This window comes from Athene noctua, chromosome 1 (assembly GCF_965140245.1).
Source record: "Athene noctua chromosome 1, bAthNoc1.hap1.1, whole genome shotgun sequence".
NCBI classification, from domain to species: Eukaryota; Metazoa; Chordata; class Aves; order Strigiformes; family Strigidae; genus Athene; species Athene noctua.
In genome coordinates this window covers 206,853,835-206,925,923 of record NC_134037.1, presented here as the reverse complement: position 1 = coordinate 206,925,923, position 72,089 = coordinate 206,853,835, and the positions used below count along the sequence as shown (strand labels likewise).

The window sequence follows — 72,089 nt, the reverse complement described above, 5'->3', positions numbered from 1 at the left end:
GGACAGGCTGGAGCCATAGGCTGAGGCCAACTGGAGGAGTTTCAATAAGGCCAAATGCCGGGGGCTGCCCTTGGGCCACAACAACCCCCAGCAGCGCTACAGGCTTGGGGAGGAGTGGCTGGAGAGCTGCCAGTCAGAGAGGGACCTGGGGGTGTTGATTGACAGCCGGCTGAACAGGAGCCAGCAGTGTGCCCAGGTGGCCAAGAAGGCCAATGGCATCCTGGCTTGTGTCAGCAATAGCGTGGCCAGCAGGGACAGGGAAGGGATCTGACCCCTGTCCTCGGCACTGGTGAGGCCGCATCTCGATTGCTGTGTTCAGTTTTGGGCCCCTCACTACAAAAAGGACATTGAATGACTGGAGCGTGTCCAGAGAAGGGCAACGCAGCTGGTGCAGGGTCTGGAGCACAGGTCGTACGAGGAGCGGCTGAGGGAACTGGGGGTGTTTAGTCTGGAGAAGAGGAGGCTGAGGGGAGACCCCATCGCCCTCTACAGCTACCTGAAAGGAGGTTGCAGAGAGCTGGGGATGAGTCTCTTTAACCAAGTAGCAGGTGATAGGACAAGAGGGAATGGCCTCAAGTTATGCCAGGGAAGGTTTAGACTGGATACTAGGAAGCATTTCATTACAGAACGGGTTGTTAGGCATTGGAATGGGCTGCCCAGGGAGGTGGTGGAGTCCCCATCCCTGGACGTGTTTAAGAGTTGGGTCGACATAGCACTGAGGGATCTGGTGTAGTTGGGAACTGTCAGTGTTAGGTGAATGGTTGGACTGGATAATCTTCAAGGTCTTTTCCAACCTAGATGATTCTGTGATTCTGTATCTGTAAAGAGAATATACAAGGCTCAAATCCTTCCAAAGACTTCTTGAGGAATTACAGAGCTCCCTTCTGTTTACTGAATAGCTTTCCCTATTAAAATAGTAGAAAGCCAATGCCTTCAGGTCAAAATTTAGATCTTCTCCTCAATTGCACTAACTGCATATCTATCTGCATACCCAAATGAGGACTCAGAAATTCTTTGCATTATTTTTCTTAGAGCTTATATCTGAATTGAACTTAATCTTCAAATATTATGAATAATACAATGAATCATCTGAGAAAATAAAATATTTTAATTTCAGGAAAGCTAAGAATTACTATCCATCCATCTAACAGTATGTTTCCCCTCTCATATCACTAACCAAACACTTAAAATGTAAAACTTCATTGTGACATTTTGGAAAAGAAATGGAATATAATTTTAAAAGGTATCTTATCTTTAACGATGTTGATCACTTGAACAGTTCTATCTGTAATGTAATGCCTTGATGAAGTATACGTTTGGAACATAAGCTGGGTGAAATATGTTACAGTCAATGCCTGTGTGCTCTGAAGCTGTACATCAAAGCACCTGGACTCCTGGAAGTGGGATGGAGTAGATCTAAGATTCTTCTGAGTTCAATGAAAAGAAGAATAGAGGCTTTTATGGAATACAGTACATCAATCAACAGTGTCACTACAGCCCTCTTCATCTTATTTAATTTATCCTTCATATTAGTTTCAATTAATGAGAAAGTGTCTTTAAAATTTCAATCACTGTGCTGCAGAATCCTGGATATAAAACTAAACCGTGGCATGTGCTTTGGGAATTGGGAATTGGTTAAATTGAATTTTTGTGCTTTAAAAACATGAAGGAAGCATAGACCTCATAAACACACCAACTCTGCAAACCTTTAGTCACAACCACAAACTTAGAGTAGTTCAGCTTCATTAACATGGAACAGTCACCCACTACAAAATGCTTCCCACAAGGGAAGGAAAATAAATTCCATCAGTTAAAGGAACCCTTATATCACTGCAATTATCTCCTGTTATAGGTTATGCCAACAGTATAATCCATTATTAGATTTATGGAAAAAATCAGATTTTAATATAGGTTGCGGAGTTTGTTCTGGAAAAAAGAGAGAAAGCATTGCTGTGTGTAGTGTTGGTGCTCATAGGTCCAAAGCACTGAGGAAGAAAGGCTTTTTTAATAAACTTTGGTGAAAACAGATGGGAGGAAGAATGTGTTTGCTAGCATCAGGAGTGTCCTAGTTTCAGCTAGGATGGAGCTAATCTTTTTCTTCTTAGTAGCTAGAATAGTGCTGTGTTTTAGATTCAGTATGGGGTTTGGTATGAGAAGAATGCTGATAATAGACTGATGATTTTAGCTGTTGCTAAGAAATCAAGGACTTTTCAACTTCCTATGTCCTGCCAGTGCGCAGGTGCCCAAAAAGATGTGAGGGAGCACAGCCAAAGCAAAGGACCCAAACTGGCCACTGGAATATTCCATATCATATAGCATCATGCTCAGTAGATAGACGGGGGTGAGCTGAGAACGAGCTGAGAACAAGCTGGGCATTGGGCAGCATTGTGCATCACTCATTTGTATTTTCTATTATTACTGTTATTATCATCATTATTATATTAATTTTATTTTATTTGTTTTTTTTTTTTTTTATCTCAACCTATGTGTCTCCCTACTTTTACCTCTTCAACTCTCTCTCCCATTCCCTGGGGGTGGGGGAGAATGAATGAGCAGCTGTGTGGTGTGTTTGGCTGTTGGCCAGGTTTAAACCACAATAAGAAATTAGGTAACTCTTGGTCACGAAAGTAGATGATGCCAACTGCCTGCAACTATTCAAGAGTCAGCACTAGTGATGGTGTTTAATTAGCCAAAAATTGTTGGGAAAAGTACACAGCCGCACATATGTCTTGAGCTGCTTCTTTTTTTAAGAGGGTACAAGAAGCAACTAGAAAAGGCTTTTGTAGATTTTATCCTTACCAGAGGCAGAAAGTGATTGAGAATGCAAGACTATTTGTGTAAAGATAACACTCACATTCCCTGAGAGGGGAAGAAGCAAAAGAGGGTAATAAACCAGGGATTTCAAGAAAGCAAACTTCAAAAACCACAAAGAATTGACGAGTAAAATCTCACAGGTCTCAAATATAAAGAGAAAAAGAGTTACCTTATGGTCTTTCCAATGATATCAAATGCAGAAAATAGGCAACCAGCCACAGAAACTAGGTCAGATTGATTGGGGTACATATAGTGTAATAGCATAAGCAATTAGGGGGAAAATCAGAAATGCCCAGGGGTTAAAAAAAAAAAAAAAAAAAAAAAAAAAGAAGAGATGAAAGGAGATGGGGGATTTCAAAGGTAACAAGAAATCAATCTTAGGGATATCAAGTAGCAAGAAGATGACCAAGAAAAATATCCATCTGTTGCTTGATTAGAAAGATAATCTATTGGCAGATGACACCAGGAAAGACCAAATGCCTTTCTGTTTTTGTCTTCACACAAAACTGGAAACCAATTAGCTAATGAACCAAAAAGACTGACAAATCACTTTTTAAAATAGAGAGAAGGCAGGTTAGAAAGCATTTAAATAAGAAAAGTAGTTTTTCAAATCAACCAGGCCTCATGAATACTATCCTAGTGATTAAACAAACTGAAATTATCAACCCTTGAGCACACTTGGAGGACAGATCAGTTATTGTAAAACTTGAAAAGGAGACTGTGGCACTTAGCTTTTAAAGGAGACAAGCCCAAGAGTAAAGACAGGACAGCTAGTTGTCTTCAGTTCCCCCAAAGCACTGAAATAAACAACCCAATATCTTTAAGCATCTATAAAACAAGGAGGTAAGTAACAGTGGATTTGTCAAGGACAAATATTAATTTAAATAGTTTTCTTCTGTGGGTAGAGGAGAAATAGCTGATGTCACATAGCAGGACTTGGAAAAGAGAATTCTCATAAGTAAACTACTGATTAAATTACTGTAGAAGAAAAGTAATTAGAAAACTATTCAAAAAGAAACTATCATGGACCTACAGTGAAACCAAATGAAAACATGTTTCCACAGGGCAGTCTTAGACATAGCACTATCCATTACTAGCTGGTGGAAAAGAGCATATGCCTATCAAATCTTCAAATTAAAAAAAAAAAAAAAAAGAAAAGAAAAAGAAAAAAACTTTAGCACAGGGTTAGGATTCAAAGTAATTGTTAAACTGAAAAAACTTTTTCTAAAATAGTATATGATTCAGCAAAGAAAAATAAAAAATCTAAAAAATCTACACCTAAGCAGGAATAAGGAGTTGAATGACTGGAGTAGATAGCAGGTCTGCAGAGAAAGATCTGACATTCCAGTGGATCATGAGCAGAACAGAAGTCAATGTCATGCTGTTGACAAAACTTATAATAGCCTACTGCGTCATAACAACAGGAGTATAATGCATAAAAATATCAAATGACCCATCTGGCCTACCCACACTGGTTAGTTCTGAGGAAGGCCAGAGGACAGCAATCAGAATGACCAGAGATCTAGAAAACAGAATCACAGAATCGTATAGGTTGGAAAAGTCTTTGAAGATCATCCAGTCCAACTACTGACCTAACACTGACAGTTCCCAACTACACCAGATCCCTCAGTGCTATGTCAACCCGACTCTTCAACACCTTCAGGGATGGGGACTCCACCACCTCCCTGGGCAGCCCATTCCAACACCTAACAACCCATTCTGTAAAGAAATGCTTCCTAATATCCTGTCTAAACCTTCCTTGGCACAATTTAAGGCTATTACCTCTTGTCCTATTGTGGGAGACATCGGCCTGTCAGCCTTGCACAGCCTCTGAGAAGCAGCTAGGTTTTGATGAGAAACAGACCTTGGGAGAAAGATAAGAAACTGCTGAGTTGTGCCAAGGTAGCAGGGAAAAACAACAGACAGCTGCAACACTAAACTGCGGAAAAGTACTGAACTGTGAGGAGTTACCGCTGTGTGAACAAGAAGTTGATTGGTCTGTACAGCACATGTTAGAGAGGTCTTAGGCTGATAGGAGAAAAGGTGGATAGCTGTCTAATTGCTGATTGGCTAATTATGAAGTAAGAGCTTTGGCGAGAGCATAAGTATGTACTATTAGAAAAATAGTTGTTATAACTCTCATAGAGTTGAGCAGGTCTGATATCCTCCCGCAACATCCTATCACTCGTTACTTCATTAAAGAAACTCATCCCCAGCTCTCTGCAACCTCCTTTCAGGTAGCTGTAGAAGGTGATGAGGTCTCCCCTCAGACTCCTCTTCTCCAGAATAAACACCCCCAGTTCCCTCAGCCGCTCCTCGTATGACCTGTGCTCCAGACCCTGCACCAGCTTCGTTGCCCTTCTCTGGACACGCTTGAGTCATTCAATGTCCTTTTTGTAGTGAGGGGCCCAAAACTGAACACAGGAATCGAGGTGCGGCCTCACCAGTGCCGAGGACAGGGGTAAGATCCCTTCCCTGTCCCTGCTGGCCACGCTATTGCTGACACAAGCCAGGATGCCATTGGCCTTCTTGGCCCCCTGGGCACACTGCTGGCTCCTGTTCAGCCGGCTGTCAATCAACAGCCCCAGGTCCCTCTCTGACTGGCAGCTCTCCAGCCACTCCTCCCCAAGCCTGTAAAACATGACATATGTGGAAAGAGTGAATGAACAGAGATTGTTTAGTCTGGAGAGAAGGCAACCTCCACTCAAGAAAATTCCGAACTGGGGACAGGGCTGTCTACAGGGAATATAGGAATAAACGGGCTTCAACTGCAACAAAGAAGATTCAGACTGGATATTGGAAAAAAAAGCTTCTAACACCAAGGATACAGAAGCATGGAATAAGTTGTGTCAGGAATGTGGAAGATCAGCTTTTGAGATATTAAAGACTAGGCTCTATTACTCCTTGTCAAGGAATGTTGCTGATAGAGGAGGTTCTGCTTTTTGGCACAGGGATAAACTATATGACACCTTGGAGCCTCTCCCAACCATGTAATTTTATGATTCTGTGCTTCTGAGATGATGTAGCTAATCAAACAAGCTAATTAACATGTCTCTATGTCTTAATTCTAGTCTCAGACTTATATCAGTCCATTTCTAGACAAACAGCTCCAGCAGATTTGCTTTGCAACCACAGTGCTAGGAATGGTCTTTAATGAAAGCTGACTCTGTAGCACTAGTTTATGCCAACTCTACAGGCAGATGGCAAGATTATAGACTCCTACGTTGAGGTATCAACCCAGAGCTAAATCCCATCCATGAAGTCTTCAGAGCTGTGCAAGCCCCGTGGCCGAATTTGGTTCCAAGGTATTTGGTAACCCAGACCTGCTATCTGAAATGGACTTAACTACCAAGCAAGGACCCAAGCAACTATTGGCAGCTCCAGCCAGTGTGGGGTCCTGCTGGTGGGACACACTCTATGTGGACTATTTTAAAGGCAAACAAATTGCGACTCCCTTTTTTTTTTTTTTTTTATGTACATGACTTGCCATTTTACAGTCTCATCCTATTATTAACTGCATACATTAAAAGTGAAAAATAAAGCTAAGTTGTAAAACTCTGGCCTAAATTTGTCTTAGTTTTCTTTTGTAAAAAAACTGCCTAGTTACACGTACAGTATCGTGTTTCTGTTTTTCATTTTTACCAACTCTGGTAGGTCTACTTTTAGTTGTTTGTATGTGCATGTTTTATTTGCCACTAGGTGGGAGTAGAACATAATCTTCTAGTTAATCTTTACGTAGTATCAATAGAGAAAGTGAAAGACAAATTGTATTTTCTCAGCTGATCACTAAAGAGGAATAATTCTGTCAATAGAGAATTACTTCAGCAATTCAGAGGTGTCTACAGCAACAAGCTATGGGAGCAGCATTGAATTTTTATTTAAGCCTTCCATAAAGTACCAATAATTTATAAGAAAACAACCTGATTCCTACTCAGAAAGCAAAATCTTTCATGTATTTTTTTTCACTCAGCATTAAGAATTGGAAGACTTACTTCTTTTTCTGAAATTTATATACCTAGCTGATACATTTTCAAGGAGGTGCCTTGAATAATATGTTGCTCGGCCCTATCACCTATTGTTACTGTTGCATCTTTTGCCAGTATTGAGAACACTGCATATCTATGTAAATACTCTTCAGATACATTTCACAACAATTTGTGTACACCTAGAAGTCATGCACTTCTTTTTATCACACAAGGCCCGTTCGTGTTTTTTCATGACCAGTGACATTTAGCACTTTTGAAAGCATCCATGTTGTAAATTAAAAGGGTGGTTTTTACAATAAAATATCCTAGCCAACAATGCTTCTGCTTGTGTCCGTACCCAGCTTGAAACAGGTATCCTTTTATTTAAGCATAATATCTTAGTCTCTCATTAGTAGTTATCAGTAGTTATCACATTAAACTACAGAAGGATCATCAAAGAAAGAAAGAACCACAATCATGGGTTGCAGTCCCCTCCTGCTTCTTTAGAAAGCATAACATTTAAAAAAAAAATTATAAATTTAAAGGTATTTTTACTATTTTTTGGAAAAATACAAAGTTAGGCATATGTTAGGAGCAATACACTGGACTTTTCTAGCATCATGAATGGTGTAAGGGAGGTGAAGTTGGAAAGAATTTGCATTGCCTCTCTGGCAAGTGGCAAGTGCAACAGTTTCCAGTGAAGTTAGTAAGGAGCTGATTTAAACAAGACGAATCACCTTTTCATACAACATGTGGTTAAACCATAGAACACAGTGCTAAGGACTGCAATAAAGTCAAAATAAAATTAATTTTAAAACTGATAACTACTCAAAACAAATTCTGGAAGGATAAATCTGTTGGGGGTTTTGAGTTTGTTTTTGGGTTTTTTTTTTTTAATGTTTAGCAGTAGTAAAAGCAATGGTTAATATAGAAAAAAACCCTGTAGCATCTACAAGTGAAACTAGTACAAGATGTAGGAGTGTATTTCCTCCATTTCTTATGCTTTTTCCCCTTGGCTTTAAGAGCATCTCAGTTCCTGCTTGAGCCTTGAAAGTCCAGCCCTGCTTTGGGAATAGTTCTCCAGTGGCATGGAGGCATGGTGCCACTTTGGAAAATGTCATCAGTGCTTTCCTCCAAGGCTGACCGAGTCTGGTGGCTGCCGGGCAGGACAGGCTTGTATCTCACTATATGTTAGCTTTTAGAGAGAGCTGCAGGCATGCAAGAGCGTATCTGGTGTCACGCATTTGTGGGCTCTCTTTTTCATCCTCCAGGGTACAGCCAGCTCTCTCTGGTTCACCTCACCCAGCCAGCTCATATCATGTGCCAAGTGACTTTGCCAGCAAGGTACACACAGCTTGGTTTGGTATCCACCAAGTACCCATTTCTTGGTAAATACACACAAAAGGTATCTGAGGTTTAATGAGTTATCAGGCATTAGCATGCTCCCCACACTGAGAAGACCCCTAAGAAGCCTTTGGTTGCCCAGCAGGCATCAGGCAAGTGGGGAGGGGTCAGCCCCACTGCTCTGTGCTGCTGACCTACCATCTCCTCACTACAATTTTCCTTTAGCATTTCATACCTTTCCATGTCACTCTTTTTTTTTCCTCCTGAATTGCTCTCAACAGCCCTACCTTCATCTGCAATTTAGCTTTCCTTACATTGCATGATTTTACTTGCAGCTCAGTGATTTCAGTGGAAGCCTGAGCCAAGGCTGTGCAGCTGGACCGTCATGGTCAAATGATGGCCAAATCCCCATGGAGTGGGCTCAATGCAAGGTAAAACAATGCAGTGGTTACACCATGTGCCATCTCCAGGCGGTCTGAACATAAATTTAGCCACCCTGGGCCACTATCGGGTACTTCTGCAGTCAAAAATAGTAAGGATGACGCACACCCTGCTGCTCCTCGCCTCCCTGACCACACACCCGTGACAGCCGACCTGTGACAAGTGAATATAAAGCTGTTCTGACAACTCCGAGTCAAAAGGGAGTCTCTCTGTGATACAGAAATGTCTCTTCGTGATATGGAAACTTCTCTTCATGATAAGGAAATTCTTCTGTGATCATTTCCTCTTGATTTTGCTTCCATCGGGTTGTATTGCTGCACAAAATTTGGTGCCACAGAATCACCTGCAGTGCACAATCAGTTTCTTTTTTGACCAGGACTCACGAGCAGAATGTCATTGAAATAGCCCTTAAAATCAAGATTTTATTTACATTAGAAAATCATTTACACTGAGTTCAGGATACAGCCTGAATTGAAGCTGCTAAAATACCTTCTCTGAGATCTGAGGACATCCAGTTCCCTGCATAACATTTTGACTACTAAAAATTTGGGCCAAAAATGCAGTTCATTTCAATGAAATCAGAAGAAAACAAGTTTCAAAGCATGACCTCAAGAGATACATCGGGTACACTTGAGAGCCCATGCCTCAGCAGTCAGTCCAAGTGACCTGGAACCCTCTACCCACAGTTACACTGCATACAACCCCAAGCCAGGCAGGCGACTGGGACCCTCTGCACCATTTCCCTCCCTCCCCTCAAGTGACACAGTATTCCCTGATCTTTTTTCTTTCCCCCCATTCTCCCATCCTTTTTCCAAGGAAGGATCCAGCATCCCCTCCCCTGCTTTACTTTTTAGCCTAATTTTTGTGCTTTCTGCTTGCAGCTGTGAGCTAATGGAAAAAGGGCCACTTCCATAATTAGCAATTTTTAAGAGCGGGAGCGGCCGCTTCTGGGACATTGTGACTTCTGTGCAGTGGAGTTCAAAATTATAATCAGGGTGATTGACAGAGACACAGCGTGCTTGGGGACTGTGGAGGACAGTTAGTAGGACGGAGAATGCAGCATATGCTGGCACCATCCCAGAGGAAGCTTCTTCACCAAGGATGTGTTTCATTAGGGGAGGTAGCGTTACGATGGTATCAAAAAGACCAGGTCTTGTCAGCGTGGAACAGGCTTGCAGACCTTCATGAATAAAAAGCAGTTTTTACCACAAAAGCTTTAAATGGTCATGTTAGTTTATAAAAACTATTTTTTTTTCCTAGTTCAGGCCTGTTTCAATCCATCTAAGGCTAATTCTCCCCTGACTGTGTTTACACACGTTCACCCATATATCAGCCACCTGGTCTAACTTGGAAGTTGGTCTTGCTTTGAGCAGACCATTGGACTAGATGGGCTTCAAAGACCCTTTCCCACCTGAATTATTTCGTTATTTGATTTTGTAAATAGTTAGGAAGTGCTATCATAACCAAGCAGTTCACTTATAACATTCATTTCGCACTTGCAATGCCTCTGTATAAGTGACAAATGTAACACCAAGCAGTCACAAAGCACACTTTAGCGTTTCACCAGCCGTAGGCTTCGACATTCCAGGTCACTCCCCAACAGTTATCCCAACTGGGTCTGTCTAATCAGGCCAAAGGGCAAGATCAGGGTCTGTCATCTCTGGAGGGATGATGGCTGCCTCTCATTTGACCCATCTTCCCTTTTTAACAGCTGAGAGTAACCTGAACTGCATTTCATCTAACAGATACTTACTCTCAGCTGCTTCAAAAGAACAGCAGGCAAAGCAGAAAAGAATCTTAATGAACAGCTAAAATATTCTATTTATGGGTATAATTTTTATGCAGTGAGACATCATTTTTAATACTATTATTTTTTTTAAACTTTATTCAGTTTGGTTAGCAATTCCATTTTCACACTCAGAGGAAATGCCTCTGGTGATTCAACTACTGTTAAAGGAAGAATTCAAAGGATTTGCAATGCCATAATGCCAGCCAACAAAACCCTGATACACATTATTTTGGGAATTATGGGGTGAGGTGCATGATAATTCTCATGAAGAATAAGCAGAAATTCCAGTTAAAAGGGAAATTGCAAAATATATCCAATCAAATGATCCAAATGACAAGGAAATAGAACCATATAATTTATCCGAGATAGTGACTGCTACAGCTGAAGTGATAGAATAACTTTTCTCTTGACATTTGGAAATAGCACTGGAGAGAAAAGTTTCAATGCCTTATTTTTTAAAAAGTATTCAGAACAGAGGTGATTCTGGTGACTACCCACTTTGAGAATTTCAGTTATGACAATAAGCAAGGATATAGTATAAGGAACAATTTAAGTTATGCATTTACCCATGAAATAGGCATATACAAGAAGCAAACTAAAATAAGCAGAGCAAACGGATTTACATGAACTTTGTGGACACACATATTTCATTTTTATGTTACAGAAGATGTTTTTATGACAGAACATGGCAAAAAAAACCCTCTCCTTGGCATTGAGCAGAATAATGTAAAACTCAGGGAAAAGGGAATCTGAAAGCCTGTTAGAAGGACCTGCTAATTTCAACATATGTTTTTATTAAGTTTTAAGCACTGTTGAGGGTAACTCTGGATATTTAATTTCAGAGTGGAAACAAAGCACAACTAATCCTGCAACAGACTGTACATCTGTGGTCTCCTGTGACTTCAGAGGGATTCCTGCCCAGGGTCAAAACCAGCAAGGGGCATGACACATTAACTGAATATCAGTTTAACTTCAGGAAAAACACTAAATGTTGTGGTGGGTTGACCCTGGCTGGACACCAGGTGCCCACCAAAGATTCTCTATCCCTCCCCTCCTCAGCTGGACAGGGGAGAGAAAATATAACAAAAGGCTCATGGGTCAAGATAAAGACAGGGAGATCACTCAGTAATTACAGTCATGGGCAAAACAGACTCCACTTGGGGAAATCAATTTAATTTATTACCAAACAAATCAGAGTGGGGTAATGAGAAATAGAATGAAATCTTAAAACACCTTCCCCCACCCCACCCTTCTTCCCAGGCACAACTTCACTCCTGATTTCTTTACCTCCTCCCCTGCAGCGGCACAAGGGGATGGGGAATGGGGGTTGTGGTCAGTTCATCATATGTTGTTTCTGTCGATCCTTCCTCCTCAGGGGGAGGAGTCCTCACATCCTCCCTCTGATCCAGTGTGGGATCTCTCCCATGGGAGATAGTCCTCCAAGAACTTCTCCAACGTAAGTCCCTCCCACAGGCTGCAGCTCTTCACAAACTGCTCTAGCGTGGGCCCTTTCCATGGGGTGCAGTCCCTCAGGAACAGACTGCTCCAGTGTGGGTCCCCCACGGGGTCATACGTCCTGCCAGCAAACCTGCTCCAGTGTGGGCTCCTCTCTCCATGGGTCACAGGTGCTGCCAGGAGCCTGCTCCAGCGCAGGCTTCTCATGGGGTCACAGCCTCCTTCGGACACATCCACCTGCTCTGGCGTGGGGTCCTCCATGCGCTGCAGGTGTCTCTGCTCCACCGTTAACCTCCGTGGGCTGCAGGGGGACAGCTGCCTCACCAGGGGCTGCACCACGGGCTGCAGGGGAACCTCTGCTCCAGGACCAGGAGCACCTCCTCCCCCTCCTTCTTCACTGACCTGGTGTCTGCAGAGTTGTTTCTCTCACATATTCTCACTACTCTCTTCCGGCTGCTGCTGTGCAGCTTTTTTTCCCCCTTCTTAACACAGGTGCTACCACTGTCACTGATGGGCTCGGCCTTGGCCAGCAGTGGGTCTGACTTAGAGCCAGGTGACATTGGCTCTATCGGACACGGGGGAAGCTTCTGGCAGCTTCTCACAGAAACCACCCCTGCAGCCCCTCCCCTACCAAAACCTTGCCATGCAAACCCAATACAAATGTTTGTGAAGGTAAAATCTTCTAATATTTTTATTAGGAATTCTTTAGAAAATATAATTCAGTATCACAGTTTCTCATAAACTTTACTGGTGTTACACTTATGTAACACAATAAAGTGACACTAAAGAAAAAATCTTTTATGTAGAATTTGATATTTAAGAATAATTATAAACTTACAAGGAATATGATGGGTTATAGTGTATTTCATAGGAGTTGGACTAGGTGATCATTGTAGGTCTCTTCCAACTTAAATATTCTATTCTATTCTATTCTATTCTATTCTATTCTATTCTATTCTATTCTATTCTATTCTATTCTCTACCATTACAGCTGCCTGAATTTGTTTTCACTTTGATTTTTCAGATAGCATTTTGATAGTTAAGACAGCTGATTTTCTTTTTTTAAAGAACCAGTGATCTCAGTTTTACTGATATTAAATTTGTGTTAGTGTAAATGTGTGGGTTTAACAACACTGCTTTTTTAACCACTACTTGTTGTCCAATTAACTGTGAAGAAATAAGAAGTGGTAGCCATACTTAAAAGTTTTCTTCAAGCATAATGAAGAAGCAACCCACCCACACAAGGCAGTAAAACCATGCCCAATAAACTGATGCTGCCAGAGAGATTTACATAAATATTATATTTGGTAAACAAAACTGATACTTCATTTGGCAAAAAATCAACCATACATCAATGCAATACATAAAGTGAAACTGGCAAGGGATATTTGTGCAGAGTAACAGTCCTCACCCCAGGAGTTTTAACACTAGGCACACCATCAGTTATCCACCACCACCCAACAGACCCACACATGTATTTCATGCTATTTGGTTAATCTCAAAGCAGCACATACTACATATGTAATTGCTCAGTTCAATTTTCACATGTGGCATGGATATGTGCACAGACTATAGTGTTTTACTGGGAAATTTTCAAATCCTTGTTTTGGTTTCATTCCACAGGAAAAAAAAAAAATAACCAACTGTGACTTCAGAGATGTTTCCTTGGAAAATTTAGCTAATCTTGTTAGGTTGAGGTAAAGGCTCTTTTTCAGCAGGGAATCATTATGAGAAAAAATTATTTAGCCACATTTGTTCATAACTTAGAAGCCAAATTAAGCAACCCCATAATTTGGACAAATTTGGTGGCCTGCTACACGGTTATAGTGCTGGTGGGTAAGGGAAGAGCAGCTGTTGTCATCTACCTGAACTTGTGCAAAGCTTTTGATGCTGTCCCACACAACATCCTTGTCTCTAAATTGGAGACACATGGATTTGATGGATGGACCACTTAGTGGATAAGGAATTGGCTGGATCTCACACTCAAAAAGTTGTGATCAACAGCTCAATGTCCACAGTGATGAGTGCTGTTCCTCAGGGGTTGATATTGGGACCGGTCCTGTCTAACATCTTTGTTGGAGACACGGACAGTGGGATTGAGTGCACCCCCAGAAAGTTTGCCAATGACACCAAGCTGTGTGATGCAGTCAACACTCTGGAGGGATGTGCCATTCAGAGGGACCTTGAAAAGCTGGAGAGGTGGGACCATGCAGACCTCATGAAATTCAACAAGGCCAAGTGCAAGGGCCTGCACATAGGTGAAGGTAATCTCCAGGCTGGGTGATGAGTGGATTGAGAACAGCCCTGTGGAGAAGGACTTCGGAGCAGTAGTGGATGAAAAACTGACTATGAGCCAGGAATATGTGCTCACAGCCCAGAAAGCCAACCATATCCTGGGCTGCATCAAGAGAAATGTGGCCAGCGTGTCAAGGGAGGTGATTCCTCCCCTCTATTTCATTCTCGTGAGACTCCAGCTGGAGTACTGTGTTCAGCATTGGGGGCCCCAGCATAAGAAAGACATGGACCTGCTCAGGCAGGTCCAGAGGAGGGCCACAAATACACTCAGGGGGCTTGGAGCACCTCCCTTATGAGGACAGGCTGAGAGAGTTGGGGTTGTTCAGCCTGGAGAAGAGAAAGCTCTGGCAAGACCTTATAGCAGCCTTCCAGTACTTAAAGGGGTCCTACAGGAAAGATGGGGAGGGACTCTTTATCAGGGAGTATAGGGATAGGATGAGGGCTAACAGTTTTAAACTGAAAGAGGGCAGATTTAGATTAGCTATAAGGAAGAAATTCTTTACTGTGAGGGTGGTGAGACAGTGGCACAGGTTGCCCAGAGAAGCTGTGGCTGCCCCCTCCCTGGCAGTGTTCAAGGCCAGGTTGGACAGGGCTTGGAGCAACATGGGCTAGTGGAAGGTGTCCCTGCCCATGGCAGGGGGGGTGGAACTAGATGATATTTAAGGTCCCTTTCAACCCAAATCACTCTATGATTCTATGAGAAATTATCTCACTATCACAAGAAAACCCTTTTCCTGATTGTTCTCCAAACCTATTTGTGCTATTTCTCTCTTCTGCGAGTGCTTAGGCATTCCCCAGTTAGATGAAATAGTGGACATTGCTTGAGCATCCTGCGTATCCACCGGACCCAGCACTCCTGGGCAACCTTCATCTGCTCCATTCACAATGCCTCCACTCTGCTGCATGTTTTACCCTGGTCATGACATGTGAGTGGTTCAACCCATCTGTGGCTCCATTTGTCCTGCACAAAGCCTTCTCACTGAAGGCCCCTTTTTCTGGAGCCTTGATGTTGCATCTTTCTCCTCTTAGTGGGGAAGTTGTTCCTCCCCATCATGAAGGCCCTTGAACAGTAGCAACTTGTGCCTGCAGCTCTAGCTGTGCAAAGTATAGCATCCCCCACAGTTAACATGATAACACGGACACTCTGCAGGCATAGACACTTCCAGGATGATGCAGAATTTCTCTGTGTGAGCCTCCAAAGCCTGCTGTCAACCCTGAAGGAGGCCAGTTGTCATCAGACCAGCCGTGCACTACAAACAAGTGGGCAGACTGCTGATAATCACAGGCACTTTGAGAAAGGTGGTGACATTGCTGGAAGGAAGAACGAGCCAGAGGTACAGTGTCTGAATGGCTTTGGCGTGGAAATAAATCTCAAACAGCACAAGATGTCCAGAAGCAGAGAACCAAGCCATAGCATGGAAGCTGCTCCCGCTGCATATACTGCATGTGTGTGAGTTGCAACGCTGATGCCCCTTGGAGCCTGATCATCTGAATCCAGACAGGTGGTGCTCCCAGAGGCTGTGGAGCCTCTTAAAATGGGCTAATACTCAAGATGAATCACAGCCAAGCATTTTCTTACCTAAAACATCAAGATGTGTTCTTAGTCAAAGCAACCACATCTTGCCTGTCATATCTGCAAAGCTGCTTGCTGCTATCACAGAAATTAGACTGTGTTTTAACTAGGAAATAGAACTATTATCTGCCACAAAACTCTTGCAGTCTTTGATTTAGCAGGAAAATAATTTTCTCCTCACTGGATCCTCACACTTTTCTAGATCTAACTATTTAAAAAATTCTTGAAGCATACACTTCACAAGCAGATGCTTTCATTGGACAACTCTGCACTGTGGCATATAAATGACTTCTGAGACATGGGAGAGCTCTACTCACTATAACCATGGCAGAGCTGCTGGTTGCCTGGAGAACGTTACACATGAGGCAGGACACTGTTGCATCAGTGTGCTGGTTTCTTGCCTAACATTGCCATATATAAGCAGGCATTTATATGAATTCATAATCTATTTTGGGGAAAGAGTGTTTCCTTCTGGCAAATAACTTCAGGACACCCTCCCAATGATATTTTCTGTAACTGATAAACAACCAACACATTACATTAAAAATCTTCCCATTAAGAACAAAAATTGCCATATTGAGTCCAGCTTAGAATCCTTCTAACCTGGCACCCTCTCTGTAATGGGAAGCAAACCCAGATATTTCATGGGAAATCAGACTTTTGGAAGGAATGCTCAATCTTCCATTTTTAACGGCTGGAGAAAGGCATCTGTCCTAATGCCTCCAGTTTAATATCTCACATGCTTTATTATCACTCATTGATAGATAAGCCAGATGGGCATGTGGCAGATGCTTGATATGAAAGGATGATGCGTCCAGCATAAGGAGACATGCCTTACCACAAAGGAGAAAAGCATGCAGGGGAGAAGGCAGGAATGAGGACCTTCGGACTCACAGGAGGAGTTTTCACCTGCCACATCCAGCACTGAATTTTCCCAGGGGTACTTAATTATTATCATTTTCTTCTGGATCTTTGTGGTTATTTTCCAAAACAGAATTATATCCTCCCGAGGAAAGCATATTTATTTATGACTATGGCACCAAAGAAAGCCAAATATAGCAAGAGTAATGAGAATGGTTCTCTTTCTGTCCCGTTTTCCAAACAACCTACTTTCCAAGCTAGGCACAGGTTGCCTAGGAAGACTTCTACAACTATAACACATCTAGGACCTGAAACTTGGACTGTAGCAGACAAAAACAGTGACTGAAATGTGCCCAGCATCCAAATAACAAGCACAGAAAACACAGAGGTAAAACATCATGCATCCACTTTTTTCATAGATTTCCTCTTTATATTGCATTATATGCCTAAAGGGAAAAATCTGGGGCAGCGTTTTTGCTGGTCCAGTGTGTCATTGATTTCCTTTGAGAATTTTTAAGAACAACAGAATGTGTCTGTTCTTACATTTTTGATGTATTAGTATCATCAAATTTAAAAAAAAAAAAAAAAAAAAAAAAAAGGTAATCTGAGAAAAAAGAAAAACAAGGAAAAACCCCACAGGAGACTTTTCTGCAAATTTATCATGCTTCCCTGCCGATAATTTTTATTCCATTTTCCTACATTAATCTTAAAGAAAAAACATGTTCATCCATTTTTTCTCAATCTTTTTATTTGACCATTGCCATGGTTGGATATTAGCAACAATAGAAATGCTGGGGAAAAAAAAATAATTGGACTTTATTTACCAAAACTATTAGTATTAAAATACTCTGACCCACAAAAAAAATTCATTATATAAATGTGATCTTCCTTGAAAGATCTTTATTTACCCATAATGAGAATCTGTCAAAACCAAGCAAATATTGCTCTGTTAAGGTTAACCAGAGGTATGGTGATTTCTAAACCTTTTGTTTAGATAGCTATTACTGTTTGCCAGTATTTATTACCTGCAATATAGCTTACTTGAAAGAGATAAACCATCCATCAATAAGACATGCCTCTTTGGCAGTTGTTTTATCAACTGTTCCAAGCATCATTCTTTTTCATTAACTGTTTCATCAAACATCTGTCCGTCTTTCATCCTCTTCTTACAAAGAAACCTCCACAGCAAACTACCATTGCCACATCGCCCTTTGCAATCGGTAATATTGTGTGAGGTGTTTTATGGTTTGCATTATCCTCTTCAATATCCCCTGCAGAAAGAAGGCAAGCAAAAAATAGTATGTTCTACTGAACTACAGGAAAAAAAATCCAACATTCATTTTCAGGCACCCAGCCCTTCAACACATTGGTTAGCAAAAAAAAGCATTTTTATTATTTACACTTATTTACATACTATATTAAAATATGTAGCTCTTAGAACCATATAACAAGAGAATACTACTAAAAACATATTGTTATTGCTGTAGAAACTGAACTGAACTTGATTTTTTTCTGCTACACTCGTACGAAGCAATTGACATGCAAACTAACATCTTGGCACCTTGATTAATTAAGGTGTAAGGTACAAAAAAGAGCTATTTAGAATGTTTTTCTGAAAAATATACAACAAAAAATGGTTTTGGGTAGAGCTGGAGGAGGAGAAGTTGTAATAAACTATAAAGGACAGAAACAACCATTAGAATAGAGAGAATAGATACTATACGTTTCTTCCCAAATAGTGTGCGTGATCCAACAATATATTGTTCAAATTCTGATATTTTCGGTTTGACTGAAGTGACAAACATTGTGCCCTCTCTTTGGCAAAAAAAAAGAATCACAGGCTCCAAACAAATGAGTGAGAGCATGAAGAATACAAATACATGAACTACAGATAGCTTATGTGAGATCTACTAGATGAAAGAGAGAGAGAGAAATGTAATGTTAGGAAACTAAAAGAGACAAGATGAAGTACTTTCTAGACTTCTAAGATAAGTTTGGTATTGAGGGCAATTAAAACTAAATTAAGTCTAAACTAGATTAAACTGAAACTCTTTGGAGCTCAATATGTCTTGCAGACTGTTCTCAGTCTCCATCCCTATTTAAAAAAAAAAAAAAATCAAATCTTCTTTTAATTAAACAATTTGACCTTCATTCTTCTTCAGGAATAACTTTCAGTTTCTAAAGGATAATGAAAAACAAGTGAGCGGAACCAATGCCACTTCATACTCTATGTTTAACAGACCCCAGGAGCCACAGGCAAGAATGGGATTTAATGGCTGGAAAATGTCAGAATTATATGAGATGACGCAACTACATATCTTGTAAATGAAAAGGTAATTAAAGAATGATACAAACTCAGTATGGTATGCCGTTACTGTCTTAATTTTATCAAACCCTACTGTAAAAAGAACAAGCTTTAGAAAACTTTTTTCTCTTAGGATATTATTAATAGCAGGAATCATTAATAAATATTGTTTTATAGGCTTAATTAATAGAGCACAAGTGCTCTAGGAACAATACTGACAGTTTAAGCAACTTAGGCTAGGCAATGAAAAGCTAGACATAGATTAAGTATATGTTAAACAGAACATTTTGAGTCTTTTCTCAGAAGTCTGAAAGTGAATTATGATTAAGATTGTTCAGAAGATAAGTAACCATGATGACCGAAGACTGCATCAGTGAGCAGTGGTGTCTGAAGAGGAATTAGAACAGAAGGATAAGAAGTAGTCAAAACTGTGGAATACAATGGACTTTTGAAATTGATGATGAATTGAGAGCTGAAAGTTCCTGGAAAATCACCAAAGACTCTTTGTATTTTATGTTATATTGTATATATAGAGGGCCCTTTTTTGTTAGCTGTTGCCACTCACCGGTGATGGCCCAGTTCTGAGTTGTTAATAAAACAAGCCTAGAGATACCCACAGTCTGGTGAAATCCTTTAACACCTACAACCTGTACTAAAATTTTCCATGTTTTTATCAACCACTTTTATTATGATTTCATGCAGAACAGTTAGGCATTTCCAAGAATGGGACTAAGGGACAGTAATTTGGTTTGCCCACATTAAAAAATTATTACAGATTTTTCTTTGAGACATGCCTGCTTGGAAAGCCTTGAAATTTGCACTGGGAAATGTTTTTAATGCAATTATATAACACAAACTGTCTCTGGAAAAAGCCATTTTAACTCAGCACACTTTCAAAGTATTGTTCCAACTTAGAAAACTAAGTCCCAATCCATATATGCTCAATAGCAACTTGCTATGAGTTTTTCAAGAAAATTTATCCAAAATGTTGATTAGAGTGAGAACCCCACAGGCCATTGTTGAGCTGGAATTTTATTCTGCAAGAGCACATCTGAGCCAGCTTTGCCCAGGTTAACATCTGGAACCAACCTGTGGTAACTGAAGAGTATAGGGAGACTGGTTCAGATACTGGAAATCCAGGCAGGAGGGAAGACCACAACTTTACGATGTTCTGACTTAATCTCATATGATGGATTTTTTACTTTTTTTAATAATAGTCTAGAAAAATATTTAAAATCCCCAAACTAAGCACTCAGGATTTGGAAAATACTAAAATGAAAGTTTCCTGTGCAAACACATTGCATTCCTTTTACCAACATTACAGCACATTCATTTACATATGTGATCTCATATGATGAAGGAAGTTCAAGAAAAATTTTCAAAAAAAATATTCAAAGGATATTTTACCTTTAATTTAGCCCATGTGTAAAGATATGTAATACTTCATATAGCTCTCAACGGTGTAATCTGTGTTTGCAATATCCATCATGGTAATTGCTGATTATTTTTTCCAGCTTTTTGTTTTAAAAGCATCCTCCCAGTCCCCTAATTCTAGGTTAGCATCTTTCCTGTGATAAGCACATTCGATTTCCATCAAAGGGAATGGAAATGCCACATACACAGTCTGTAATCTGAACTTGTGTTTGTTACTTCCCTCTGATCACACGAGATGATGCTTCCACAGCAATGAGCACCTCTCCACTCCAGGAAGTCATGCTCCTATTAGAGTATGGTAACACAAAAGTACATTGGTGGTTTCGCCACTCTATCACTTTACCAAAACCTAATTTTCTCCGTGTCTTGTGTCCACACGTCCTTTCATCTGCTTATCAAAGATTATGACTAACTGATGGAATTTCAGGACTTTTTTTTCCATATGGATTACTTAATAGTTTCTTTAAAATGAGTCAAACTTCCATGTTTTTCTTAATTTCTTATTAATACTGGCCCTTTTCAACTTGCAATTAACATTTTCTTTAATCTGAAGATCTGAAAATGTTCTTTCAGAGGTTTGTTGAAACAGGTTAACAGTAGCTAAACGTTTATAAATGTGTGGCGAATGCAATATATGTGCAAAAACTTACCAAGTCATTTATGAGATGAACCATAGACTAAATGAAGTTTTACATTTGACACTTTTTAGGCATGTAAATCTTAGTAATTTGGAAATGCACTGTGTTATAATTATGCGCTTACAGAATATGCTTTCTCTCAATAGATTTCCCTGTCATAAGTCAACTAATATGCCAAACCAATTAATGCTCTGTCTAATGCACAAACAATTGCAAATTTGATTCCTGCTGAAAGGTCTATTTTACTCACAATATAGCAAAATGGGTTGAATTTTGACTATTTAGCAATCTCTTTTCTCTCATTCTTAGGGAAACTGGAAGGAGAAATGAAGTTGTGCAACAGTAAGGAAGAATCAGTTCTGAGGGGAGCAGTAACTACAGCTGAATCTTGAATTCTGGCAATCCAACCTAGATCTAGTCGCAGTGTATTTCCACAATGGTTTTAATTATTTCTGAATAATACCTGATGAAATGTACAGCTGATAGCAAGGAGGCTGTTAAATTACCAGCTTGGTGCAGCAGGTAGCTTTCAACTTTTTCAGTAAGAAAACTGAAATTTTTGGCAGGAGCTCAGCAGGTATTCCACAGTACCTTGCTCATTGCCTCAGAAAAAAAATTGCTTTACTTTCATTCTGTGTATTTATAAAATATGCTTTACAATAAAAAGGATTGTAACTAATAGAAACATATGAAAATGGTTGTGCATCTGCCTATTCCAGCACAGCCTGGCAAGATGCTTTGAGCACAGTCTTGCCAAAGAAATAAATATGTAAACAGACCTTCTAGCATTCACTCATTCAAAAATACATTCTTTCATACTGAATTCATTTTAAGGTTGTGAAGTTTTGCCCTCTAGGGATAAAGGACATTTACCGTGGATATTATGAGACATTGACAAAAATCTCACTGCTACTCATTCCCTGAGGACGCTGTGATTGAGGAACTGGTGTTTCATCTAATAGCCCACACAATGGCAATGTACTCATTTTGGAGTAATTCTGTTTATGTTCATATCTTGCTTTTAAAAGCAATGCTCCATTTCCATGCCAAGAAAAGCATCATCCATAGACCTGCATCTGAAGGACTAGCAGGTCGTTCAAGTATTTTACTGTAGTCTAGGCTAACACAGTGAGGATCAGAAAGTTTCTTTACTCAAAGTCTCTGTGACAAGACTCTTTTCAGACCAACTTGTCAGATAAAAGCAACAATACCACTGAAGCCATCTATAAATCTTCAAGGATAATTGAATTCTATAATAATGAATTCAATTCTAAGAAAGGAATTCTATGAATGACCAATTTTTTGTTTGGTTTTTGGTACCAGCTAATCCCCTGTGTCTTTCTCTTAGTCTCTTAGAAAGTAGTTACGTGTCTCCTTACTACCTCTTGCTGTTATCAACTAAAATGGATTTATCTTTTCATATTTTATCCATTTTTTTCAATACAAATCCCATGTTTTTTGCATTTTTCCCGAACTCTGTTTTGCCAATTCATCAAATCATGCAGTCCTACAAACACTTGGTTTGTAACTGTCAGAAAGGTGCCTCCTAAATTAATAAAATCACATGGTCTTGTCTTGAACTCAAAGGCTTACATTCAACTCCTATTTTTTTTCACTGGGACTCGCCTGTGCATCTTAGTGAAGCTCAGGCTGTTCAGTAAAGTATCCACCTTGTCTTATGATACAGCAGGCAGAGCCTCAGTGCAGTTATTATCTGTAATCCACACAAAAACCTTGTCTCCTACTTCTTCCACTTTATCACTCTTCAGTAAAATGACGAGAGGGAAGGGTCTTGTTTGAGTAGTCACTTATCTCCACAGGTTATCCCAGACCAGTACACTTCATTCTGCACTGTCTGGTGGTCTCTGGTAAGGTTAGCGTGAACTCTTTTATCAGGTAAGCTTGATCTGTCAGATAATACAGATATATACAGAAGTCCCTATGAGTTCTGCTTTCTGGGCAGAGCAAAATACCCTCACTCTGATGTCCTCTAAAGGATAGTTGACTTTCAGTGAGTAAATCTGACAGGGGGGAAGTCTGGGATGTCTCTCCCAGCTCTACATAATGTTGAAAGTTTATCCACAGATACAGTAGCTTTTCAAATCTGTAGTGAGTAGGGTCAGCCATATAACCTACATGTGAAGCTTCCCTGTCTTATCATTAAGTTCATTAGCCATTCCAATGACTTCAGAAAGTTCCCACCCAAGAATTTTGGATCTCATTAGTGGGTGATGGCAAATCTCCAGACTCCCAGAATGCTTACCCCCCCAGTGCTTCTCTCAGCTTATGGTTATATCAGCTTCATCAAGCCCAGCTGTGCCTTCCCAGTACAGAAAAACAGCAGGAAGCCACAGGTCAGGGCTTCCTGGAGTAGAACTGAAAGTGCAGCATCTCTGTCAGCACCCTTTTTAGTTACAGGCATCCCACTCCCCATGCTTTGGGCACGGAAACCAATGGCTATGCCCTTCCTGAGCTCTGAGCACAAGAAAGAGATGAACGAAGGATTTGTGAAAACTGTAGGCCACTACTGATGTTCATTACCAACAGGCTTGTAATTCTTTGCCTTACTCCACATTTTAGCCAGAGCAATTCTCAGACACGGCATCTTCTTAGCAGACAGCTTCCTCTGCCAAGATAGCTTCAGCCAGCACCCACTAGAGCATAATTTACCACTGACATGAACTTATTCCATTTTGTTGACTTTTGCTGGAAATCTGTGTTCATGCACTTTTAAAACTCTTCTCTGGTCCCTCAGACTATCATGGCTGAATTTTTGTGATATGTAGAGGATATGGAATTCATACGGACCATGAACAGTTGCTTTAAATGTATGGCAGACCTCCTCATACGGTAGAGCTGACATCTTAAGGACTCTGGACACAGCCTGTTACTAATGCCTAGAGACTAGGTTTGGATTTGTTTTGCTTTATCTTCTTTTCTTTATCCTTCTTCCCTCTACCTTCATCTCATTCTTTGTTTCTGAAGGTTGTAATAGAGACATGTCAAAACCTTCACCTGTAAGTCAGCAACAAAAAGTATTTTACAAGAATCTGAGATATCTTTCCTCATTTTGTTTGTTATCCCACATCTCCTATCACTCTGGCGAAACCTTATAGCATTCCTCAGGTATAAAAAAAAAAAAATTTCCCAGCTCTCCCTTTCTTTATAATCTGTTTGTTAGCAGAGTTGTGAAGTTTAACAGATACTTCAGTAAAGCTTCCCCTTTTCCAAGACTTGAATTTTCAGTTTCTCAGTCTGAGTTTTAAAATGTCAATAAAGTTTCTCTGCATAAACTACAGTACAACACAGTTCTTGGGTTTAGACTGTTAGAAAAGGACAAAGTAGTCCTTTTCATTTTTGTTATCTAACAAACATGTGGAATAGTTTTCAGTACTTTGTACTGCCTTTTTTTTTTTTTTTTTTTTTTTTTTTTTAATTGAGACAGACTGCAGAAGTCAAGCAATATCCAGCAACAGCAACATTGCTGATGACTGCTTTGTGGCTGTATCTATTTGAGCTCTCCTCAGATACTTGTTCAAACCATCTTCAGTGCTGATACCTGCTTCTTCAGCATTGCCTCTGCCTGCTTCCCACACTTTGGCTTCAAACTTGTTCTAGACGAGAATGAGTACCTGATGTGGCAGAATCTCTGACCACATTGCATCAGCAACATTGTGAATTCCTTGGAACTCTTTCCAAGGAATATCTTAACTACTTCTTACCTAAGTGATGTTTTTAACCTGCTTTCACCAAACTGTTAGGATTTGAAGTGGAATGGCATTGATCTGCTGGGTTTACCAGCAGGTGCTTCTAAACACACTGCAGATACTCCCTTCTATGTTTTGAATACCAAGGCGAAATGTATTCAAATGCATTCCTAGAGCATTATACTGCTTGAGTTTAACGATCATTATACACACGTCAAGAGACTCTCTCGCTAGGCTTGCTCTAACAAATTGCATCAGGTTGTTCCTGCCTTCCCCTTCCAAGGGAGCTCTAACTGACTCTGACTTTCAACACTGGTACTCCAAAGATGATTTGCCAACTGATTTTTAGGTCTTAGGCAAATTACTGATTTCATTTGTCTAGCTATTTCTCAAAGACAACTAGACAGTTTTTATGTAACAACCCACTCCCTGTATCTACAGATGGAAAAAACAGCATGGGCAAGAAAAACATCTTCCATATCCTGCCATTTACATTCTCTCCCCAGTCTCTGTCAGATACTGCATTCTTTAGCTAACAATCCTACTGCAGATTTATGGTGAAATAACCATTAAGACACATTAAGATAAAAGCAAATACATTTATTCATTTACACATGGAAAGCTGACAGCAATGTTACTAAAATTCATACAAACCACAGGTGATAGAAAAGCAGTAAAATCATGATTTTCAAGACCACATCCAAAAGGCCCTCCAGAACCTGTGACAAGCTGTAAACACCTGATCGACATAGTTGGGGTTTGAGAACATTTAAAGAGCACTTCACATTAGAAAGCACACTTGCTTTTGTAATTCATCTTCACTTTTAGTCCTTCTGAGCTCTTGGTCAGCTTAAAGTAATTCTCCAGCTGTGACCGCAATTCATTCTTAACTCAGTCGATAAATGTTTCTATCTTTTTCCCAAGAGCTGCTGGCTGCTCCCTCTTGCTTTTAGCACTCCCATCCCCGGGGTCAGCCCAGCTGCAACGCATACCCAGACCGTACGGGATTCGGTCAGCCGCTACCTCACGGCTGAACCCCAAACAGCGCCTTAGTGACCCCGAGGCCGAAAGCACTCCGCCAGCGAGCGGGACAACGTTCAAAGCCACTCATCATGCACCTAACGAACTTCACATTCCATGTGAGCACAGGGAACACTAATTACCTTTAATTCAATCACATACTTGGGATTCGGGAGTGTAGCGTATTATTGACTGAGAACTGCCGAGGCTTTGACCGGGGGTACCGGGCCGCTGGGCTCGTTTGAAGCAGAGCTAAACGAGGACCCACGTAAACGTATCCGAAGCAGGCTAATGCGTTGGATCCCATACCCGCATGCCTTAGACCCGTACGCGCACCTGCCACGCGAACGTAGAGGTGAGAGCCACACGCCCGGGGAGCCTCTTCTCGCCCTGTGAGGGAAGGCACAGGCTGCCCCCCGCAGGGAGCCGGCTGTTGGGCCCCACAGACACACACCCCCCCGCCGCCCTCGGGGGGGCGGAGCAGCAGCACGACATCGCCGCGCAGGAGGGGGAGACGGCGGCACCCCTAAAGTAGGCGCCTTGCAATCTCCCGCGCTTTCCCTCCCCTCCCCCACCGCCCTGCCCCCCGGCATAGCTCCGCCCTTCCCGCACCGCCCGACCGCGCCTCTGACAGATCTCGCCGAGATTGCCAGAGCCTTCCGCCAATGAGAGTGCCCTTCGGGGCTTTTCCCCGCCTCTGCCTCCCACCTCCGGCCCGGAGGCGCGCCAATGGGACGAGAGGAGACGAACCCCCCATTCAGGGACGGTTGTTCAGCCGCTCCCCGCTCTCCCCCCCCCGCCCCGGGACGTCATACCGAAGGCCGGCCAATCGGGGGCGAGGCTCCGTGCGTCACAGCCAATGGGAGCGCTGGAGAGCGCGGCCGGCGCGGCCAGCCCCAGGGGGGAGCCGGGAGCAGAGCGCGGCGGCGGCTCCGGCGCGGGCTCCGCCCCCTCTCCCTCCGCTGGCGGCGAGGCCGGCGTTCCCCCTCCCTCCCTCCCCCGCCCGCCTGTCCCCGCCCGGCCGGCCTCGCTCTCTTTCCCTTTCTCAGCAATGGCGGCGGCAGCGGAGCAGGAGCAGCAGCAGTTCTACCTTCTCCTGGGCAACCTGCTCAGCCCAGACAATGCGGTCCGCAAGCAGGCCGAGGTAACGGGTCCCCCTCGCCCCAGCCCTGGGCGCCAAGCCGGCCTGTCAGACCTCCCAGACCTTGCCGGAGGGAGGGAGGCGGGGGGGGGCAGGGAGGCGGCGGGGCCGGCCGAGCCCCACGTGTGAGCAGCAGCACCAGCTGCTGCCGGGGCCTTTCCTTCTCACCCCCCCCCTCCTCTCTCCCGCACACGCTCGCGTCGGCGCCGGCTCTCCGCGGGGGGAGCCGGGCGGCTGCGGCGCTTCTCCCCGGCGGGGCGCGGAGGGGCCGCTCCGGGTCTCGCTCCGGGTCTCGCTCCCGCCCGCGGCCCTGCGTGCCTGGCAGCGCGCGGCCGCCTCGTGTCCGCCGGGCCCCGCGGAGCGTCCGTTCCGCCCCTCCCTCCCCGGGGTCTGGGTCTCCTCGCTGCCCGTGGCGAGACGGGGCCTGGGCTGGCTTCTCCCGGGCTGGCCGGTGTGACGGAGCGCGGCCCCGGCTCCGCCGGGCAGGGGAGGCCAAGCCGGCGGCGGGTGGTGGGGCCGGTCCTCGCTGGCTCGGGAGCTGCGGGAGAGCGAGGTGGGCGCCCCAAACCAGGTGAGGGCGGGTGTCTGCCCTCCGCGAGTGCGGAGCTCGGAGGGCCGTGATCGAAGCGCTCCGCCAGGCTGAGGGGGGCGGCTGCACTTGTAGCGTCGACTCTGCGCTCCCGAAGTGGCCCTCGCAGGGGCCCCGTGCGCGCCCCCCCCCCAAACCCCCCGGCTTTGCCGCCAGTGCTGGGGCAGGAGCGGGGCTGCAGCTGCCCCCCCCCCCCCCCCCCCCTCCGCCCCCGGCCCGCCCAGATCCTCTTCTGATGCTGCAGTGTAGTTTGGTTTTTAACTTCGGAACGGGCTGTGTATTCAAGTGTTTCGTCAGCTAAGAAACATTTCACTAAAAGAAGCATTTTCAATATACCAAGTTTCTCCGTTATCAGCAAAAACTTTTCAGATGTGTTATTTCAGCTAAAATTCTTTGTGATGGCTAAGCCACGTTAATTCTTTCTCTCTGTCATGCTTAAGAATCCATTGTCAAGCCTGGTGGGGAATCTCTCCCATTGAATTAAATACTAGCGTCTAGGTTTAGCATGAATTCCCACTGCATGGCTGCATCGGGTCTTTTATCGCTCTCATCACTTAGGCGGTCAGCAGAGTTCAGCGCATTGTTTGGCAAAGAATAAAAAGTATTATTGTGCCTGATGCTGCAGTGAAAATTCATAAAATATAATTCGGGAATGAGAAGGAGGGGAGACATACTTTTTTTTAGGAAGCTGGCAAAGTTCAGTATTGGTTACTGCAAACACTTTCTAGAGAAGCAGCAAGAATTATTCCCACTTTCTGGAACATAGGACTGGAATTTAGGCCATTCCCTGGGATCTGAATTTCTTTCTCTTCTCAACTGCCTGCATGTAACATAAGAACATTTCTCACAATTTTCTGAACTTTATTAAAATTGTAACAAAACAAATTTATTGGACAGCTGTGTCGTAATGCTTGTGAAATAAAACATTATTGGAAAATAAGTCTAAAACTTAGATTTTTAGAACTGCCATATTCTGTCAGAAACTTTCTTAGAACCGAGTTGGAGTTTTTTTAATCTTAATAGATACGTAAGCACTGTGGTCAATCAGAGTAAGAAATATTGTCATGCTAGGTTACCGAGCTTTTCGAGTCTGTTAGTTTCATATGCAAATACAACTGAGTAGTATAACTTTTACTTATTTAACTGCATTGAATCTAGCATTGGTTTCTGGATATTTCCAAGGTATTTTTAGGATTTAAGAACATTCAGAGTGGAAAGGTCCTCAGGAGGTCCGTCCTCAGTAGTGCAATCTCCTGCTCAAAGCAGTGTCAGCTATCAGGTCAGACCAGGTCACTCAGGGCTTTGTCCTCTGGAGTCTTGAAAACTTTCAAGAATGGAGACTGCACAAGCAATCTGAGCAACCCGTTCCTGCTTGACTGTCCTCATTAGAGCAAAGAGGTCTGGACCTCTATCCAGTCTGAACCTTCTTTTTTCAATTTATGCCTGTTGTCTCTCAGTCTTCCTCGTGGTGGGTTACTGAACTTGTACCTAGAAACACAAATCTGTCTCTGTACAGTGTAGCTAGATTGTCTTTTTGGGGGTCTGTTTCTTCAAGTAAGATTTCTTTGGATGAAAGTATTGCATAGCCTTTAGAATTATCTGTTTACTAAAATCATATAGGACTCATATTTGATCTTAAACATCTACATAGTCCTGTCAGGTTTTTTTTTTAAAGTGTACATACTGTTGAAAGGCAATGTTAAATACTGCAGGGATTCACGTAACTGCAGGTAAATTGAATAGCAGGTTTTTATTAGAGCCCAATGAAAACCAGTGAGGATGCTAAATGGATTGACAGGGAACTGAAGGAGACAGACTTGCATTATTTCTAATAGGTCTGGTCGTTGAAATTAGGATGGAGTGTGTTACATTAGAGACTAGACTTGATGGAGATGTAGAGTTATACCCTGTTTGGATGGGGGTGTAGTGAAAGCTGTAAAAAACAGATGGAGGGAGGAAAACCTAATCACCTAAAACCTGTTTTTATTTAAGTGTTTTATATGAATCTATGTGCTAGCACACTCTGACCAGTTTGCTGAAACATGGTCTATTCATTTTATCTGCTGTTAAAAATCACTGGAATGTTGTCTGTTGACTATGAAAGCCTGTCTTTCTCTTATCTGTGTGTCTGTCTTCTGATAGAGAAACTTTTATTGGCTTTGTCTTGGTGATTTTATGCTCTTTTTTTAACATATGTTTCTTGGGTTTGGAGGAACATGAGTACTAAGGGTAGACAGTAGATATTTGCTTGCATGTATTCTGGAAGTTATTCGTGCCATGTGAGAAATGTCATAGAATCATAGAATGGTTTGGGTTAGAAGGAACTTTAAAGATCATCTGATTCCAACCCCCCGCCATGGACTTTCCATTAGCCCAGGTTGCTCAAGCCCCATCATCCATCCTGGCCTTGAACACTGCCAGGGAGGGGGTGTCCACAACTTCTCTGGGCAACCGGTTCCAGCATCTCAACAGTGTCTCAGTAAAGAATTCCTTCTTTATATCTGATCTAATTCTGCCCTCTTTCAGTTTAAAACCCTTGCCCCTTGTCCTATCACTGCACTCCCCAATATAGAGTCCCTTCCCATCTTCCCTGTAGGACCCCTTTAAGTACTTGAAGGCCACTATAAGGTCTTCTCTTCTCCAGGCTGAACAACACCCACTGTTTCAGCCTGTTCGCATAAGGGAGGTGCTCCAGCCTCCTGATCATCTTTGTGGCCCTCCCTTATACCTCTGGATAAGGTAGCTGGGAAACTAGTCATGATCTGAAAGAACACAGTGAAAGATTACAGTGAAGATGTAGCGGGATGCAGGTAGCCGAGGCTTGTAGTAAGATGGCTAGAAACCATCAAAGTAGTCCTCCACCAGTGCAGGGGGAAGGTTCTGGTTTTGGCTGTATGTTCCTCTTGCTACCTTGCTCTGGTGCTCCTTAGCATCCTCTGAATCCAGTTTACTGAGTTGACAGAATTTTGCCAGTGAACAACTGGATAGGTTGCTGCATTTCTAGTGAGTTTAAACAGCTCAAAATAGAATTTATTGTCAGAAGAGGCATGAGGGAAGCCAGCTTTTACAGTGCTTTGGCTGTCCATGAAAGCATAGCTTCAGGTCCACGTTGGGCCTGTGTTTAGGGAAACTCCTTGTTTCTCTGTTTGTCTTTATATTTATAGATAATAGTGCAATATAAATATATACATTTATAGAAATGGTTAATCTGAGAAGTCTGACCCTAAACCTCATTTAATTTTGCAGTCTCCATGAAATGATTAGATTAAATGCAGGGATTCATTGGGGATTCAGAGTCTCGTTGACTGTGAGTATATATGAGCATGAGTAAATTTACTGTAGTGTTAGAGATGCTGCAATGGTAAGAATGGGAAGTAGGCAGGGAACTGATCAGGGAACTGATCAAAATGAACCTGGGCTTTGTGTTGTAGGCTTGTTCGTTGAGTTCAGGATGAGAGAATGAATATTTGGAAAGGGTGGAGTAATTTATCTTCAGGATTGTGTCCACAAAAAATAGCTCTTTCAGAGGGTTTCCCTAAGAGGGAGACTAAATAGTGTGTCTTGCTGAAATCCAGACACGAGTTTAAAAATGAAAAGTTTATATTCAAAATGTGTAGTTGAGATGTGTGACTGCAATGTGACGTTGTAAAGGCTTCAAAAAGGTTCAGAAAAAGAACTGAACAAGTTTTTGGACTACACATTTATGAGTTATTATTCTGTTGATCAGGCTTCCAGGGTTCTTAATGCTTTGATGTGATGCAAGCTATGATGGATTCCCAGGAGGATACATGTTCCATATATGTTGTATGTCCAGGAGGATATGTGTTCCGTTTGTTGTATTTCTTAACTCATAAGTGGCCAGTAATGCATATATAGGTCATTCCAATACAGCAGGTCTTATTGTAACAAATCTTTACTTATGATTTTAAAATAGGTCAGAAATTTTTATTTTGACAGGTTTATTTTTTTTGCTGTTATTTTCTATTAACTGGAGGATACTGATGTTGTTTTAAAAGGAAAGTCAGTTCATGTTAATGCTTAACACATGCTTTCTAGTAATTGTTTACACTAAACCACATCACTTTTTATGCAGGAGACGTATGAGAATATTCCAGGCCAATCTAAGATCACGTTCCTTCTACAAGCAATCAGGAATACTGCTGCTGCTGAGGAGGTATGTCTTAGTAATCTTTGAATTCTGCAGATTTTCAAGGGAACTTGGAGAAGGGGGGAGGAAATCAGTGCCAGTCATTTTGGGATAAATGAACAAGTTGTGTATTAACTGAATAATCTTAATTTACTGCACATTTGTAGAGGGACCACTCATCTAGTTTGCTTGTGTCAAGTTCACTGGCTGAGACTTTTTCATGTAGGATATTTAGTTTCAAAAGTAGTCTTTCATAAGTGACTGTTTATATCTCCATTGTTTTCTGGTTGTGTCTTTTGCTTAATGAATGGATTCTTAAAATGTGTAACCAATAGATGACTGTCACTGTGATGTTCCTTCAAGTTACAGCTGAGAAATGCTTTCCATTTTGGGGTCCTGTGCCTAAATGTGTTAAACTTGTGTATCATCTGAAACTTCACATGTTTCTCAAATCCGAATTGGGGGGAGATAAGGTAGCAGTTCTCTTGCAAGTTTTATTCAGATGGCTTTTGTATTTTGTCCTGTTTGTAGAGGATATGCTCATTAAGTCATCTAGCAGTGTTACAGAATGAATGGAGAGCAGTCTAAGCATTATATAAAATTTTTCTGTGGGCATACAGTAAGTGTGCCTGTTAGTTACTCGTTAGTTTTGTAAAGGCTCACATGCTTTATCAATCAGGTATAGTACTGGTAAAACTATTATTCACTTGAATATGCAGAGTGAGGAACTACTAAGCTTTCAAGATACTACAAACTTCAGAGTCACTTAAAAGTAAAAATGTTTGACTTCTTTTTTAAAATCAAGAGTTTCACTGAACAATGGAAAGATGTAGCATGTAGGATTTCTGAACAATATTATAATAAAAGTATAAGTGTGCAGTTTCTTTCTGGATAATGATCTCTCCTGGTAGATTGTATTTGATTTAGAGGTAGATGCTATTTGTGCTTTTTAATGCTCAGTAAGTATCAGCTTACTAATACTGATGCTTATCTACTTACAAGGCAGTATTCTGGCAGAATCCTTCAATATTATTCTAGCAAGTGGTTGCATTAAGAGCTATGTAGTTTTCTCTCCTGACTCTCTGAGATGTTTCAAATGATAGAAGGATGTAGAGCAGTCTCTCCTATATTTAAAATTGCCATGAAAAATAGGATCTACCTCTGCCCCTTTTTTATCAGAACAGCATCATAGAAAATAATCAGAATAGTTGGATAATACTGTGCCCTAGAAGTCATAGCTGCATTGCACATGCTTCTGTTTTGCATACATTTGAGAAGTATTGAGTTGACAGCTACAAAGTCATGCTTGTGTAAATAAATACTTGCTGCTTGTATATACTGATTTTATTCCCTTTACATCAGCTAAGGAAATAGCCCAGTCTAAAATTTGTTCAAAATCTTGCCAATGACTTGGCTTCCAACTTACTCAAGTGCAAAGAAACTTTACACCTGTAGAAGTTACTCTTACCAAAGACATCAGAGGTTAACATTTGTAGAATAACTTGACGTTTAACTCCACCAATGGATAAATCAAAGACAGGTTTAAATGTTAGCTCGTAACTTAAGTAGATGTTAGGTGCTGAACTCAAATTTTGATTAATAAAACCTGAGAACAACTTATCTTCCCTGAAAATCCAAATACACAGTAGCCTAATTAGAGCCTAAATGAAATCATCCCCATGCTTGATCTAAACATTGCATATAAACATGCAGGGAAGCATTCTGTGCATGTTCAGTATGGTGCTGGTATCAACAGCTAAGCATTTTGTGCCTGCATAGGTTTTACATAGATCCAAATGTTCGACAGGATGGTGCAGATAGGGCTTTGGGCCTGATATGTGTCTTCTGAGCATGCTGAATGTACTGGCGTCGCTGAATACAGGCTGCTGGAGGAAGCCTTAGAACTTTAAGGATCCCTTTCCCAGGCTATGGGAAAGCTAAGTTTAGATCCCTCTTCATCTTGAAGCCTCTGTATTGGTTTACCTCCTCCCAGGAAAACTAGGCTGAAGAAAATACTCCATCCTGTTTGCAGGAGCTGTGCTGCTGTGCTGTAGAGAATACAAGATTCATAGGACTATTTGGACAGTGTTTGGGGGAATCCTGATGCCGCAACCTAGTAGTTTGGGCATTTGAATGGAGAAACAGGGATTCAGGTCCTGCTTCCAGGACCTCATGCATTTGGCATGGGAAAAAAAATAAGCTAGATCAGAAATAACTCTTTAAAAAACTGTTTAACAGGTTTTCTCCTAGCCAAATGCCTAAACTGTGGAAATAATCACCTTTTCCCTCTGTTCTCATTTCATACTTTCCCGATAACAGAGTAACACTGTTCACAGAAGTGGAGAGAAGAGTCTGACTTAGCTGTTAGAACACTTCTATGCCAGATGATAATGTGAGTTTGTACACCTCAGGTTGAGGAGGGACTTGAACCCAGGTCTCCCAACTTCCTGAACATGTAGTCTCACTGCTATGAAGTTAGGACTCTACTTCTTCCTATGAAACTGCATTTTAAACGTTTGAACAGAAAGTGGTGTGTTTTCACAGTTTATCTGATGATTTTTATTCTCAGGATGTGTCTCAGCTGTTAGAGGCTGTTCCATTGCAGTTTTGATTTACCACCTCTTGGAGAGGAACAGAAGCTCTGCATTTTCTCCTGCATTTGTTTTCTTCCTGGTTAACTCCGGACTGGCAGTTGTCAATCGTGTCCTAATTTACAGTGACTAATTTCAAGCCCTGAGAAATACAGTAACAAATGCTGTGTAAAACTGTTTCTGCTGTACTAACAGCCCTCTTTGTTGGCTCTGACCTTTTCCTTCCCCCTCTCCGTATTGTTGAATGAAGGGGTTACATTTCTTAGTCTGAAAACTACTTCTCTGGGCAGCTTCCTGTTCAGCATTTGGAGGGGAAGGAAGGCAGCCCATGGACTTCTGATACACCACAGTTCTGCCTTTGAGTTGTATGCAGACCTTAGGCACTGCACGCTTTCAATTCCACATGGGGCTGGGTCCCTGAAGGAGATTGTGCAAGTCCATCTTTGGACCATGTCCTAAATATTAATTGCTTCCATACACGCATGTTTTTCTCCTTGAGGAGCAAGTTCGTTTTCTTCTTGTGCCTTGGTTCCATCATCTGTAAAATCCTAGAACATTTTCAAAGCTCTGTAAATGCTATTCATAAGAAGCAGTATGTTGAAATCTGAGTATTGTGATGGCTTTTTATGTTAATACCTTTGACGTTCTAATAGTATGTGAGCATCTCAGTAATTTAGACATGGAGAAGAATCCAATGCTAGGAGAGAATTCTGCTTGTTTTATACTTCATTGGTAGATGGAGGTTTTTCTTTGGGGAGGTACACTTTATATTGCTCCTGTTCTCATTAAAAGCTATAGCCGCTAAGTTGCAGGATTTTTAAAATGCTTGTTTAGGTACATGTTTTGTAATACTTAAATATAAAAGAGTATTTGGGATGTGTGAAAAATACATACTTCCTTCCTTAAAGCATAAGAAACAGCCCCAGAGCTACCATTAATCCGGCCATGTTGGTCATAATTAAATTGACAATGGTAATTTTCATACATAGGTGGATATCTGCTGAGGAAAATATGCCATTTATTATTAGAAGTCAATTGCTTCTTTGTTACTCCTTCAAACCTTTGAATTTGCTTTAGGGAATTTGGGATATTTTTTTTCTAAGCTAGTAACAATAAACAGGCACTAATTCATGTAGTGCTGATCTTGAGTCTTTCTGTATGGCTTTTTACTGGTGTTCTTACTTTGCAGTCTGTCTGTGTTTGTCAATCTTCTATCTTAAATTCTTCAGAAGTTCTTATCTTTGAAACTATGTGCTTTATGAAAACAAGCTCTCTTCCCTATCTGGCCACCTATTATTACTTCAGGAAAGGAATTAATATAATGTCATTATCAGATGTCATTAATATTCAGTCATTATCAGATGTCAGAGAATATGCACAGAAACATGATGCCCTGAGTAAGGGAAGACATTGCATCGGTGTGTGCCTTGTTTAGTCCCAGCAAACTTGCTGCCTAGTCAAGGCTTATCCTATATAAGTTCACCGTACTAAGGAGGAGAAATTTAATCTTTAACAATTGGATGGGAGAAGGAAAGATACCATTATGTTGTGGTGCCATTAAAGTTTTTGGACACATTGTTAGTGGGATTCCCAGAGGCAGCGAAGAAAGAATCTTTCTCTTTCCTCACTCATACTCCCTGTGTGGTGACTTATTGCTGGAGAGCCTTGGCTTACAGCACAGGTGGGCACCTGCTGTCTTCCTTAGATCTACTAGGGAAGATCTGCTAATCCTGCATAGGTGGTAGCTTTGGTCCACACTAGAACTGTTAAGGAGGAGATAAGGAATGTTCTGAAGTAAGGTCCAATTCTAGTCCTTCCTTTGTGCAAGTATAGAGACTTTGTGTACGCTACTGTTTAGCTGAGAGATGAGTAGATTATGAAAAGGCATGGTGAGCCTAGAGACTGCAGAACATAACAGGAGTAGTATTTTGGGTGACATTCTAACAATAGCTGATTTTTACAGGTACATTAGAAGTTGAGACTTCGCAGCAGCTCGTGTTTCTCACCTATAGGTTGCGCAGTGTAGTTGAGAGATCTTTTGGAAATTGGATGTCATTAGTTCTGCTGCTTATTGAATATTCTTGAATTCCAAAGGCTGTTACAAGTGAAACTATTTATCATTCAAGTACATGTTATATAATATCATCTTAGGAAAAGAAGCTGAGTACACGTTGCATTGGGTTGGTTTTTTGTGGGAATTCAACATGTTTAAGGTTTTGTTATACATGTTAAAATTTAGAAGTTTGGGGGGTGGTTTTTATTTACTTTTTGTCCTTCCAGAAACACTGGTTAGTGAACATCCTATTTAGTAAGTTATTCAGAGTACTTCATGTGTCTTTTTGCCTTTACTGCATGTGTTGTTCTATTCACTTTGAATTACTCGGCCATATTTTTTGCTTCTAGTTCTTGTATAATTGTAAATAAATGCAGCTATGTAAATGATACTGTTGTAGAATTGCTGTGTGCAAGCAGGAAGCATAGAAGATTGTAACAGGTGGTATTGAGGTTCCTATGCTCAAATTCAAATTTAAAGAAAAACATTTCATCCTAGGTCTGTGAAAAGCTGAAGGCTTTGTGGTTATTTTTTGTTCAGAGTGGAGTTTTATTTGCCAAAATCTAATTCTGGGTTCCTGAATCTTCAGGATGGCGTTTGGTTGTTAGAGAAGGAGGGTTTACAGATTAATTGTCTGACAAAGTTGTCCCATTAAGTCACTTGTTAATCCAAAAAACCCTGTCTGGATTATAATTATCTCGGCAGGCTGTTTAAAATAGAAAGAAGACATGCTTTAAACATCTTTCAGTAATGCAGCTAAGTCTTTAACTTGCCACAAAATATGTCCAAGGTTCAGCTCCAGAAAAAAACTGAATACTTAGTGGATTTCATTATTATCTCTTTGAAGAGCTGTAATTATCAGAAACATGGTTGTAAGCTGGTGTTACTTTGCTATGTTTTTGCTTACTGTCTTAATTGTCATCTGTTGCTTGAGAGGTATTCCATTCACCAAGTCTACGCAGTGAGAACAGATAATTTAGAAGTGTAATGTCAGTTACCTTTCTTCATAAGAACATGATTATCATAACAAAACACTTTAACATACATTCTTACTCAATAGGCTAGACAAATGGCAGCTGTCCTTCTACGACGACTTTTGTCTTCTGCTTTTGAGGAAGTTTATCCAGCTCTTTCACCTGATGATCAGACCTCTATCAAAAGTGGATTGCTGTTGATTATTCAATTGGAAACACAGTCCAGTATGAGGAAAAAAATCTGCGACATTGTTGCTGAATTGGCCAGGAACTTAATAGGTACTTTGTATAAGCTGATACTGTAGTAAAATGTTTATGTATTGATAGTAGTTGTATTTTTATCTCTTGTTCTCTTGTGTAGGCATTTGCACATGATATACTGACTGATTTCATGGTTTAAAACAAAAATTGGTATTTATTTGCATTATTCTTAATCAGATAAAAATAAGATTCTTTAACTCTGCTTTTTAAATTGCTTGAGTTTAGATGATACAGTATTAAGTTTTAGAAATCCAGTTTTGTTTAAATTCTCATGAATGTTATGCTGAACATCTACATCAGTTTCTTTTTCGAGTGCTGTTATGCAGCAGTAAATAATGATTGTCTTGTGTTCCAGAGTGCCTTTAGATTTGACACTTCAGCCATATTTTACACTGCAACTTGAACACATCTTCAGTTTAGTAGTCATGACTGGTTGCCCTGCACAAATGAAATCTAACCACTCTTAAGTTTGCTTATCCGAAAACTTTGTTGTGTTTAATCTAGATGAAGATGGTAACAACCAGTGGCCAGAAGTTCTGAAATTCTTATTTGATTCTGTCAGCTCTCAGAATGTGGGACTGCGTGAGGCTGCTCTACATATTTTCTGGTAAGCTTTCAGATTTTGCTGTGTTTTTGCAGTTTAGCCAAATCATGTCTGTAAAAAATGTAAGGGAAAACTCTCAGAACTTAATTAACCAGCAATCATATATATTTCATTTATTCTGTTGTATGGCGATTTACTTAACTCTTACATGTACAGTGTAGCTTAAACAATGGATAAATGTGAAATAACAGTTAAGGTTTAACTGTGTGAATTTTTATTAATGTTTTGGTCTCTTTCAACCTTAGGAATTTTCCTGGGATTTTTGGAAATCAGCAGCAACACTATTTGGAGGTCATTAAGAGAATGCTGGTTCAATGTATGCAAGATCAAGAGCATCCATCAGTAAGACTTTTTTATGTTCTTTTTTTAAATTAAGTCCTGAGCATAGAAACTTAGTGTAGTAGTCTCAAACATAAAGGCTGAACTGTAGATTCCAACCAGAGAACTGCATTACTTAAAACTGATTAAAACACATTACTTAACTGATGTACACCTGGAGTTTTGACTGTGCATACTGTAAACAAAAGGGTCAAACCTTTTCATGGTCCTAAAGCTGACTGGCATGTTTGCATGGCTTAGGTCCAAACTCTTCCTTAGTAGTTATGCTTGGAGAAACCTTGTTGTAGTGGCCCAAAGCAGAGCCAGGGCTTTTAGCCAGCATCCTGAGGGTCAGAAACTCCTTGCTAAGCTCTCTTTCTGGCCCTTGTGTTTAACAGTATCGATCACAGTATCTCTACACATAGTATCTGTACACGGTATGTCTCAAAACTGCATACACGATAGCTCCTCGAACTGTTTGTGCATGCTTTGCTGTAAGGGCATGTTAGCAAGCCTTTTTTTTCTGGAAGACTTCACATTTATTGATTTGTGCAGAGAATTGTACTTTGAAAATGTTTCTCTTGTGAAAAAATGCTGGGCAAGGATAGGAAACCCTGCTGTGGTATATGGGTTCAGTTTGCTGCTCCCCCATGGATTACTTTTTCTGACCTTTTAAAGTCAACTGAGTAACATTTTCTAAAGTACCACAAGTCATGCCTTTAAAAAAGCATGTTTTAAACACTGAGATCACACTTTTTGAAAAATGGGACTTTGACGCTTGCATGCACATTTGAAATTGGGATGGAAGTTGAAAACAATAGTGTTTTTCTTTTTTCTTTCATTAAAAAAAACCAAACCCAGAACACCAAAACAAAAAACAAGCTAAAACAAAACTAGGGAATACTTGCCACCTTGTAATATGATAAACTTTTTTTGTATCATGGAGGACATAGATGTTGAAGAACTTCATTGTTGATTTAATTTGAGGTGATATTTAAAATCCCACGTTAAAAACTAATTGCTGTATCTATTAGGAAAATGTAAAAGGGAGATGATAATACAAAATGTAGTCTCATAATAGGCCTCATTTTAAAAGAAAACAAAACCATGTTTCGTTACCAGTTCTTCATGCTTTTTTTCTCCAATCCTGCCTGTCTTTCTAGATCAAGACTTTATCTGCTAGAGCTGCAGCTGCATTTGTGCTTGCTAATGAGCACAATCTTCCCCTTCTTAAACATTTTGCAGACTTGCTACCTGGAATCTTGCAGGTAAGAAACCACACAAGTAACACTTAATGTGCCATTACTTCCTGTATTGACTGTATCCAAACATAAATTATTGGTCTGCAAATTTGTGTAACATACGAGTTTTTGCTGACACTTAGATTAACTACATTTTAGCGTGACATCAGTTACCAGCAAGATAGAGTGTAAAAACTGATAAGGAATTTTGTAAACACAAGGTAATTGATAGGGTTTTAAAGAAAATAGTTCAATGCTGATTAATTTATACAGTGTTACCTAGATAAGTGAGGTAAAATTCTTTGTAAGGTATTTAAATCAAAATCATATGGGTTTTAAATTAACCATGATATTGAAATATGGGCTATTCTGAGATTTCAAGTAATCAGTAATTGGGAAATTCATTGACCTATGATATCCTGTGTCTCCAGTTTAGAGGGAAGTGAGGAATTATTCTGAACAAAGATTCTCAGAGTAGGAACAACAGTCTGGATATAGGATATATGATCTTTATTGTTTGATACATTAGAAACTTGCAAACAAAATTAATTTTTAAGCTTTGTATAATTTCTGAGTCTGGGTTAGATCTCTCTTAGGATGGTTGAATTTGAGCAAAAGTTGGAATTCTAATAGAAGAGAGTTTACTTTTGGGGGGAAGCCTGTTGTAAACCAAACCAGAGACAAAAATGATTTGAGCTCTGAAGGACAAGAATTTCACATTTCAGTTCCCTTTCTATATCAAGAAAAAGTGGAAATAACTAAGTACCTGTGGTGGTGGTAGTGCACTTTTGGCAATTTTAAATTAGGCAAAATTTAGGTTAAATACTGACTTCTTGCTGCAGTCAGTACAGCAGGTTCCTGTTGATAGTGTAAGCTCTAAACCTTGTCTGTGTCTGCTTTGTGGCAAACTGAAGAAAAATTGTGCCAAGTTTACTGTCTTCAGCAACCAATGGAATTCTGCTTGATCTTAAATGGAAACTGAGAGAAAATTTATTAAAATCAACTGAACTTGAAAATGGGTTCTAGTGTGTACAAGATGAGTATTTTGATATTGAGGTCAATATCGGGTGGTTAGTCCCTGTCTGTGACTCTGACAATAACAATTGCATTGTTCAAAGATTGTAACTGGCTGAGAGGATCGTGTCTGCTGAGTACTGCATGAGTGGGAGTGAGGCAGGATTTGGGGTGGGCATGCCATTTGTCCTGATGTTTGGTAATTAAATAGTATGCTGTTTTTAAACTTCAGACTAATAGCCCATTTTGTGATATAAGTTTCAATGCTAATATTTTAGGCTGTGAAAACACATGTACTTGGCTTGCATTTTCAAGCTTTATATTGCAAATATAAAGCACAGAACTATGTTATGAAATCTATCTTTGTAAAGTACTTATTGTGAGAAGGACTAGATTTTCTGGCTGCAGTAACACAAGATGGCTATGAAGATCTGAGTTTATAAATAGGAGATGCGATGTGTTAGAATAGTGGTGAGTGACCTTTGGTGACAGTTGGATGCTTTTTTTGTTGCTGTTAAAGTTCATTTTGTTGAAATATTGGCATGGTAAAAAAGCTAAAAATAAAATTCTGACTTAGTAGTTCAGTCTTTCTAAGTACAGTATCTATAATGGTTATGCTGGAAGTTGAACTTTCAGAACAAATAGTTGAAACTCCTATCCAAGAGATTTATCCTTCAGTGGAGGTAAAAGCAGCCGGACCTTCAACTGACTTCTGTGGTTGTTGGTGTTCAATACTACAGAAAAGTGCCTCAGGCTTTTAGGGCCCACTGTGCACTTTTGAACTTCATTCTTCAGAAACCTAGTCTTGCTTTAAAGAAGTGTCAAAGTTGCAATGAGTATAAAATATACGGTTTTACAGAAACTAGCAGTAAATATTACATTATCCTGTGCTAGAATCAGAGGATGAGTGGTAACTATTGTGATAGCTATTAGTCCAAAAGGCCTTAACCAAGACAGACTTTTTCCAGAACACTTCTGATACTAGAAGATGCTGCTTCTATGTTAAAAGTGTGGGCTGTTGAGTGGCATTATCAAAACTGTTGGATTATAGACTTAAGTATTAAAAACGACCTAACTGTTCAATTTTAAAAAAAAATGTTTCTATGTTAGGAAGACATCAGATACTTTGCTAAGGCAAATTCCTTTCAAAAGCCCCAAAGTGTATTTAAAGACTGTTTTTTTTCCTTGGCTATTTGGGGTTTTGTGTCCTACTTCTTGAAGAGTTTTAACACCATTGAGTAACTATGTGCAGTTTTGGTACTAGAGTATCAACTTGATCAGTTAAAAGTAAGTTTTAAATTACTTTTCAGAATGTAGCTATTGGGTAGGAAAGATACTTGCAAAAAGCTCGATTTTTTTTAAATTTTTTTTTTTCCTTTTTCCTACATCTCCTGACTGAAGGCTTTAATTAAGGCCTTTCAGGTCTGCTTTAATTTGGTCCCTTTCCAGAATTGTCTGGAAAAAAAAAAATATTTAATCTTGAAGTTCCTGGTGTTTGTAAGTGTAAGGTAGTCAAAGATGCTCTCGTGTAACGAGGAAAGGAAGGAGTTAGGCTCATTTTCCTTCTTTTGGGCAGAGTTACTTTGAGTTTTTCTTTATTTAAAATGGATTTTGAAGTTGTGCTTGTCAAAACAGTGTGTATTTTTTGCATATTGGTGCCTCTGATGTGTAACCTTAACTTTATCTGAGTGTCTGTCTACTGCATTAGATTTAAACTAATAATGGCCAATATTGATGGCATATGACATTGCAAGCCATAACTTGTAGAAAACTTAGTTTTGGACTCTGCATATTAACTGTTTGTAGTTGTTAGATTGACGCACGCTGGCCACCATATCAGGGTCTGACTGTAAGATCCTGCTGACGAAAGTGCAGAGTCTGAGCGAAGGCTTCCAATTAGTCTTTTATTAGTTCTCTGGTTACAGCTTGAGCTGGATGCCTCCAGAGAGAGACCCCCAACCCAATTCACTCCTCTTGATTATACCCACACCACCCATCACCTGATCCCCAAGTCCAATCACTTAATTCTGGTCTGTGGTCTCTTGATTTCTTACTGGGTTTTCACTGTTGCTGAGCTGGCCTTCTTCTGAAGTTACTTCATTCTCTTGGTATTGTCTTCTTGGTCCTTCTTCATCCCACTCGTATCTGCCAGATTCAGCTACTTCTTTGTCAGCAGCATTAGCTTTATCAAAAAGTTTACTTGGCCAGTTTTTGCAGCCTAAGGCTTCAACTGCTTTAGCTGCTAATAATAAGCCACTAATGCTAAACGAGACTATTCAGAAAGACAAGAATGCAGTTAATAAATTTCTTCTATAACAGTGGTCTCATTCATAGTATTGTTTGTTTTTATTTAATCTTATCTTCTTCTTATCTCTTTATAGGCTGTAAATGATTCCTGCTACCAAAACGATGATTCTGTCCTGAAATCCCTTGTAGAAATTGCAGATTCTGTTCCCAAGTATTTACGACCACATTTGGAACCTACGTTGCAACTAAGTCTGAAGGTAAAGCTAGGAATTGTTAAGAAAAAATAATCACTTTCTGCCCCCAAATTGCTGTTCTAACTGTTTGCTCTAATCTGGATTGTAGTTGTGTGCCGATGCCAGTCTCAGTAACATGCAGCGTCAGTTGGCACTTGAAGTAATTGTGACCTTGTCAGAAACTGCAGCTGCTATGCTGAGGAGGCATACAAACATTGTTGCACAAGCCAGTAAGTATTTCACTAATTTTCTTTGTTGAAACAATTTGTCTTCCTTTACAATGTTAAACTGACTTTGCAGGTGGTCAGTGGCAACACTGTGTCTAACTCAGAGTTTGATAACTTTAGGTGACACTGAATTGAGTTTTCTTATGAAGAAAACCCTTTCTTATTATGACTTTTCATAAATTAATCTGTGCTTATGCAGATATTTTATTCATACCAACAATGTGAATAAAAATACAATAGACTCTTCATTAGGTGCTTCCAAGGAAAATACTACTTTCATGCTTTTCTGCTGGCTTTGGAAGTTTGTACTGTAAAAAAAAAAAAAAAAAAAAAAGATGCATTTAGTTCTGTAGTTCTACGTTTGAAGTTTGGTATGTAGGCCAGATATTCTGTGGTGCTGGCAACTAACGACTGCAGGAATTCAGCATGCATGTTGAGCTTTGGTGTTGGGTTAAAGCTGTGAATTAAAAATCAGATGCTTATATAAATACTTATAGAGAGTCTAATTAGTCTGCTTAACATGTGGATTGTAAATTCTTTGGAGAGGCACTTTTAAAATCATGCATTATTATATGAGATCCTAAAAATAACTGTCTTCTGGACAGCCCCAGCAGCAATACTGTATGCACTGGTATTTCTCTGCCTTTTAAACCCTTTTTGTGACTAGATCAGGGCACTGAGACAGCGGTGTAGCCCTCTTTTTGGAAGGATTCTTTTCCCAACTTGTTACACTTGTATGTGTCTAGATTCTTGCTTGTTTTCTGAAACTTACATAAAGGCAATCTTTTTACTTCTGTGCTTAGCTGGAGAAGGTTGTGTATATGCATGTCACTAAGTTAATCATAAAACTTCTGGAAAATGTGCACTGGATCTGCTTGGCATCAGTGTTTATTGACTAGAGTAGAATATTTGCTTACTTGTAGAACAGGTTTTTTTAAAGAACAGATTCTTTTAGAATATATTTTGAAATTTGAAAGTATTTAGAATGCTGCATTTTCACTTTATCCTGTAGGTTGTTGGGAATATTAACACTTGACACTTGCTGTCCCCCAAATCATTACAGGCTTCTTATCTGGTCAGGCAGCATAGTGGAGAAGTACCTTCTAACTTTTTAGAATGTATTACTTTTATATTGGGTTGCTAGCTGCTGTTTAGGAATGAAATATTTGTATTAAGATATTGCATTAAGATAAGGCACCATGCAGGAATGAAATGCCTTTGGTTTGCAACCTGCTGTAAAATTGCTCTTAATGAATCACTAAGGTGAAAGACATTTATTTTGCAGCCCTAGTAAAGCAGTTATGTTCAGCGAATGCTAAAAAAGTAGCCGCAAAGGATTGCTTTTGTCTTGGTTTTGTGCCTTAGTTTAAAAGGCTTTCTGTTTTCACTAAGAAGTTGCTAAATCACTTGATCCTCCCAAATAGAACTGGGTCTTAGGCAAAACTGTCATCTTATGCTGGTTTCACTATACATGATACTGATTTAGGAGTGAATCTGTGTTCTGTGTACCAGTTATCTGCTTAGGAATTCCATTTGGGTTCTGACTTCCCTCCTTGAGCTTAGAATTCAAGATAGCAGAGTGTTTTATTGCTTTTTCCCTATAAATTGGAGCTGCAGCCTATCTTTGGCTGTAGTTTTGTTCAGTGTCCAGAAAATGGAGAGTCATAGCTTGTTCTGACAAGAAGCAGGCTTAGTGGGGTCATCCTTAACTTGTTTGTAAACAGTCTATATATTGGCAGTAATTAAATTTTGAGGGTTTGTTGGGACAATGTTGAAGCTTTAATGTGCAACTCTATATTTTAAAAAAATTCTCAGTGAAACTATACTGCCTGGCAACCACATTCATATTAAACATAAGAGGAAACAGCATGTTTACAAGCTTTTGCAGGTTCTAGATATAATGATGGCCAGACAGCTTTGGGTGACAGTTGGTTCTCAGCCTTGCTTCTTAGTAGCAACAAATGCTATGACATCAGTTTTTGGATCTGTGTAGCATTTGTGGCAGATGATGGTTGACTTCCCTGGTTCAGAGATGTGATGATACATTGTCTTCATGTCTGTGCTTATGAGTCTCTGTGTCTGAAAAGCTTCTGGGCTATAATACTTTTTTTTGAGGAAATTCTTTTCAGTGACTAGTAAGTATATAGAATTCTAACATCTGGGCACCATGCTAGAGTGTTCATAGTGTCCATTAAGTTTTCTTGATATGTTTATAAAAGCTCTCTGAAGGTTTTTGCAGCCATGGTATAATCTCTGGCTGAAGATATGTAGCCACGTCAAGCAAATCAATCCATAATTTGATCTTTTCTTGATACTTGTCCCAATGCTGTCAGTGAGAAATATTTTTCTTCTGTCATCAGTTGACCAGAAGTTTCTCATCTGTCCAGATGTATGGTGAGGTGAGTTTGCTTAGGGTTGTGCCTCTGTTGTAGATTTACAGTAGTGTAAGTGAATTACAAAATTCACCAGTTGCAGTACGTCTCAGCAGCAGCATGGGCTACTGTATGCCTACTAGGTTTTGAGGTTGGTTGCTGTAAAGGTCAGTTAATGATGATGCCTGTCTTCAAGATATGTGGTAGACTGTCCTAAAAGATTCTTAAACCTCAAAGGTTGAGTATTTGACTGAAAACTTCTGTTTCCAAGGCAAAGTAAAGCTTTTCTGCATAAATTGTTGAGAATTCAAACAACTGCTCTGAGTGGTTAGTGTAATACAAGGTAAAGAATACTTCAGAGCACCTTCCTTTGCTCTGAATGAGCAAGGTATACTTTTCACCCCTTGAGCTTCTGAAGTGCACAGGAACAGGCAGACTCACAATAGACAAATCCCTGCACTCACTCCTCCAGTGAGAACACCTCAGAAGAATAGGTGTTGCTTATTACATAGTAGTTGCACATTATGATATAAAGCATGTGTAATAATAGCCTCTGTAAAGAGTTACACTGAGAAGAGCAGACAGAATCAATCTGTGGAGGTAGAAGTAGAAAACTGGTGATTATTATGTGCAAGATATTTTCATGATACAAGCCAAAAATTTACAGTAAATGGGGAGAAGTTTCAAGTTCTAAATCATTACCTTACTGTAAATCTTTATGCTGTGATCACTGTACATATAGTTAACAAAAGTTACCATGGTAGTAAAACCAAGGGTTGAGTGTTGTTTTTCCATAATGAATATTGTCTCTTTCATCAGTAAATGTTCAAAGGATGATGTCAGAGTTCCTAAAGCATGTATACTATTTTTAACACTTTCAAGGAATTTTATTAAGGAATTTACTTTTTACAATCTCCATAATTTTAAAAAATCTTGCATTGTGCTATTAGTCCTGGTAAGAAATACACTCAACTTCTTTTTACTCTCAATTTGAATATTCTGAAAATACTTTCCTGAAAATCTGTTGTGAATTATTGGCTGATGCAGTTTGACAGACTTGGCTATGTGCTATTGGAAGAAGAGTAATTTTTCTTTGGTGACTTTTTTGAAAGGAGAGAACTTAAAATTTTTACTTGTTATATGAGGATGTATTTTAAGAAAGCCACCTGAGTTTAAAACTTCTTTTTCAGTTCCTCAAATGTTAGCAATGATGGTTGACTTGGAAGAAGATGAAGACTGGGCAAATGCAGATGAGCTTGAAGATGATGATTTTGACAGGTAATTATGAAACTAGTTGTTTCAATATATTATCAAGACTGTGTGGCTAAAGGCAGATTTTAAGTGTAGGATGCAAGTGACTGCAGTGCATTACTTCTTCTTTACGCAAGTAACCTTTCTAATTTTGTTCCCTCGGTCATGAGTGGTATATATGACTCTTCTCAGTTCATATGTAGGTTATTTAGGTACTGTTCAGCAAGTAAGTAAATTCTTTCACTATTTGTGTACTGCTGTAATTTACTTCTACAAGTTACATGTCCTTTTGTCTTCTTTTGCACTGTTTTAGCTTTCCAAACTTTTTTCTTCTGTCATTTATGTTACTTGGTTCAGAAGTCAGTGCTTTGTAACCTTTTGAACGGAGGACTTATCCTGTAGTTAGTTGGAGCCAAAGCTGAAGGATGCTGACCTGTTCAATCATCTACAACCAATCTCTTAATATTTTTCTGTATCTGTGCCCCTGAAAAGGTGGTGTTAAAGAAGAAAAGCTGCCTACATTCTGAAAGGACATCAGAATGCATAGTGGAATTCCCTGCTGGATTTCATCTAGCTAAAATTACTATGATTTTGCTTTTATTTTAAATCTCTTGGTATGGCTAGTAGTAGCTTATTTTGTTGTGCCTTGGGCAAGAAAGATCTAATAAAGATGTCCAGTCTTTGTTTTGCTTATTCCTGTGTGGTTTGTAGCTTGCTCCAAATTTTCACTAAAATGACAGTGGTTTGTTTGCAGCATCTTGTTACATCTGCTCTTGTCCAAATAGAGTTAGAATGAGTAGAAGAAAGCAGAAATATATGTAGGAGATAAGTATCTCCAGAATTCTGTGAAGACACAGGTGTTCATTTACTAGTCTAGACGCTTTTGCCACATCTGACATCTTCAAGACTCAGATTTAATTAGAGTTTCGAAACAATTTGTCACAGAACACTTTGAAATCTTCACAGGAAGGTAGGCAAGAGAAGAGATGTTTGTTTACTACTGAACTGTATAGCAACTTCTACTAGATAGATGTGTAGGAATTTATGGAAGAACCTGTTTAATATCTGCTTGACTTAGAATACTTTTTTATGTTTCCCTTGATTATGGAATTGAAAGTAAGCTATCCTTTCTTCCTCCTCTCACATGGTAGACCAGACCCTTTTAACTTGATTTGTTTCATCAACTTTGAAATTTTGCCATACATTTAGAACTGTCAAACACCACTGCACTCAGGTTTGTCAAGTATTTGAATCTCTTCATTCAGCTAAATTTCAAGGAGAAATAGAGTATTAAAGTTCAAATTCTCATCAAGCCTGTCAGGGTGTGGAAGTTTTTTCAGATGGCCTGCTTTAGACAGCTTTACTAAGTATGCTGAATCATCCACTTAAGGCATGCCAATTTCTCTTTATTTTCAGCAGAGTAACTTTGTTCTTCTAAAAACAAGTTAGTTGCCTATGGATTTTAGAGTGAAAATTTTCCTTTTTTTTTGTTACAAGTCACAAGTAGAGTGAGCAAAGATCAGAAAACAAATCATGCTCGGCAACCTAAGCCTAAAGGGGAGATGTAGCTCATTTGGTCCTCGAAGTAATAGGAGAGCTTGAGGATTAGACACAAAATACTGGACATCAGCTAGTCTCTTGTGACTGTGCGTGGTGTTAGTTTTTTCTTTTAGCAGGTTCACTCATGTTATTATGTGTTTCCCACCACTGAAGTTCACCTTTGTGGAGAATTGTTCAGCTGATGTGCATCCTAATCTCTTTTGGTGCTTGAGTCTTTGTGGCTTCATAAAACAACTGGAATTCTGTGCAGTCCAAGAAACGGGCTAATGATCGTCAGGCTGTAACCTAGTTAGGGTGTGTTCAGATCTGACTAAGGGGGATGTGAGTCAGCCTATGCAAAAGCAGCGGGGAATATTTTAGCATTTCCAGTTTTTTGTTGCTCTGACTTCATACAGCACTGAAATTCTAAAGGAGGAAAAGGTTAATCCAACTTCCTCTTTTCCTGGCAAAAGCCTTGCAAACATTGCAGGAAGGTGTGTGGTAATTTTTCTAAGTTAGACTATCTTTATTTCCTCAAACTAAAGGTATGAATTAATGGTGGGAGGAAATGACTCAACATAACTTCAGACAAAAACTGCCATTAACTTTAGTGAGTTTGCTCCAATCTAAACCTATGCACCCATGCTCTGTTGTCCTGCTGGTGATGTGTCTGTTTATTTAAACATGACTAATCTGAAGAACAAATACAATACTGTCAATATATTTGTGCAGACACCTTTGTTCATAGCATGTGAGTTTCTAGATGGTTTGTAATGAAAATTGGGGATTCAAGCATAATAGTTCAAGACCTCTATTTCTGACCTAGCTGACTGCTGCTTCAAAGAAAAGGGAGGTTCATCCCTTTCTGAACTATTATTCAGCTTTTCTGTCAGCCTGGGTGTCTAGGATGGACTGTAATAACGTTGAGTTATTACAGTGCAAGCCATACAGTGCAAGCCATACCCAGACTGTAACAGTAGTTATCTGTGTCCTGGAAAGTTTTTTGCTTTTGTGTAGGGAATAATTCTATTGGGTGGAACAAATCACTTTACACAGATACTGTTTGCCTGTTCTCAGTTCTGGAACTGGCTGAGAGTCACAGATTCCTCACCTGGGCTGAATATTTTCTGCCTGCGTCATTGTCAATAGAACATGCTACTAGACTACTGGTACTGCAGCCATGCAAGAAGGGGCTCTTAGGTACCAAAGCTTGAATTCTGCTGGTTCACCTGATTCATAGCAAGTCTGAACTGGTTTGTGTTCTCATGACAGGATGATAGCCAGTATTATTGCGTAATTCATTGCAAATTTAGTTTCAGCTTTCTAGGTATGCGTAATTGTTGTGAAATTGTTTATACCTTCTGTGCTAGTAGGGCCCAAGTTTCTTTGGTAATAATCAGTGGGCTACAGATAATAAATGTTTAGGTGGAGGGTAAATAATTACTTTGTGGTTGGTGTGTGTGCTTTTAGGTTTGGGTATGCTTTAATTACTTATGGAGGCTCATGTGTATTCAGATGGCAGAAGTTTGGAGACTAGAACTGCAGGAAAGGGCACTTCCGTGCCCTGTTGGACTGTTTGTTTTATTGTAGAGATCAAACCACTGATATTTCTGTAACTGATGTTTAGCAATGCAGTTGCTGGTGAGAGTGCACTGGACAGGATGGCATGTGGCCTTGGAGGAAAACTTGTTTTACCTATGATTAAAGAACATATTATGCAAATGCTTCAGAATCGTAAGTAACTGCATTTTCTTTTCTTTTACAATTCTATCCTTTCTGGGAACTTTGATACCTCTTAAATCTTTGTGTTTAGCTACTTGATATATTTTTATACGCTTCCACTTTTGATTTCACAGCAAAAACTGTAAATGCTGTGAACTTGGAAGTTTATACCTTTTCTTGGATTGTGATTTATTAAACTTATATACAGTGCATTACAACATTTTTCTGGAACAAGGACAGCTGAACAGAGGTGTCAAAAACAAAACTACATTTTATTTTTAAACTCACTTTGAGTTAAATATAAATAAGGGAAGACTTTTTACTTTAGAATATTCTTTTTAAATCCCTACAGAGTGCCTCACAGTACCTCAAATATGCCTAAACTGCCACCTGTTATTCTGTAGCTCAGTTTTTTTGCTTCTTCAGAAGTGCTGCATTTAAGTGAAATTTTAATGCATTACAGTTCATAGAGGAAAACTTATCTTTTTTTTCCCTGTCTGTGGTAGGCTGGCTGGTTTTTGATATGGTGATTTTAATACTTGCTTCCTGAGGTGCTTCCATATATTCTCATCAGCTGCTTTGTGTGCTGCTTTTCCTCTTAAAATACCTGTAATGCTTGCTCAGGCAGTCATTCAAAAAAATACTGTGCATTTGTTACATGCACTTCCACTTGACCTGTGCTTTGAACCTTTGAAATAGAAGATAATGCAAAAGTTCTGGGTATTTTTCCTACCTTCATGATTTTAAACCAAGTCCAAAAAAGACTGTTACCATATTGGATATGGAACATACATACATACAGCTACTCAAGGTACCACCTGTAGAGTGTGAACACTTGTCAGTTTGGAATTTAAGTTTTTCCATAAAGGAAGTTCTATTAAGGAAATGGATTAACCTGACTCTTCCAGTGTTAATAGCTTCAAAGCTAGCAAACGCCTAATTTTGTAGTACCCACAGAAAGGTGTAGAGTCTCATGGCTGTAAGACCTGACTCCTGTGAAGGGGAGAAGTGATGCCGTTGCATGGATGCTGCTTGCTTTCTGCTGGGTCGGAGCTTTCCATAACAATTAGTACTCTTTGGAAAAGGGAAATGCAGTTAGATATTGTTTGGTTCAGAGGCTTTCACTGGTAGGGAGTTGGGAGGAAAGATGAAGACATTTAGATTAAAACATCATCAATAGTCTCAGAAATCAAATTTTCTCTTCTCCCCACCGCTGTTCTCACAAATGTTTATTGAAATAATCCAAACCCAGAAGTTTTAAATTATTGGGTAGCCAGATGGTCCAAACATGATTGTGTTTCATTTTGTAGTATCATTAATTTTAAGTCTGGAATGCATGCTAATAGTAATACAGTGAGAATAACAAGAGATGCAGGCTTAACTAGGAACATCCAATGAATAGTGCAAAATAAACTGCTTCTTCACTGTAGCTTCTGTCAAGTTGATATTCATCTCATTCTGATCAAACAGAAGCTTGAGTGTCAGGATTCCAGTGCTCTGAACTGCAGTGTTCTTCGTTCCAGGAATTTAATACATTACCAGCAGTAATGAAATCTTGCAGTATTTTGGGAAAGAAGTTCTGTGGCGTGTCTTTCCCACAGGTCGTTTGATAAAGCTGTTTGTTCTTCTCACTTTCTTTTCTGTAATCCCATGGTTTCTAGCACAGAGAAAGATTTTGTAAAAAAAACAAAACAAAACAAAAAAAACCCCTGAAGTTTCTCATGTTTCCCTTGCCTAAAGAAAAAGGAGAGGGACACGAAAGATCCATTTCAACAATACCTACTAGCCTGAGAATAGGCTATCAGGACTTGGGGGCAGAGAAAGCCTTACATACCTAAATGTAATGTTACTGCTCTTAAACAGTCTTGGGGAGACCATTGAAAAGTTTAGTACTAATTATTTCTTTGTTTTAAATCTTGGTATTGTTTGAGTCACTAGACCTTTTTCCTCTCTTGACCTAAAGAGGAAGGTATAGACTTTCTGATACTATTTAAAAAAAAAAAAAAAAAAAAAAAAGATGGAGGAGAGGGGAAAAAAGAAGCACTGTCCTGATGTTTCCCTGGTTATCTCATTTAATTAAAATGAAGTTCCCAGGTTTTAGTACTATGCATATACTTGTATCAGCAGTTAAGAATTCTTTTTTCTAGGTCTGGATTTCGCCTGGATTAGATACTCAAATTTTCATGCATCTCTGGATGTATGAGGAAAAGTGAAAAGTATTTAACAAATCAAGTAGATGCATCAGTTTCCCTTCCCTTCCCTCTCCTATTCTTTACTCTTTCTCCTCCCGTAGCTCCAAGAAAGGTGATTTGTCTTATTTTGGAAACTAAAAAGCACAACAAACATATTTATTTTCATTTTTCTCTTCTGTAGCTGACTGGAAATATAGGCATGCTGGCTTGATGGCTCTCTCAGCCATTGGAGAAGGTTGCCACCAACAGATGGAGGGAATTTTAAATGAGATAGTTAATTTTGTTTTGCTATTCCTTCAGGATCCTGTGAGTATAATTCTGTTAATTATTTCAAAATGTTTTAATTTCTGCTCTCATGACTATTGTTAACTATTTGAGGGAAATACTTTTTCAGCATCCAAGGGTAAGATACGCCGCTTGTAATGCTATTGGACAAATGGCAACTGACTTCGCACCTGGTTTTCAAAAGAAATTTCATGAGAAGGCAAGTAGTAGAATAGTTTAAAAAAAAAATAAAAATAAAATTGTGGTAAAACTATGTCCTCTTCAGAAACTGGTTCTTCTGAAAATAAACATTTCTTTTTCAGGTAATAGCAGCTCTTCTGCAAACCATGGAGGATCAAGGCAACCAGCGTGTTCAAGCCCATGCAGCTGCAGCACTCATAAACTTCACTGAAGATTGTCCCAAGTCACTGCTTATTCCATATTTGGATAATCTAGTGAAGCATCTTCATTCCACTATGGTGATAAAATTGCAAGAGGTATAATATACTGAACAAATTGTTTCATGACGGGTAACCTTGTAACATATGCAGAATTAAGTATAGCTGAACCAAGACCTCTGAAATAAGCCGGTATACGTATCTGCTGATGTGGGTCTAAACTGACAAGAATTAGGATACGTACAAGAGCAGATTTTTACATTTGGCTTGCTTTTAAGTAAAGTATGTGCTTTAGAAATATAACACTTTATTCTTCCTCTTTCCAAGTTGATACAGAAAGGCACTAAGCTAGTTTTGGAGCAAGTTGTGACTTCAATTGCATCAGTTGCAGATACAGCAGAGGAGAAGTTTGTTCCCTACTATGATTTATTTATGCCCTCTTTAAAACACATTGTTGAGAATGCTGTTCAGAAGGAATTAAGACTTTTACGAGGAAAGACTATTGAATGCATCAGCCTAATTGGTCTTGCTGTTGGTAAAGAAAAGGTAAGCTTAGATCTTATCTAATGGTCTAAATATATTTTAACATGCCTTTGTTTTTTGTAGTGTTAACACAATTAATATATTTACTTGTTAAACATAGAGCCTTGTTGCTGACTTCTGTTTGTCTTCCTGTTTTCATTTCTGAGGTGACTGTCTTGCTGTTTAGATTCACAAATTCACAATAGAATCTTACGAAACTATTACAGCTCAAGTTATTCTTGTCACGCTGAACAATGTTGAAATCAAGCATTTTTTCTTCATTTGGGTTTTTTTGCCTTAAGAGAAATCTTGGGAGCATCTCATTTAGGCAGTGTCAGAATGGTGGGAAAATGGTTCAAGTGAAACAGCACAGTTTTTGTATGCAGATGCCTGAAAAGGTTTAAATGTGCTCATAGTAGATCTTAAGTACTTGTTCATCATGAGGCTTGATGTATTTGACAGGGGTTGTTTTTTTATAAGTTGGTTAAAACGTCACTAAAAGCATGGAGAAACAATTGTGAAGGATGATGTAAGAGTCTAAGTGTTCTGATAGCCAGTTTGCATTACATTTTACAGATTTTCATTTTATTTTATTGAGTGAACAAAACAGAAAAATCACACTTCAGAGTAAAATAATGTGATTTAATCAGTACGAAAATACTAATAGTCCCCCTCAAAATTACCAGCCCTTTCCTTTGACTTGGAAGGACTACCAGTAGTAGACTTACCATTCGTGCAACCAAATTTTAAACATATTTTAAACATAACTAATGTTTAATAAATCATTCTTGGAGGACTACTGGGAACATGGTCAGTGAAAAGAAAGTAAGTATAACATCACAGGGACATCTGATATGACCTAAAATGTTACTAGATCATAACTTAGTGGCTTTTGCTGTCAGCTTTTATCCTAGTTCCAGAAGGGAGTCAAAATAGTAAGGAGGTATCTGGGAAAGTTAGAATTGTCAGATATTTTTTGTGAGTATTAGTATTTACTTATGTAGTGTTTTATTTAACTAGTCCTCTACTTTTAAGTATGTGAACAGAGGTACAGTGAAGCTTAAAACAAGAATGACTTGGTGATGCTTCCAGAAGAACAACTTACGTTTTCACTTCTATCCTCATTTCAGTCTGTTTCCAGCTTTAGCTTATGTCTTGATAATATGTTGGACTCCAAACAATTTAAGTGAGCATTTAAATCTCTGAAAAGTACCCTTGCATTTAAAAACATCGTTGTTTCCTATATCTAGTTTATGCAGGATGCATCAGATGTAATGCAGCTGTTGTTGAAGACACAAACAGACTTCAGTGATCTAGAAGATGATGATCCACAGGTATGTTAAAATTGTGCATAGCTCATTGATTAGTGTTAAACATGTTCTTTGTACATGTAACGTTTCTGTGCCCCCGCCCCGTGTAATTACACCTTCAGATTAATTGTTCAGCATGTCTTACAGATGTTGAGATTGATTGCCCTAAGATGGCCTTAGAATGTTCCACAGAAGTATGATTAGGAAATGAGACTTTCATGACCTATATTTGCTGAAGAAATTTCAGCATGTGGGTAATCATTCCATGTCTATTAGTAACTACTTTGTTTGGCATTGTATGACCTATTCCCTTGCTGTCACCTTCTTATAAATAGTTCAACAAGACTTGTTAGACAGCTGTTCTAATGAGTGGAGAGATATTTTGACTTGTGCAGCTGAAAACAAATACTCCTCTGAAAACACTGTACTGCACTTTTTTTTGCTCTGTTTGCTGTTTTCAGGAACGTGGCTCAATAGTATAATTTAAATTCAGGGAATTATTCATTTCAGAAAGGAATTTACTTTTCAATACAGTTGTGATTGCATTATAAGTACATTTTACACTGTCACATTTTTACATGTATAGCAACTTTGATCAGAGGTAGTGTCAATACGTTGTTCCAATAAAGACTTGGGACAGATCTTTTGAAGATGCATTTTTATATGGATTGCATATTGGATGAGTTCTGCTCTTTGAAATAAGTTTTATGCACTGCTGACAAATTCTTTAAAAAAGTCCTATTGTGTAACATTCTTCCTTTATGTTTTTCTTTTAAGTAAGCATTAAAATAAAATGTGGGACATGAAAATTCTGACTCTGTTCTCTTTTGTAGATTTCTTACATGATCTCAGCATGGGCCAGAATGTGTAAAATTCTTGGAAAGGAATTTCAGCAGTACCTTCCTGTTGTCATGGGACCTCTAATGAAGACTGCATCCATTAAACCTGAAGTAGCTCTTTTAGACAGTAGGTTTAAGATGTTTTGCTTGGAAGAGTACTGGAATAAATGATTTTGTAGCACTTTCAGATTTATTTTTTTTCCCCCCCTCTGTATAACAGCACAAGATATGGAGAATATGAGTGATGATGATGGTTGGGAATTTGTAAATCTAGGAGATCAGCAAAGTTTTGGAATTAAAACTGCAGGCCTTGAAGAAAAAGCAACGGCATGCCAGATGCTGGTGAGTAATAAGAGAGTTTTGGTGATCTGTGTATTGCTGGACAATCATCTGAAGCCAAAATCTGTAACGAAAATATTCTTTATAGTATCAAATGAAATAGTTATGTTTTTCTTAGGGTGATAGTGTTAAGTTTGGATTTCAGATGCTTCATTGCATATGGCTTCTTGATTAAAAAACAGTTTCTTCAGTTTGGAGCTTCAATTTTTAAGATGAACAGATAGTTTTCCTTTGTTAGCAAAACTTTTAAGGAATATGTGATGTTAGAGTAGTTCCTTTTTGCAAATATTGATGTTTCTGAATTTGGTTTGAAAAATACATGCATGTACTAAGAGTAAGAGCTCATGCTATCAGTTTCTTAAAATACTATAATGGAGTACGTAGGTAAATAGATTATTGCACGTTTTGTAAAATAAACTTTAAAACCTTGAACTTTTAACATTCTTTCTTATCACTACATGAAAAATATTAGTCACAGTATTTTCCCTTAAAGGTGGTATTTCCATGCTTTGTGTTTCAGGTTTGCTATGCAAAAGAGCTAAAAGAAGGATTTGTGGAGTACACAGAACAAGTTGTAAAGCTGATGGTTCCCTTGTTGAAGTTCTATTTCCATGATGATATCCTATTAACGAATTCTATTGTGAAAACGGAAACTTAGTTTGGAAGAATCAGAGTTGTGCTTACTGTTTTCCTAAATGAATTGAAAGTGTTAGTGTTAAAATATTCTGTTGCTTTATAGTAGAAATTGTTTCTGAGAACGTTGTTTCACACGCTATTTTAGGCAATGTATCCTACTTTTTCCTCCTAGTTTCTTTTTAAATAAGCATGTCTATAATGTTAAAAGCAAACAGAAGAAAAAGTGATGTTTGTGACAGCAAAGTGAAGGAGAACTTGTATAGCTGTTCTGTCATGGCCTGAAACAGGCTTGAAACAACTTTTAAATAGCAAACAGTTTAATTTTCCTATGATCTTAATCTGTATCTAATTAAGAAATCAAATGCACTGAACTGTAATTAAAAAAAAGTAGATTTCAGGTAGACAACTAGTAACTTCATTATGGTGGTAGGTGCTCTAAATTCTAAGCACTTTATGTTGGCCTCAATCATTTTATTTCCTTAACAATGAAACGTGTTCGAGTGGCAGCAGCAGAGTCAATGCCCCTCCTTCTTGAATGTGCTAGAGTTCGTGGGCCAGAGTACCTCACACAGATGTGGCATTTCATGTGTGATGCCCTCATCAAAGCCATTGGGACAGAACCAGATTCAGACGTTCTTTCAGAAATAATGCATTCTTTTGCAAAGGTAACTTTCTTCCTTACAAATCTTGTGGTGTTGCTGTTTGTAGCTTTTTATGGTAGGAAAGGATGTGTGTTTGATGTTCATTTAAATGACTGGAAGAAATGCAAGGCTTCCTGAATTTTGGCTTGACTAAATGTTGTTAGAGCTGATTGAAAAACTTAAGTTTTACTTTTTTGCAAGAACCGAAATACCAAAGTATTAACCTAAAACAATTGCCAGATTTGTTCATTTTAGCTGCAAACCACCAAAGTTATGTGCATGAAATATACAGTGGTGCTATGCCTTACTTGTGTAATTTGAGCATTGATTACATTATGAATGTTCTATTAGTATTACTTCTGCTAGTGATCATGTAAAGCAGAGCATATATTAATATTCTCTGTGTGCTTAGATTTCATTGAGACTGCTCATGTAACTTAAAGCTGAAAAACTGATCATTTTATTTCACTAGTGCATTGAGGTAATGGGAGATGGATGCCTTAACAATGAACACTTTGAAGAACTTGGAGGAATATTGAAAGGAAAACTAGAAGAGCACTTTAAAAATCAAGAATTAAGACAGGGTAAGTTAACACAAATTCCTGTTAATGATAACATTATGATAATGGCTGTTCTTTAAAGCAGAATTCCTAATAATTTCTGAAGACACAAAAGAAGTTTCATTCAGATTTCTTTGATTTACATATTTGTATAAGGTAACTGGGATTTGAAACAACAGAATCCATGGGTTATATTTGTAAGCTTTGGGAGGATTAAGATGGCATCACTTGCAGAAAGACTGTCGTTTAATCAAAGTTGATGGACAGATTTGCTTTACAGTGCACATGTCTGTGGTGTCATTTCTGTGGGTTTTTTTTCATCTGAAGTCTTTACAGTTTCCTTAAAGCAATGGTAGTTTCTTATTTCTGTGCACTTTTGTCCTCATGCGCAAGCTGGTGCATTTATTTCTATTTCACGCACTTTTACACATTCTTAAATTGAGCTGTCTCATTATACTACTTGTTTTTCTGTGAAAGCTCTTTGAAGCTTCTTAAAGACAAAAAATTCCTGTTGCTTCTTCAGCTACTATTTCCTATTTTCTAAATTTGTTTCTGCATGGGTTTTTTTTCGTTTCACAGGGAAAATACACTTGTAGAAATGTAATGGTTTAATATTTATTTTTTAATTTAGTGAAAAGACAAGATGAAGACTATGATGAACAAGTTGAAGAGTCATTACAAGATGAAGTAAGTTGATTTGGGGAATTTTTCCACTCATAAAGCACCAGGATGGAAATACATTACGCAGATATGCTATGCTACTCAATTAAAGCATAGTGCATCCTCAGAATGATTTCTTCCTGGAAGAATGTTCTGTTACCATATTCCTTCAAAACTTCCACTAAGAAATGGGTCACACCTACATGTGTGAATTAGGAAAATACAAAAGGTTTTCTTGTCCAGTATACTGAAGGAGTAAGTTCTGGATATAGCTCTTCATTTTCTTCATCCTCTCAAATGATTCTTAGATGACTTTAAATAGTCTGCTGTCAAGTGCTGTATCAGTGGTAATCTAAAGCCTAGCCCTGCTGATTTGCTGTTGCTTTGCACCTTATGACCTAGACGGCTCTTAACCTTGAGCATACCTCTGATACCTAGATTCTCTGACATGTGAGGTCAGGAGCCTGTCTCAAAAAGAATAGACCTAAAAGTATCAAAGGAGGACAGCAGAATGAATAGCTGGCATAATGTGTTTGCAAGCTATTGTGTTTGTGTGAGAGAATACCAGAGTGACTTCAGCTGCTAAGATAATGAACTGAGTTTTTAGTTTGAAGGAGAGGTGACTGTAGAAGAGAAATGATAGTTCTATTAAATCATCATTGGTATGGAGAGAGTAATAAAAAATAATAAACCATTGCTGCTTATAACATGAGGCATAAAGGATACTCAGTAAATTTAAGAACTAGGAAATTTTTTTGCCACACAATGTGTGAAGCTTACGAGTTGAATTGTGAAGCTTGTTCATATGAGTTTCACCTGTATGCCGACTCCAGAATGTATCTTAACAGATCATGCACTCATATGTAAATATTTTCTTAAACAACAGTGCAATTCTTGAGCCCCTCTCCTTTGGGAACGTTAGGCCAGCATTCAAAAGGATATGTTTCTGGTTCCTACATCCTGCTTGGGATCAAAAAATAGTAAAACTCAAATTTCTGAGCCAAGAGCCTTTCCTGATTTTTCTCCCTTTCTTACTTGCAATGTTTAATGTTCATTCTTGCAGACAGTGAGATAGGTGGTTTGTTATCTTTTTTTTCTTATGTGTCACTCTGTACTGATAATGAGAGAAAATGCTAGCAAACAGCAGTTTCAGAAAAGCTGAATCCATACTCTGCAGAGTTGCAAGGCATTTTAAAAAGTGTTTTAATTTATATTTGACCTTGCTGATTTTTTTTTTTAGACTGCAAGTAAGACTTTTATCTGCATCACCCTGTGAAAGTAGGAGTGGGACCAGAATGTCACTTGCCATATGGACAGAATTAACATACAGTAATGAGTGGCATTTGGATATGCATCTTTGGTCCCAAATATGTTTATGTAGCCCTTACCTCAAGGCAGCAGAAATAGAAGGGAGTACAGAAGTCACGAAAGATATATTCAAACAATACTTTGGGTAAGGTATCTAGATACAGCCCTAGCTTAGGCAGTAACTGTTGATTTGATAGAGGGTAGAAGGCATACACTAAGCAAGTGTTATGCTCTCCCTGTGAACATCTGGTACCAGCTATTAGTAAACAGTCAATACCAAGTGAGGTGGACCTTGTGTTGTGTTGCAGCAGTTCTTTGCCTCTGTTTTCATTTGTGCATGTTTTCTGGAGTTATTGGCTGAATTATTCCTTAAAAATGCAGAAGTTGTCTAACCAGGGAAGGCTTAAATATCCAGTTGTGGGAAGCTGTCTGCTGCATGAGAAATACTTTCTAGTTTCTCACTAGGGACGAGAAGCTAGCTGTATTCTGTTTTTCCTGCCTCTTAAAGTATAAATTGATTAAAGAAACCATCCTCAGTACAACAGAACCTGCTTTAAAACAAAGTTAAAGGGTTTTCCCAACACAAGTGTATCCAGGGAATTATTATTCCTTTCAGATACAACATGAATTGGTAGCTGGATCTGAGCTAAGGATTTTTACTTCTCCAGTTTGATGCATTAATTGGACAAGGTGAAAAATGAAGTTAAGCAATGAGAGGAGAGAATTGATACTCTGTATATTTTTGCCACAATCTTCTGTCACAAAGGCATTTACATTTCAATAAAAGCTTGTTACAGTATCTGTAAGGTACAGAAAGCTGCCCAGGAGGTGGTGGAGTCCCCATCCCTGGAGGTGTTTAAGAGTCGGGTTGACATAGCACTGAGGGATCTGGTGTAGTTGGGAACTGTCAGTGCTAGGTTAACGGTTGGACTGGATGATCTTCAAGGTCCTTTCCAACCTAGCTGATTCTCTGATTTTGTAAAGGGAATCCATTGAAGCAGTAAATTTGCACAAGGCTGTTTGTCTTGATAAATTTTTCTTTCCGTGAAACAAACTTCAAGGCCTAGGCAACTGAGTACTAGCAGTTGACTTACATTTTTTAAGAAGGGTAAAAAGGAGGACTCTGGAAACTACCAACCAGTCAGTCTCACTCTGTGCCTTGTAAGATCATGGAACAGATTTTCCTGGAGGCTGTGTCAAGGCATGTGGAAGACAGGAGGCTGATTAGAGGCAGCTGATGTGTCTTCACAGAGGGCAAATCATGCCTGACTAATTTGGTGGCTTCTGTGATGGGAGTGGCTGCTTTGGTGGATTAAGGAAGAGCAACTGATGTCATCTATCTTGACTTCTGTAAGGTCTTTGACACAGTTCCACACAACAGCTTTGTCACTAAATTGGAGAGGTATGGATTTGATGGGTGGACTGTTTGGTGGATAAAGAATTGGCTGGATGGCCATGTCCAAAGTGTTGCATTCAGTGGCTCAACATAAAAATGGAGATCAGTAACAAGGAGTGTCCCTTGGGGTTCTGTTGGGAACCAGTACTGTTCAGTACCTTTGTTAACAACATAGGTAGCTAGTGCACCCTCAGCAAGTTTGCAAATGACACCAAGCTGAAGGGTGCAGTTGATGTACTCAAGGAAAGAGATGTGCCATCCAGAGGGACGTGGACAGGCTTGAGAGGTGGGCCTGGGCAAACCTCATGAAGTTCAACAAGGCCAAGTGCAAGGTCTTGCACATGGGTCAGGACATTCTCCAATATCAGTACAGACTAGGGAGTGAATGGATTTAGAGCAGCCCTGTGGAGAAGGACTTGGGGGTACTGGTGGATGAAAAGCTGGACATGAGCCAGCAATGTGTGCTCACAGTCCAGGAAACCAATTGTGTCCTGGGCTGCATAAAAAGATGTCCAGCAGTTCAAGGGAGGTGATTTTTCCCTCTCTACTCTGGTGGGACCCCACTGAACATGCAGTTCTGGGGTCCACAGTACAAGAAAGACACAGACATGTTGGATTGGGTCCAGAGGACAGCCACAGAAATTATCAGAGGGAAGGAACACCTCTCCTACAAGGAAAGGCTGAGCGAGTTAGGGTTGTTCAGCCTGGAGAAGAGAAGGCTCTGGGGAGACCTTACTGTGGCCTTTCAATATATAGAGGGCTTACATGAAAGAGGGAGAGAGATTTTTTTACCAGGGCCCGTAGTGACAGGACATGGGGCGACAGTTTTTACTAAAAGACGGGAGGTTTAGATTGAACATCAATAAGAATTTTTTTATGCTGAGGGTGGTGAGACACTTGGAAGAGGTTTCCCAGAGAAGCTGTGGCTGCCCCCTCCCTGGCAGTGTTCAAGGCCAGGTTGGACGGAGCTTGGATCAGCCTGATCCAGTGAAAGGTGTCTCTGCCTGTGGCAGGGGAGTTGGAACTACGTGATCTTTCAAGGTCCCTTCCAACCCAAATCATTCTCTGATTCTATCATTCTGTGATTAGACCAAGAGTTGAAAAATAGTGGACTTAAAAAGATTGGTTTTACAAAGACTTTATTCCATTACTTTAGAGGCCTTAGCATTTCATGTGACTTCCACTATTTTAAAGATCATTAGTCTTAATGTGATTTGTCTCCTTTTCCTATCAGGATGACAGTGACGTTTATATTTTGACTAAAGTATCGGACATTTTGCACTCGATATTCAGCAGTTATAAGGAGAAGGTACTGCCATGGTTTGAAAGGCTTCTTCCACTAATTGTCAACCTAATTGTAAGTACCTTGCTTTCTTTTAATTTGATTTTTATTATGTTTTTTTTCTGATGTGTTAATGGGTCTTCCATGCTGGAATCTTGGAGGTCTTGGTAGGTAGAATGTAGAGCCATCCACTGTACATGCCATCCCATTGTAGAGCCAATGTTTTACAAAATAGAGGCAGCTGAAGGTTTATCCTGCATCAAGTATGAAGTTGATAGTCTGCTTTTTGAACAGTTGCACTGCTGTGCTACTTATGATTTCTGTGTTGCAAGACCCAGGATCATTGAGACACACGAGTATTTTGAGAAATTTAATTTGCCTGCGATTCTCCAGTGATCTCTAAAATGGATTTCAAGAAGAGGGCTGAAAAAGTGCTGCAGACTAGTGAGGAAAATTGAGATTGAAATAGGTAACAGTGTGAAATAGAGGTAAAGGATTTTAAGGATAAAATCATTATTATTTTAATTAGCTGAGATAATCATCTGGATTTTGTTTTGTTTATGGTATTGCTGCAAGTTATCACTACAGAAAACTATATATTTGTAGGTTGAAATTTAAGCTAGGAAGATTTTAACAGAAACACTAGACCTCTGTTGCTATGATTGTTCTGTTGGTATAATCACTGACTGTACAAAACCTTACAATTTTAAGGTGGCTTAAATGTTACCTGTTTTGATGCAGTGTCCACATAGGCCATGGCCAGACAGGCAGTGGGGACTATGCATTTTTGATGATATTGTGGAACACTGCAGCCCATCCTCGTTCAAGTATGCTGAATACTTCCTGAGGCCAATGCTACAGTCAATATGTGACAACAGCCCAGAGGTTAGGCAAGCAGCTGCCTATGGTGTTGGAGTTATGGCACAATTTGGTGGGGACAGCTATCGCCCTTTTTGCACAGGTACGTACGTGCATCTGATAAAACTATTTGTGTGATTCTGAGGGGAAAAAAATGTTAAAATTGCTCACCTTTTGGTTAGTGATGTTTCTTCCCTTTGGCAGTGAAATAGATTGCCAGTATAACCTGTGGGGCAGACTCGTGATGATTAATAAAGTACCTGAATTCCTTGGGCTTTTAATGATGTTTTGCTTAGTATCATTTCTGTTGCAGCACCTACTGCTTAGCAAACTTATGTCTTTTTTTAAAAAATATGATCTGACATGCAAATGTTCATTTTGTAAAAAATAGTTTTCTGGTACACACCTGTCTCAGTTGCTTTTTACTAATACTAATGTGGTTGCATTTTATTAATGCAAAACCCTCTGGATATCTGGAAAAATTATACAAGTAACTTGGATTGAGGAGTAGCCTAGAATACAACTAATGTGGCTTTCTGCTTTTCTGTTACATAAAAAGAAGGAGCCTGATTTCTGTGACTAAGAAACGAAATGAGTATGATAATGCCTATCAGAAACACTTCATCCACTTGCTTTCTGAATGCCTTGAGTTTCTTTAAAACTTCAAATGTGTCTTGAATTTAAAGAAATTGTCTGCTGGCACTCTTCTTGCCAGTCAACAAAGTTAATTTTGCATACTAAATAGCAGCCCTTATGGGAGGTGATTTTTTTTTTTTTCTTTTTTAAGAAAATATTTAGTCATCTGTTTCAAATATGTATTTTACATGAATCTTAAATGAAAGCTGAATTAAATGATGTAAGAAACTAAGAACCATGTGATAAGGTTAAATTAGGGCTTTAACACAAGTCTTACATCAATAGAGGTAATTTTCACTGTTAATGTAAATGTGACTGTCGCATAGTGACAGTTGAGATGAGGTGTCTTTTTAAAAAAAAAAAAAAGAAAAAGCATGGGATAAACCTTGCAGTGGAACACTGAGCACTAAAATTCTAATTTGTCTAGAAAAATACTTTCTTAAAGATTTTTTTTTTGCGAACTATTTCATAAGGTGTTTTATGTCTTGTCCCAAGACTAGAGGAGAGGAGACTGTCAAGACAGTTTTGATTTTGGAGTTTTGGGGGTTTTTAGCATCTGTTGAAGTCTTAATTTTATTTTTGATTCATTAGACTTGATATCTTGACCCACTTAAAATTTGTAACAACTTTCATCCCTTTCTTTGTGTTTAGACAGATAGTCCTTGATTAAATCCAGACACTTGGCTTCTCCTTTAGTTGGATGTTTAGATAAAATTACTTTTTTACTTTACAGCATACAGCTTATTAGCAGGCAGTATTCTAAGTACTTTTGTATGTAAATAAAAAAACTTTGTGTTTTAATAGATGAAAATGTGTTGTGATTACAAACAAAGTAAATATGTCATGAGAAGCTTTTCTGCCCCATAGGTTTTACTACCTTCTCTGAAAACATCATGTTGCTTTTATTTGTAATTTAGTTTCTTTGCAGATTAATATATAGCACTGGCTTATTGTTCTAGTGCAAGTTTGGAGCAGTATGTAAAGACTCAAGACTATTAAGAAAAAGCAGATGTATTAATGTGAGTGGTTTTGGCAGTCATTGAAAAAATACAGGAATACAGGGAGAACTTGTAAATGGCACAAGAGCTACATTATGATGAGAAAAATAATTAAAAATAGAATTAGTAAAGAATAAAGATTGAAGGAAAAACTACAGCAAATCAAGTAATTTTCTAAGTGGGCTTACAGTTTATGTGACTGCAAACTTTACCTCTGTTTTTTATGTTGGTGTAAGAATATAATCAGCTATGCTCTGTGTGCACTGTATTAATGAACTGCATGTGTTTCTTCCTAAATTACATCCATGACCTCAACTTTTGGTGGTGCAGCATGTCAGAGCAGTCAGTCCTTGGAAAAAAACCCTATTATTGTTATTATAGAATATGGTCTTTTATAGTCAAAAGAGGCTTTTTTAGGGATTCTCTGCCACAACATCTATGTGAGAATAGATCTGTTTTCTAGACAAGAAGAAAACCTGTCTGCTAAACTGTAGGGAGGAGACTATGCTGATCCATTTTGAGGCCCTCCTAATCTTATGGCTACAAGGACACACATACCTACAGAGTCATCTGTTAGTATTAAGGAGTATGAGGAAACATGGATGAGATTTATCTTCAGCAGTCATGAGAACCTGAGGTATAAGATGCAGACTCAGTTTGCCTGGACACTGTAGACTTCCATGAAACAAATTCTGCTTTGCGGAAAAGTCTGGCATTGTTATCCTGCATTCAATACACAAGCTAATGGGTCTGATGACCAGTGTTTATCAGCCCCATAAAAGTATCCTTGTCTAGCTTAGGGTTAATCATATTCTTCCATAGCTGCTAAATTCTTCAAAAATCTAATTCAGTGAAGTTAATGTAGCAAGTGTCATTGTGTATTCCTTAACTGCAAAGCTGCTACTTACTCATCAGAATGAAGTAGTGTGAGATCTCGCTCTTGCTTAGTAATTGGAGTTATTCTGAAGTGTGCATTCTGCACAACTCCACAACCTGTTTCCTGTGCTGATACAGAATTTCACAGCTTTAGCATTCTGTTTTTAGCAGAACAACACAAGGACAATTGTTCCTGCATGCATGTAGAATGCTCTGAAATCTGCATGGACACTAGTAACTAAAAATGTGACATTAATGTTCATTTAGAAATGTGCATGTCATTATCCATGTGACTTAAAAAAAAAAATAAATTGCTATTAACATAGCAAGAAAATTGGCATTTTTCCTTGATGTTTGATTTTTATGATCTTAATCCATGCCAGATGGATTCACCAGATGATATTACTCCTATGAGCGGTGGGAGATGTGTATGTGTATATATCTATATGTGTGCAGAAGCAATAGATGATGTACAGCAGACATACACTGTAGACATGCACTACAGTCCAAGTTAATGTGAATGTCACTGTATCAGTGCTTTTCTTCATCTCATGTTTATAGAACCTGTTAGATTAAAAAGGTAATGCTTGTTATCTATGTTTTTACTATACATTACAATGTTTTGTATATTGTAGATTGCATAACTACAATTGAAAGACAAAGGAAGGTGTTTTTTTTTCCTTCTGAACTTAAGCAAATCCAGACATTTGCAGTAGCTGTTTTCTCATGTTTCCTTGCATAGCGTTATTTATCTGTTTGTTTTTCATATGATGACTATTGAGCAGAGAAGAACCTAGAAGCAGGGGGACATTGGGATGACTGGATTTTGGTGCTTGAGCCACAAAAAAAAAATCCCATTTTTAATACATGCAGTAGTCCCACGTAGAATTTGTGATGTTAATGAAATATAACTTGATTGTGCATTAAACTTTATTCTTGCGTTGTTTACCAATTAGAGGCACTTCCACTGCTGGTGAGAGTCATTCAGTCACCAGATGCCAAAACCAAAGAGAATGTCAATGCAACAGAGAACTGCATTTCAGCTGTAGGAAAAATAATGAAGTTCAAGCCTGACTGTGTAAATGTTGAAGAAGTCCTGCCACACTGGTTATCATGGCTTCCACTTCATGAAGATAAAGAAGAAGCTGTTCATACTTTCAATTATCTATGTGACTTAATTGAGAGGTAAGACAAAATCTTGACATTAATGCACAAAGTAAACCTGTTTGCAGGTTCTTTCCTTGCATTCATTTTCCAAAACTGAGAAACTGACGGGTTAATCTGTATTTGCTTTAGAGAAGATAATTTGGAATGTCAGAACTGAGCCTTCCATGATGTTATTGCTGTTTTCTTAAACAGTGAGTGTTCTCATCCTAACTAATGCCTTGAAACAATTTCTGGCTGCTTTAGATATATATGATGGGAAAGGATCAGCTGGGAACTTCTACAGAAAATTTCAGGAAAATTTTTGATCCTCTGCTTACATATCAGCATTAATAATTGATGAGGTCTTTTTACTTAAGAGCAGCACACATGCCCTTTCAGTCTTCTTTTCATAACCTTTTAAAGCAGCTTTGCACCTTTTTGCTTTCCAAGAGCTTGAGTATCAACAAAACAAAGTATGAAGTAGAGAAACAATACTAATAAATTCATGGTACGGTGCTATCTCCCTTAATAAATTTTTAATAATTATTTCAGTTATTATTGAAAGCATCTTGTCCCACAGCTTGTTCATTAGATTTGTGCTCCTTCCCATAGGTTAATGGACAGAAAAAAGATAATAATTCTATTGTGGGTGCAAGCTGAACTTCATAATTGAGTGGAAGAATGTCAGCTTCTGAAACGCGTAGTAGCTATCTTCTGGCTGACACTGTATTATATCTTAGTAGAAAAACAGCAAGGAGATTATTTAGATTTTCTACAGTCTTCTCTACTGTGTGAATACCTTGTATCTCTTGGTGCTTTATTAAGGCAGGGTCTTAAAATGGGTGGTGGCAACTGAGGTCCCTAGACTGATAATGGTGCGGTTGTGTAGAGACATCATAGTAATACTGACACATATGCATACACGCATGTGTATAGAAATCAGGAATTACATTAGCTTACTTTTGAACCCAGCTCTGTGCAGGTGGCTCAGCCTTGCTATGTATTTTTCTGTCAGTCCGACATTCACAGCCTCTGCATTCCAGCAGTGGTAGGTGGCAGGGCTGGAAGTAGATCATGTTTTCCACCCAGCTCACTGGTTGCCAATACGCCCCTACCCCAGCACTTGGCTGGGAAAGAGGGAGCAGAACTGTTTACTTGCTGTGTCGGTGAGTGCTGGCAGAGAGCTAAGTCACTGGTGCTCCTGACACCGGTAACACAACCTCCTCCAAGAGGAATAAGCCCTTTTAGTAAGGGTATTTCTGTCACACTGTTTACAGTTGCATGTGCATGGAACTCAACTGTTCTGTAAAGTTCAGATCTTCTTCCTGATAAAGTGTAGGCTGATTGAAGAATCAGCTGGTTAAATATTAACTGGAGAGGGAACATTCTGTCAGCAGGCAACAAAGCTATGCGTACTTACTCAGCTGAGTAAAACTTAGATGTAAATCACTCAACTTACATGTAAAACTCTTGCATTACTTTTATTTTTTTAGCTAAACATTAATTTATTTGTATTATGTGTTTTGATTGTAACAGCAACAATCCAGTTGTCCTTGGTCCCAACAACTCTAACCTGCCCAGAATATTTTGTATAATAGCGGATGGTGAAATTCATGAAGCTATTAAACATGAAGATCCATGTACCAAGCGGTTGGCTAATGTTGTTCGCCAAGTGCAGGTAAATAAATGCTTGATTAGGTATAAAGGGAACATTTAGAATCTACTTCCAGAAGTAACAAAACTGTTAAACCAATTTTGAGAGGCTTGTCTCCTTAGAGAATAATGCTTCAACCAGTGATCTTGGGGATCCTTGAGCATTCCTTGCACATTCCTTGCACCATTAATGATAAAACTTGGTAACGTTTGCACTTGAATAAAGTCTGTCTCCTTTGATAAACTTCAGAAGCTTATTAATTTTTTTTTTTAAAAAAAAGCTTTAAGATATATGCAGCTGAATGAGTAACATGCTAGCCAGTATTAGTTGTTTATGTTGGGGTTTTTTTCTGAGCCAGAAATTATAATCTGGAGAGGAATCTGCCTGTCTTTGTATCAGTGAACTGTACTGCAGGATTTGATCCAACATGTGATTCCTGTAAGAGTCCCTGGCACCCTGTAGTGGCTCACTGATGTAGCAGAGGCTTGTGATCTTTGCTAGAGAATGGTTGCAAAGCACAAGTAATTTTACTACTGCCCTCTTTAATGCAGTGCAAATATAGGTAGCTGTTCAATGTTTTCCCTACCTTTGGGGAACTGCCTCAAGGTTTATTTCTCTTATGCCATAATGGGTACTTAATGGTGCTGGGCACTGGGGATGTCCAAGTATTTAAGCTGCGCCTCTCTATAGTGTTGTGACAGTGCTCATAGGTCAGACCTGATCTGGGGCCAGATGTTACCAGGTGGACGTACTTGACAGTGCAGCATCTAATGATAGAAAGTAGTGTGCCTGGCAAAGACATAGCTTATAAAAATGTGTAGAGGATTTGGAGCAGCAGCTGTTCAATTACTGTCCATTCTACCTGGCGTGCTTTGGCAAAAGCCAGGTTCAAAAATTTTAGGAATATTTGATTTTTGGAAAGGATTCACTTGGATGAGTGTATCGGCCTGCAAGATCCATTATGTCTGTTAGAAAATTACCTGTTAAAACTCCAAAGGCATATAAAGAATGAAATCAAGCAAAGTTTCAAAGTGAAAATGGTATGAGTGGCTGTTCTAGATTCTGGCTGGCAGATACGAATCCTTGCTGTTAATACTTAAAAGTCTGGCTGTGGATCTCTATATTTAGGATATGCTGATGCATTTGTTTGCTTTACCTTAAATGCTCAATGTTAGTTTAATTTTGTTTTTAACAATACAATGGCACATACATGTATAGATTAGTTGTGTATATCAAAGTCTTGCTTTGGCCAGGAATGATAGCATTAATGTGGAAACAATTTCTGCATTGGTTAAATTATTGACCTTCAGACTGTGGGGAAAAAACTCTTAAAAGGTCATGGTTTTTTAAAGATACAATTGTAGCATGCTGCTACTAGTCTTATCTCCACACATAGTACTCTGACTTTAGTAAAGCACTATAAATGTTTTATACCATGGTAGGAACTTTAAAGGCTGTGTAGTTGCTAACAGTCTGCTTGCTGCTTCCCAGATTCCAGGAGAAAGACTGTTTGTTTGGGTTTTTTATGGTCTCAGTAAGCTCTTCCACTGCCAGTATCTGACATGAGCAACATTATGGTCATAGCTGGAATTAAACCTTTTTCCTCATGCTTAGGTATTCTCAGGGCAGAAATATTTCAGTGTAGAGTATCAATTTAAATGTGTGTGAGGAATGCTGGAAGAGCACATTTCATTCTGCAATATTCCACTATACGCTGAGAGTCTAAAATGTCTAATATTATTTAAAACTAAAAACACAAATCCAAACTCAACCTGAGGACTGTTTTCAAATTCTTTCAAATTATGTGAATCCATTTTTATGATACTTTTTTTTAAAAATGTGTGAGAAAAGGGCATTATAATAGAGCTGAACATAAAATATACCAAATATAAATTAAAACATTTTTTAAAAAATTTACTTCAAGTATACTGCAATTGCAAAAGCCAATCTAAAGACCTACAGCCAGTCACCTGCCATTTTTTTTTCCTATCATGGCCCTTTTAAAGAAAGCAGGATGCCAGTTGCTTCCAGCTTCTATTGTTAAGTGAATAAATACTTTTTCCCAACCTTTTTTTAATTTTAAGCATTTTCTGGTACTATTAGAACCAGACCCTACTGATGGTGACTTTAAAAGCTAATGTCTCGGCCAAGGGCTGTGGTAACACAGATGAGGTACACTGAAGGGCAGGAAAGTGTGGGTTTATGTTTACCCAGCTAGATGCTGCATACATGTTGTTCTCTCTGGGAAGTGATGAATTCCTTTCATTAAAGAGTAATGCTGTGTGTTGGCAGCAGAGTTTTGCAAGTAGACACACAGTATATGTAGCATGTCATGCTGCAATCACAGTGTTCCCTTCCTGAACGTGTCACTGGTGCACCAGTGTCCAGAAGATACTCTTGCATTTAGGCATGATTCAGTTTTGTCTAAACATTGATCTTTGAACTTTAGCAAATGTTTTTGGCTATGGTTAACCTAAAAGTGACAATTGTCATTTGACCCTCTTAGTTACAGGAGGTTCCCGGGAGTTTCAGATTAATTACTTTGCTGCTATTTAACAAGAGCTTGACTCTGCATTTTGGAGCATCTGTAGCTGAACCTATGTAGGACTGTATATAACTGAAGATTTCAGTCTGTTCTCTTTAGCATATATATTACAGGAATAAGCCCAGTGAATGCTGAGCTTTGTAAACATACGAAAGTTTAGCATGTGCCTTAGAAGCTTGTCAGCCTGCATAAAGACAACTTCTCATTTGTTTTCTAGACATCTGGAGGACTGTGGACAGAATGCATATCACAGCTCAATGCAGATCAACAGGCAGCCATACAGGAGCTCCTGAACTCTGCTTGAAGGGCCTTAATTATCATCTGCAAGAAAACTAACTCCAAATAAACGTTTACCCTATTGTTTAGGTTTCTTTTGTTTCTTTTTTGAGTAAAACCAGAACTGTAGTGCGTGTAGGCCATTCTTCTGCAACCTACAGGCAGTGGCAGCAGGAAGAAGCATTCTTTCAGAACGGTGTTTAAAATGGTTTTTATCCCACAACACAGAAGAAGTTTCCTGTAAACCCTACAATAGCACTGAAGAGTATTTTTCTAACGGTATAAGCCATCCATATGATGGTGAAAGGGAAACAAGTTGAATTTTCTCATTAGACATAATGAATTAAGAAACAGCTTTAAGACCTTCAGCAGTAGATGTACGTTATAACAGATAAACATTTCTCTACATCTAGTGTTAATTGTATTAATTGGAGTGTGAGTCTTTGTAGGGTAGAAAGTGTCCTTCTGCCCAGCAAGTTAGTAGATCAAAAGATGAAAAACTGAAGACAAACATCGAGCATGAAGACCTCATTGATCGCACTTTCAGATTCCCAAAAAACAACTTGTACAGTGACTCAATGAGGAAAG

At 39.2% G+C, this 72,089-nt stretch overlaps 1 protein-coding gene across 1 annotated transcript; it reads left to right on the top strand.

Annotated features, from left to right (window-relative positions):
* Positions 1–26,629: 26,629 nt before the first annotated feature.
* On the top strand, positions 26,630–71,590 carry IPO5 (importin 5). The gene is made up of 26 exons (XM_074911303.1): positions 26,630–26,785; positions 31,465–31,545; positions 37,223–37,415; positions 37,902–38,004; positions 38,247–38,343; positions 39,483–39,587; positions 42,956–43,078; positions 43,164–43,284; positions 46,844–46,931; positions 50,071–50,177; positions 52,539–52,663; positions 52,752–52,841; positions 52,945–53,118; positions 53,347–53,565; positions 54,792–54,875; positions 55,685–55,817; positions 55,911–56,032; positions 56,550–56,646; positions 57,158–57,330; positions 57,779–57,890; positions 58,498–58,553; positions 62,465–62,587; positions 63,254–63,473; positions 66,837–67,065; positions 68,563–68,704; positions 71,443–71,590. The coding sequence occupies exons 1-26, from the start codon at positions 26,693–26,695 to the stop codon at positions 71,527–71,529; spliced, it is 3,297 nt and encodes a 1,098-aa protein (XP_074767404.1). The 5' UTR covers positions 26,630–26,692; the 3' UTR covers positions 71,530–71,590.
* The last annotated feature ends 499 nt before the right edge of the window (positions 71,591–72,089 follow it).

What these genes read in the sequence shown, in the direction of transcription:
- IPO5 (XM_074911303.1), top strand. Translation starts at nt 26,693, where the DNA reads ATGGCGGCGGCAGCGGAGCAGGAGCAGCAGCAGTTCTACCTTCTCCTG. An exon ending in CGGTCCGCAAGCAGGCCGAG is followed by an intron (nt 26,786 to 31,464) that starts GTAACGGGTCCC and finishes CTTTTTATGCAG; the next exon opens with GAGACGTATGAGAATATTCC. An exon ending in GAAGATGATGATTTTGACAG is followed by an intron (nt 46,932 to 50,070) that starts GTAATTATGAAA and finishes ACTGATGTTTAG; the next exon opens with CAATGCAGTTGCTGGTGAGA.